At 44.2% G+C, this 65,120-nt stretch overlaps 5 protein-coding genes, 1 long non-coding RNA gene, 1 other non-coding gene and 1 pseudogene across 7 annotated transcripts; 3 read left to right on the top strand and 5 right to left on the bottom strand.

The window, feature by feature from the left end:
* Window positions 1–11,824: 11,824 nt before the first annotated feature.
* LOC117535373 (perforin-1-like) lies at window positions 11,825–14,563 on the top strand. The gene is made up of 2 exons (XM_034199819.1): window positions 11,825–11,851; window positions 13,962–14,563. The coding sequence occupies exon 2, from the start codon at window positions 13,973–13,975 to the stop codon at window positions 14,363–14,365; it is 393 nt and encodes a 130-aa protein (XP_034055710.1). The 5' UTR covers window positions 11,825–11,851; window positions 13,962–13,972; the 3' UTR covers window positions 14,366–14,563.
* Window positions 14,564–29,160: 14,597 nt separating this feature from the next.
* LOC117535372 (ferritin, middle subunit-like) lies at window positions 29,161–31,526 on the top strand. The gene is made up of 4 exons (XM_034199818.1): window positions 29,161–29,435; window positions 30,122–30,268; window positions 30,991–31,116; window positions 31,221–31,526. The coding sequence occupies exons 1-4, from the start codon at window positions 29,334–29,336 to the stop codon at window positions 31,374–31,376; spliced, it is 531 nt and encodes a 176-aa protein (XP_034055709.1). The 5' UTR covers window positions 29,161–29,333; the 3' UTR covers window positions 31,377–31,526.
* A 70-nt stretch (window positions 31,527–31,596) lies between these two features.
* LOC117535374 (tripartite motif-containing protein 16-like) lies at window positions 31,597–38,733 on the top strand. The gene is made up of 2 exons (XM_034199820.1): window positions 31,597–34,343; window positions 38,113–38,733. Exons 1-2 carry the CDS (start codon window positions 32,903–32,905, stop codon window positions 38,310–38,312), a joined length of 1,641 nt encoding a protein of 546 aa, XP_034055711.1. The 5' UTR covers window positions 31,597–32,902; the 3' UTR covers window positions 38,313–38,733.
* Window positions 38,734–43,743: 5,010 nt separating this feature from the next.
* On the bottom strand, window positions 43,744–46,919 carry LOC117535366 (perforin-1-like). Its single transcript, XM_034199814.1, has 3 exons — window positions 46,813–46,919; window positions 46,579–46,729; window positions 43,744–44,339 (listed from the first exon to the last, which is right to left on the bottom strand). Exon 3 carries the CDS (start codon window positions 44,326–44,328, stop codon window positions 43,930–43,932), a length of 399 nt encoding a protein of 132 aa, XP_034055705.1. The 5' UTR covers window positions 44,329–44,339; window positions 46,579–46,729; window positions 46,813–46,919; the 3' UTR covers window positions 43,744–43,929.
* Window positions 46,920–52,414: 5,495 nt separating this feature from the next.
* On the bottom strand, window positions 52,415–52,486 carry trnap-agg. The gene has a single exon. It is a non-coding gene; the product is annotated as a tRNA-Pro (tRNA).
* Window positions 52,487–53,655: 1,169 nt separating this feature from the next.
* Window positions 53,656–55,418, bottom strand: LOC117535363. Its single transcript, XR_004567402.1, has 2 exons — window positions 55,030–55,418; window positions 53,656–54,253 (listed from the first exon to the last, which is right to left on the bottom strand). It is a non-coding gene; the product is annotated as an uncharacterized LOC117535363 (long non-coding RNA).
* A 1,260-nt stretch (window positions 55,419–56,678) lies between these two features.
* LOC117535375 (tripartite motif-containing protein 16-like) lies at window positions 56,679–58,304 on the bottom strand. The gene is made up of 2 exons (XM_034199821.1): window positions 58,230–58,304; window positions 56,679–58,166 (listed from the first exon to the last, which is right to left on the bottom strand). Exons 1-2 carry the CDS (start codon window positions 58,302–58,304, stop codon window positions 56,679–56,681), a joined length of 1,563 nt encoding a protein of 520 aa, XP_034055712.1.
* A 1,460-nt stretch (window positions 58,305–59,764) lies between these two features.
* On the bottom strand, window positions 59,765–62,178 carry LOC117535370 (annotated as a pseudogene).
* Window positions 62,179–65,120: the final 2,942 nt, after the last annotated feature.

The raw sequence follows: 65,120 nt of genomic DNA, 5'->3' as shown, positions 1-65,120 counted from the left end.
GAGACAACTATACCAATGTCTCCACAGCTGCGATTGGTAGCGTGTATATTAAACCTTATGTTCGATAAGGCCAAGAGGATTTCATTATCACAGTCATTAAGCCGGCAAATACATTTATACATGAGATTTCTTAAAACAGCTTGTAGAGTATTGACTCCTGCAGCCACAAACATTTCACTTGCACTGACCATCGAGGTCTCTTAGTCTTCAGCAATATTCTCATGGCATCATTATGAGCTACTTGAAGTTTCCGTAAACTTGCTTTTCTGTAGTTTGACCACAAATGTGCCGTTTAGAGCGGTGTGCAATATGCTCTGAACAGAGACATCTTCACTCCATCTGTACATGCACCAAACTTACGTAAGAGAATGTTTGCTTGTGCACATCATGCGGCATTGCCTATAAATATCTTCATCATCTGTCATTTGTTCTGTAATAAAGTGTCCAAGATATTTTAACTTATTACAGACACTAAGATTAATATCAGACAATTTAAAATCAGGACATTTCAGACATTTATCCTCTTTGGTTCTAAAGATCATGACAGCACTCTTTCTGGCGTTGTATTTGATGTCATGTTCCACACCATACACAGAGCAAACAGCAAGAAGCTGCTGGAGACCAGCGCTAGATGGACTCAGCTCAACAAGATCATCTGCATACATAATATGGTTCACTAGAGTGCTACCAATCATGCATCCAGTATTACGGGCTTTCAGCCGCTTGGACAGATCATCAATATAGAGGTTAAAAAGAACTGGGGACATAATTCCACCTTGTCTGACACCATTGATAACCCCAAATGGGGCTGAGACCCTATTGCCCCATTTGACTTGCATAGTCTGGTGGCCATACCAGTAGACCAGAACTCTCACAATGTATTTGGGCACCCCTCTTTGACTCAGCTTAACAAATAACGTCCTATGATTAACACGATCAAAGGCTTTAGAAGCATCAATGAAACACATAAGAACTGATGAGTTATTACCTCTATATTTGTTGACAATTTCCTCTAAAGGCCCGGACACACGATTTCGGCTGTTCTCGTAAGTCGGGAGACGAAGCGTGTCCTGTCACCCAAACTCAATTTGGTGTGTCCCGCACCGTCGACCGTGACACGCCTTATTTGGACTGCCTGTCCCGATGCATGGCCGATTCAACATGTTGAATCGGCCATGCATCGGGACAGGCAGTCGGACCAAACAATTACTCTGATTGGCTGTTCAGCTAGCGAATCAGTGCATGAGAAGCGAAACGGAAGTGAGGGACGTAAACAAACGATTTAAGAAGGCACACACAGACTGATATTCATTTTCATCTCATCATGGCGATCTGGAATGACGCAAACGAAGACCTGCTCATCACATTGATCCAGGAGAGGCCAGCTCTGTACGACATCACAGAGAAAAGGTACTCGAACCGAGTAGTGAAAACCGGACTCTGGCGAGAGATTGAAACGCAACTTGGTTTCTCGGGTAAGATTATCTTTTTCATCAATTGAGCTCTTTAGCAGATATTGTTGGCTTCTTATTGTTTGCCAGCGTACAGTGGCGTTAACGTGAAATGTAATTTGTTATTTCAACCTTGTGTTTTGTTGTTATCTTGTTGCTAGCTGTTGCTAGCTGTTGCTAGCTGTGCAGTTTGGCACTGCATATAGATATGAATTGGACATGCTAACTAGCCACAATGGTTACATCATTTATTTGTGTGCTTCAGAGAAAGAGCTGAGGAGGAAGTGGATTCTCTGCGAACCCAGTGCACCCGCTACAGGAGACTTGCCCCTTCGGGTAGTTGTGGACCAAAGACGGGCAGACAGCAGTGGATCATAACCAGGCTGCAGTTTGCACACGCTATTTGTTGTTGTTTATATCACGCAGTCTGTTCTTCTTCTCTGTCTTCCGGTTGTTGCCTATTTTTAATGACGAATACACACTACCGCCGCCTGCTGGTAAGGAGAGTTATTGCCACTCACGCACTGAAGTCTTTGCGGTGTGTTCCCGTGCGACACATGGCCAAGACGCAGGAGAACACGGCGACGCAACAGCCGACGTCGGCGTCGGCGAATCCTCTGGTGACTTGCTTGTTTTTCTGCCTTATCTTTCTTACAGTGCAGACGCTTTTCTGCTTGCTCCTGCCTCTGCTTACTTTTTATGCTGATTTTCCTATTCTTATTCTCTGAAAACTTCGAGCAGCGGCTCCTGGACATTAACTTATCACTGGGACAGTTCATCTTCGTAAATAGACGGAGGGTTTCAGCCATATTTCAACATTTTTACGACGACGTCAGTCTTACAATAGCGTGGCCTAGCAACAGCTAAAGCCTGGTAGGCTACTGCTATTTAGCTTAAGCTAGTTGGTAGCACCTCTCTGAAGAACCAGCACCTTACCGTGGTAGAGAGGTTTGTGTGCCCTGATGAACCTGGGGGCTGTGTTGTCTGGAACCTTGTGTTCCTGGTAGGGTTTCCCATGGCAAATTGGTCTCAGGCAAGGGGCCAGACTAAGATTGGTTCAAAAGACCTCATGAAAGACGATACAAAAAGTGAGGATACCCGGCCCGGAGGAAGCCCGGGGTCCCCTTCTGGAGCCAGGCCCAGAAGGAGGACTCGTCGGCGAGCGTCTGGTGGCCGGGCTTGCCACGGAGCCCGGCCGGGCCCAGCCCGAAAAGGCAACGTGGGCAACACCTCCGCTTCTCCGTCCCGCGGGCCCACCACCTACGGGAAACATCAATGGGGTCGGGTGCGCTGCCAGAAGGGTGGCAGTGAAAGCGGAGGGTCTCGACGGACCAGACCCGGGCGACAGAAGCTGGCTTTGGGGACGTGGAACGTCACCTCTCTGGGGGGGAAGGAGCCGGAGCTTGTGCGGGAGGTGGAGCGTTACCAGTTGGATCTGGTTGGGCTCACCTCTACGCACAGCGTCGGCTCTGGAACCTTACTTCTGGATAGGGGTTGGACTCTATTCTTCTCCGGAGTTGCTCAAGGTGTGAGGCGCCGGGCGGGTGTGGGGATACTCACAAGTCCCCGGTTAGGTGCTTCTTTGTTGGAGTTTACCCCAGTGGACGAGAGGGTCGCCTCCCTACGCCTGCGGGTTATGGGGGGGAAAACTCTGACTGTTGTGTGTGCTTATGCACCCAACAGCAGTTCAGAGTATACGGCCTTCTTGGAGACCCTGGAAAGAGTCCTGTATGGGGCTCCTGAAGGGGACTCTTTAATCTTGCTGGGAGACTTCAACGCACATGTGGGCAATGATGGAGACACTTGGAGGGGCGTGATTGGGAGGAACGGCCCCCCTGATCTGAACCGGAGTGGTGGTTTGTTACTGGACTTCTGTGCTAGTCATGGATTGGCCATAACAAACACCATGTTCGAACATAAGGATGCTCATAAGTGTACGTGGTACCAGAGCACCCTAGGCAGAAGGTCCATGATCGATTTCGTTATCGTATCATCGGACCTGAGGCCGTATGTTTTGGACACTCGGGTAAAGAGAGGGGCGGAGTTGTCAACTGATCACCATCTGGTGGTGAGTTGGGTCGAGTGGCGGGGGAAGCCTCTGGATAGACCTGGTAAGCCCAAACGTGTAGTTCGGGTGAACTGGGAACGTCTGGAGGAGGCCCAAGTTCAGGAGGCCTTCAACTCACACCTCCGGCGGAGCTTTTCGGGCATTCCTGTGGAGGTTGGGGACATTGAACCAGAGTGGTCGGTGTTCAAAGCCTCTATTGCCGAAGCCGCGGCGGGGAGCTGTGGTCTCAAGGTCCTAGGTGCCTCAAGGGGCGGTAACCCTCGAACCTCCTGGTGGACACCGGTGGTCAGGGAAGCCGTCCGACTGAAGAAGGAGGCCTTCAGGGATTTGTTATCCCGGGGGACTCCCGAGGCAGTTGCAAGGTACCGACAGGCCCGAAGGGCAGCAGCCTCATCCGTGGCCGAGGCAAAGCAGCGGGTGTGGGAGAAGTTCGGAGAAGACATGGAGAAGGACTTTCGGGCGGCACCAAAGTTGTTCTGGAAAACTGTCCGACACCTCAGGAGGGGGAAGCAGGGAACCATCCAAGCTGTGTACAGTAAGGATGGGACGTTGTTGACCTCAACTGATGGAGTGTTAGGGCGTTGGAAGGAACACTTTGAGGAACTCCTGAACCCGACAACTCCGCCCTCTATGTTAGAGGCAGAGCTGGAGTATGACGGGGGATCAACACCAATCTCCCGGGGGAGGTCACTGAGGTCGTCAAACAACTCCACAGTGGCAAAGCCCCGGGGGTGGATGAGATCCGCCCGGAAATGCTGAAGGCTCTGGGTGTTGAGGGACTGTCATGGTTGACACGTCTCATCAACGTTGCGTGGAAGTCGGAAACAGTACCGAAGGAGTGGCAGACCGGGGTGGTGGTTCCCCTATTTAAAAAGGGGGATCAGAGGGTGTGTGCCAATTACAGAGGCATCACACTACTCAGCCTCCCCGGGAAAGTTTACTCTAAGGTACTCGAAAGGAGGGTCAGGCCGATTGTCGAACCTCAGATTGAGGAGGAACAATGCGGATTCCGTCCTGGTCGTGGAACGACGGATCAGCTTTTTACTCTCGCAAGGATCCTGGAGGGGGCCTGGGAGTACGCTTATCCGGTCTACATGTGTTTTGTAGACTTGGAGAAGGCGTATGACCGAGTTCCCAGGGAGTTACTGTGGGAGGTGCTGCGGGAGTATGGGGTGAGGGGGTCTCTACTCAGGGCCATCCAATCTCTGTACTCCCAAAGCGAGAGCTGTGTCCGGGTCCTCGGCAGTAAGTCGGACCCATTTCCGGTGAGGGTTGGCCTCCGCCAGGGCTGCGCTTTGTCACCAATCCTGTTTGTAATATACATGGATCGGATTTCGAGGCGTAGTCATGGGGGAGGGGGGTCTGCAGTTCGGTGGACTAAGGATTGCACCACTGCTTTTTTGCAGATGATGTGGTTCTAATGGCTTCATCGGTCTGCGACCTTCAGCACTCACTGGATCGGTTCGCAACCGAGTGTGAAGCGGCTGGGATGAGGATCAGCACCTCCAAATCTGAGGCCATGGTTCTCAGCAGGAAACCGATGGACTGTCCACTCCAGGTAGGGAATGAGTCCTTACCCCAAGTGAAGGAGTTCAAGTATCTCGGGGTCTTGTTCTCGAGTGAGGGAACAATGGAGCGTGAGATGGGCCGGAGAATCGGAGCAGCGGGAGCGGTACTGCAGTCGCTTTACCGCACCGTTGTGACGAAAAGGGAGCTGAGCCAGAAGGCAAAGCTCTCTGTCTTCCGGGCCATTTTCGTTCCTACCCTCACCTATGGTCATGAAGGATGGGTCATGACCGAAAGAACGAGATCGCGGATACAAGCGGCCGAGATGGGTTTTCTCCGCAGGGTGGCTGGTGTCTCCCTTAGGGATAAGGTGAGAAGTTCGGTCATCAGGGAGGGACTCGGAGTTGAGCCGCTCCTCCTTCGCGTCGAAAGGAGCCAGTTGAGGTGGTTCGGGCACCTAGTTAGGATGCCACCTGGGCGCCTCCCTAGGGAGGTGTTCCAGGCACGTCCAGCTGGGAAGAGACCAAGGGGTAGACCTAGGACCAGGTGGAGGGATTATATCTCTTCGCTGGCCTGGGAGCGCCTTGGGATCCCCCAGTCAGAGCTGGTTGATGTCGCCAGGGAAAAGAAAGTTTGGGGCTCTCTGCTGGAACTGCTACCCCCGCGACCCGACCACGGATAAGCGGGAGAAGATGGATGGATGGATGGATAGTTGGTAGCAAAATGCCTCCGTTCTCTACAGATGACTTCCAGAAACTTATACAGAAGATGGCTGTGTTGGAAATGAAAATGCAACGGTTGGAAGTTAACGTGGAAGTGAATGGACTATGTCGTGGGAATGACACGACTTTACCAGTGTTGCAAAGTAATGGAGAAGGGTATGCTAACTCACAGCTAGTTAGCAGCTACAAGGATTCCAAGGAACAGGAGGGCTGTGTACCGGGTAATAAATCTACAAGTGGTAGTCCTCCCTGGAACTCTCTGGGTGCAAAGCCTAAGAGTAAATCACTTCCATGGGATTTGGGAGGACGGATAACAGGCAGAGCCCAGAGCTCCGAAATCTGTGATGCGACCGGCTGGCCTGCATTGTTATCACCCAGGAAGAGCGCCTCTTCAACCCCTATTCATACTAGGAAACAGCAGTGGACAGCTGCTAAAGGGAGAATTACAAACAATCCTCCTAAACCACCAAGTGTGCCAATCCAGAACAGATACGCTCCGCTGACCGAGAACCGGAGATCTGATGACCTGGATAACCTGTCCTCTTCACGCAGCAGGGTAAGGACCAATAGCTACTCTAAAAGTAAAAGGCTAGAGGGAAAGCTAACGACTGGGCCTGAAACTCTGATTGTGGGTGACTCTGCTGTAAGAGATGTAAAAGGTCTGTGTAATAAGAACAACACCAAAGTACTCTGTTTTCCCAAGGATGTGGTCTCTGACTTGGCTGAGAAGATCCTGCATATTGGGGCTGACATCCGACTGTGAAGAATGTGGTACTGCACATTGGAACAAATGATGTTGTGAAACAACAGTCAGAAGTGCTGAAAGAAGACTTTAAATGTTTGTTGGAAACTGCCAGCTCTCTAAATGCAGATGTGTTCATCAGTGGCCCTCTACCGCCAGTCAGAAGAGGAGTGGAGAGATTCAGCAGATTGTTTGCACTGAACACCTGGCTTTCAACGGCCTGTACTGACCATTCTGTCCATTTTATTGACAACTTTAACTTTTTCTGGGATCGCAGACATCTTTTCAAGGCAAATGGAGTTTGCCTGAACAAGTCAGGAGTGAAATTGTTTATCTCTAACATATTCAACTGCCTGCGTCATCAATCTGTTCCCTCTGCCAAGGACAAGCGGCAAGAGGAATCAAAACAGGAGAAAGACACAACACATCACGCAGAAAACCCTGAAGAATTATCACTGCACCCGCCTGAGGAATGTTCTGATTATGGGAGACATATGAGACACATGGAGGAGTCTCCACTGCCCCCCCCCCCCCCTGTCAACGCCTTTGAGGATACTCCGTTCACCCTTTCACCCTCGCCCACCCTCCTGGAGATCGATGAACACACAAAGGAGATACAGAGGGTTGGCACCGATTCCTTCCTGGAGTTCAAAGACCAAACGAAGGCGATACGCAGGGCTGGCACCATGTCCTTTACCCCCGCTCCTCAACGACGCCCACCAAAATCACCGCGGAGACGCGCACCATCTCCCCCGTCCTCATCACCGCGCCTACGTCAACCACCTCCCCCCCCCTGGCAGCATGTCCTCTACCCCCGCACCATCTAGCCCGTCTCCATCACCGTGCCTACGTCGACCACCTCCCCTCCCTTCGAGGGGGCTTCTGCAGTCTCCGAAGCCTGATAAGGATGTGTGTGTACAAAACACAACAAACTCTTACTGATATGTGATGGGTCCAGGCTCAAGGGCGTATGGCACTCTCAACTCTTTCCAGGACATGTCGGGGCCCTGCCTGCCAGTAGCTTTGCCGATATCTGTGTTGATAGGTAATAGATTAAGAGCGGTGAATCATAGAAACAGGAAGCGCTCAAACGTTTGTGTGAGTGTATCTAATTTAGCAGTGATTCCATGTCAGCCACAGCTTGTTACAAAACACATGACTGATAGTGTGTTTAACAAACTTAAACTAGCTTTATTAAATGTCAGGTCTTTGGCAGGAAAAACATTTTTAATCAATGATTTTATCACTGAGCACAATCTCGATTTTATGTTTTTAACAGAAACTTGGATTGAACAAAATAACAGTGCAGCTGTTCTTATCGAATCAACCCCTCCCAACTTTAGTTTTATGAGTCAGGAAAGAATGCATAAGAAAGGGGGTGGAGTTGCTATTCTGTTCAATGATTCCCTTCAATGCAGGAAGACATCGTATGGAAACTTTGATTCTTTTGAATATGTGGCCCTTCGGCTGAAATGCTCCTCTCGAGCTCTGTTCCTAAATATCTATAGACCACCCAAATACTGTGCAAGCTTTTTTGATGACTTTACTGAACTGCTGTCTATAGTGTGTATTGACTTTGACCGTCTAGTCATTGTTGGTGATTTTAACATCCATGTTGACAACCCCCAGGACAGAGGGGCTAAAGAACTGTTTTGTGTTCTTGATAGCTATGGACTGACTCAGCATGTGACGGAGCCCACGCACAATAAGGGGCACACTCTGGACTTAATTATCTCAAAGGGTCTGAATATCTCTAAGGTTGTGGTGACTGATGTTGCACTCTCTGACCATTCCTGTGTTTTCTTTGAGAGCTCTATTTCTGTTCACAAAAATGTTCAAAAAGAGATAACCACAAAGCGATTTAACTGTTTAACTGAAAATACTAGGGAAATGTTTACTCAGAATTTCTCTTCCACACTTGCCCCTGCCAACATCTCAGTAAATGAGCTAGTAGATCATTTTAATTCAAAAATTAAAAATGTTATAGATGCCATTGCTCCAACTAAGGTAAAGGAAGTGTCTGGCAAGAAAATATCTCCATGGAGAAAGGCCATGACCGTGAAAACAGAAAAAAGAGAATGTCGAAAAGCTGAACGCAGGTGGCGAAAAACAAATCTCCAGGTTCACTTTGAAATCTATAAAGAGAGACTTGGCCTTTATAATTTGGAATTGAAAAACGCACGACAATCGTTCTTCTCTGACATCATTACCAAAAACAAAAACAACGCACGTGCCTTGTTTGCTACCGTCGACAGACTAACTAACCCCCCAGTGTCAGTAGCCTCTGAATTTCTATCCACCAGGGTGTGCAATGATTTTGCCTTCTTCACTGACAACATTCAGAAAATCAGACAAGCAGTCAGTGCCTCTGCATCAGGAACAGCAGATGTGTTGTCCCTATCTCCACTTAACATCAATTCAGACATCATGACACAATTCCATCAGATTAATGATAAAAACCTAGAGGACATTATTCAACTTCTGAAATCCTCCTCCTGCTGCCTTGATATTATTCCAACAGGATTTTTCAAAGATGTTTTTCCTTGCATGGCCTCAGATCTACTTCATATAGTAAACACATCTCTTCACTCAGGTATTTTTCCACAGGCCCTGAAAACTGCAGTCATTAAACCGCTCTTAAAAAAGAATAATCTAGATGCTTCAGTAATGAACAATTACAGGCCCATATCAAACCTCCCATTTCTAGGTAAAATCATTGAAAAAGTTGTTTTTCAACAGTTGAGTAATTTCTTGCATTTAAATAACTGTTTTGATGTGTTCCAGGCAGGCTTTCGTCCAAACCACAGCACTGAGACTGCTCTTGTAAAGGTCTTTAATGACATCCACTTAAACACAGACAGTGGCAGAACTTCAGTGTTAGTATTATTAGATCTCAGTGCTGCGTTTGACACTGTTGACCACAACATATTACTAGACCGACTGGAGAACTGGGTGGGACTTTCGGAAACAGTTCTGAATTGGTTTGAATCCTACTTAAAGGACAGAAACAACTTTGTTTCTAAAGGTAAATACACATCTGAGTTGACAAATATGACATGTGGGGTTCCTCAAGGCTCCATCTTGGGGCCTCTTCTCTTTAACGTCTACATGCTACCACTGGCTCAGATAATGAAGAACAACAAAATAAGTTACCATAGCTATGCAGATGACACACACATTTACGTGACAATTTCACCAGGAGACTATGCTCCAATTCAAACACTGAGTAAGTGCATTGAACAAATCAATGACTGGATGTGTCAGAACTTTCTCCAATTAAACAAAGATAAAACTGAGGTAATGGTTTTTGGAGCCAAGGCAGAACGTATAAAAGTTAGCGCTGAGCTTCAGTCTGCAATGTTCAAAACAACAGAGAGCCAGAAATCTAGATGTAGTCATGGACTCTGACCTGAGTTTCAACAGTCACATTAAAACAGTTACTAAATCAGCCTACTATCACCTAAAGAACATATCTATGATTAAAAGACTAATGTCACAGCAGGATTTGGAAAAACTTGTCCATGCTTTTATCTTCAGTAGACTCGACTACTGCAATGGTGTCTTCACAGGTCTCACTAAAACATCTATTAGGAAGCTGCAGCTGATTCAGAACGCCGCTGCTCGAGTCCTCACTAACACTAAGAAAGTGGATCACTCCTGTTCTGAAGTCTTTACACTGGCTTCCTGTGTGTCAAAGAATAGATTTCTAAATACTGCTGCTGGTTTATAAAGCACTGAATGGTTTAGGCCCAAAATACATTTCTGACCTCCTGCTAAATGATGAAGCATCCAGATCTCTCAGGTCTTCAGGGACTGGTCAGCTTTCTGTCCCCAGAGTCAGAACTAAACATGGAGAAGCAGCGTTCAGTTATTATGCTCCAAATATCTGGAACAAACTCCCAGAAACCTGCAGGTCCGCTGCAACTCTTACTACTTTTAAATCCAGGCTGAAGACTTTTCTTTTTGTCGCTGCTTTTAATTGAACTATTCATATCTTAGACTGCACTGTAACTTTTATCCATGTATTTTTTCTTTTAATGTTTATTTTTATTAGCTTTTCTTTTTAATGACTGATTTTAAATGCCATTTTCTTAATCTCTTTCATTTTTTGTAAAGCACTTTGAATTGCCTTGTGTTGAAAAGTGCTATATAAATAAACTTGCCCTTGCCTTGATGTTTGAAATTGGTATGCCATGAATTTAGTGATGGATTGTAAAACATTTGAAATGTAGCATTGAAGTGTTTCTCATGTTGTTGTAATAAATCAGACTCTGATGGTGCAGCGCTGCGCTCTACCTCTTTAGAGGCTGTTTGTCCCTAACCATTGTTTCTGCGCTGATCAGGGACTTGGCTGCATTTTACATTCTAAGTCTGTCGGTAAAATGCTGATTGTGTAGCAGGTTGTGTAGCAGGTTTTGTAGCAGGTTGTGTAGCAGGTTTTGTAGCAGGTTGTGTAGCAGGTCGTGTAGCAGGTTGTGTAGCAGGTTTTGTAGCAGGTTGTGTAGCAGGTCGTGTAGCAGGTTGTGTAGCAGGTTTTGTAGCAGGTTGTGTAGCAGGTGGTGTAGCAGGTTGTGTAGCAGGTCTTGTAGCAGGTGGTGTAGCAGGTTGTGTAGCAGGTTGTGTAGCAGGTGGTGTAGCAGGTCGTGTAGCAGGTCGTGTAGCAGGTGGTGTAGCAGGTTGTGTAGCAGGTTGTGTAGCAGGTTGTGTAGCAGGTCGTGTAGCAGGTGGTGTAGCAGGTTGTGTAGCAGGTTGTGTAGCAGGTCGTGTAGCAGGTCTTGTAGCAGGTGGTGTAGCAGGTTGTGTAGCAGGTTGTGTAGCAGGTTGTGTAGCAGGTGGTGTTGTAGCAGGTTGTGTAGCAGGTCGAGTAGCAGGTAGTGTAGCAGGTGGTGTAGCAGGTTGTGTAGCAGGTGTAGTAGCAGGTGGTGTAGCAGGTGGTGTAGCAGGTGGTGTAGCAGGTGTGTAGCAGGTGGTGTAGCAGTTGTGTAGCAGGTCTTGTAGCAGGTGTGTAGCAGGTGTGTAGCAGGTTGTGTAGCAGGTGGTGTAGCAGGTTGTGTAGCAGGTCTAGCAGGTGTGTAGCAGGTTGTGTAGCAGGTTGTGTTGTAGCAGGTGGTGTAGCAGGTTGTGTAGCAGGTGGTGTAGCAGGTTGTGTAGCAGGTCGTGTAGCAGGTCGTGTAGCAGGTCGTGTAGCAGGTCGTGTAGCAGGTCGTGTAGCAGGTTGTGTAGCAGGTCGAGTAGCAGGTCGTGTAGCAGGTTGGTCGATGTGTGGTGGGAGGGCGGGATGAAGCTGATAAGAGGTTTGCTGGCCTTTAAAAACGTAAGGACGAGCACACAGTGTGCAGAGAGACCAGCATCAGGACTACAGGTAATACTGCTCTGTTCATCATAATAATATTCAAATGTTCCTGTCATTTTGCTCAGAACAGCGTTTGAACAGCGTCTGCCACATATGACTCAGGAAGAAAAGAAAAGACTCTGAACCCTTTCTTTGCCATTATATAAAAATAGTGTTGCTACAAAATTATAAATGAGGCTTACTAATAAGACGACTCAGATCTGAAGCTACACAGGAATCTGCTGCCAACGTGCAATAAATAAGACAACATTAATAGAATCAAACCCTTTTTTTGTTGCATTTTAGTAGATTATAAAAAGAAATGCCTTTTAAAATAGGATGCAAGCAACACTAGTTTCTGAACCTGAATTGATGATAGACTATAATCAATTTAAGTTTGCATTCTTATACCATTTTGTACAATAATTATAATGACTAAGTTCAAACAGCTTACAGCTGATTAATAACGGTATCTAACTTGAGTTTTTATTATATCAAAAACCTGTTGAAATGCTTCTGTTATTTTTACTGTCCCCAAAAAGCGCGTCGGCAGCCTCCAGGAATGCTTCTTTCACAACTTCGCCCTCTTTGAAAGACTTCATGTGTTTCTCAAGAACGTGACTGACCCGATAAGATGCTCTGGTAGCAGCCTTGCTCTTGTTGTTGGGCCTGGTGAAAATGGACTGCTGTGCATTTAGCTGTCCTCTCAGGCCCCTCCCCTTTTGGAGCGTAGGGCAGAATTAGGAGGGAGTTCCGTCTCGTAGCGTTTGTGCACTGTTTTGAAATGCCGCTCCTAAATTACCCTTCTTCGATAAAGCCACGCTCGCATTGCAGATGAGACAGATGGACTTTGAATTGGAATAGATACAAAAATAATCATCCTCCCACTCGGAGTGAAAATTATATATGTTTTGCTTCTGCCATAATTGCGGTCTTGTGTGTGTGCGGACTGTCACTCCTGTTGACACGGACAACGTTAGCGAACTAGTGCACTGCCCACTGCCCACCAGCGACGCCCCGACACAGGGGTCACGCCGGCCAATCACAAAGCTTTGATGCGTTCAAGTGCATTATTCTGGCACAGGAAGATTATGTTACAGGACATTAACGATAAAACAGAATATTGTTGTTCTATTTTTAGACACATCTCACGGTCGACTGGTTGGGCACCCCTGGTCTAGCAGCAGTATTCCCATTTGATCAAACATTTATTTTGGGTCTCAACAACCGGCATGTTTGCTCAATGTGTTGCTCATGTTTGTCACTGTGTTGCTCATGTTTGTCACTGTGTTGCGATGGCGTGTTGCACATGTGAGGAAAAGCTCAAGCTAATTGCAATACAAACATCTGGATGCCAGCTACACACAGTGAGCTGAGAGCATGTTCTATAGACTCTGTATTGAGTATGTTAGTCGCTTTGGATAAAAGCGTCTAACAAGTAACATGTCATGTAGCTGTGGTGTGGTGTACACCATTTTTAAACTTAATGTAAGATTTACATTCAACTTTAAGACAAAGTCACTCATATATTGTGCCAATTAAAGCCAATGATTCTTATTGTAAGCTTTCTTTGCTAATTATAAATCTAATTTAAGAAGTACATTCTTAGTCAACTCAACCAGAACACTCACTTGAAGTTCTTCTTTCTTAAATAATGCAGGAATCATTGCTTGTAATAAGCATGTGTGTCTAGTCCCAAGGCCCGTTCCGGTCTTTCAGTCGCTAGATTTTAATCCTAGTTTTAGGAATCCTAGCCGAGCTAATGTGGCGCTCCCCATTGGCTGATTGTTTTGCTTGATACAGGAACATCTGACTTGATTCAAGAATATGTAGCTTGTTTTTGGAAGGGCTGTTTCTGCAGTGTGTGGGAGCTTTCCACACCATCGATATGTGTGTTTTGAAGGTTAAGAGATACAAAGTAAATGGAAACCCAGTTCAAACAAACACCAGTATTCGTCCGTCTTGTTGACTGTAACACCCTCTCTTGTAGCATATCAAGGACTCCACTAAAGTGACTCTTTGTCCCATGCAACCTGATGTGATGATGACTAGCATTCTTGCAAGCATAATAAAGACATCCTGATATTGAAGATCAAGCCGGTGACCAGTGACATGTTTCTAACATGTTCATCTTCCACAGCTCCTGCAGCCATGGCCTCCTGTTCTCCGCTCCTGCTCCTGGTCCTGGTCCTGTGCGCTCTGACAGTGGCTGAAGCCCAGCTCAAGGTGTTTGACCTGCGGGCCAGCAAACTTGATTCAAGCTTTCTGGGATCCCCGGATGGCTATGTCAAGATTTTCTACGGATCTACCCCTCTGGGTGAAACATCAGTTCGCGACAACGACCAAAACCCCTGGTGGGAGGAAGAGTTCACTTACTTCCACGCCCGAGAGTATGGCGTGATGAGGCTTGAGGTTTATGACGAGGACTTCGGGTCCGATGAGCTGCTTGGAGTCTGCCGGCGGATAATTAAGCTGGGAACCCATGAGCATGAATGCGTTCTTGAAGAAGGTGGCACCCTTCATTACACCTACTCCTTCGTCTAACTCAGTCAGTAACACTTCAAAGATGTATCCGACCATAAGTCTTTACATGCAGCCTTTGATTCTCTCTCACTGGCTCTGAGAAACAAACAAATACATTTGCAAAATATGTTGTTCTGGTGACTGCCATCGAGCAGCTTTGGCTACTCTTCCCTGTTTCAAAGGTGATTAACAACAAATAAAGAGTGCTGAACAACTCAATGGGTTTCATGTCATTCATCATGATATTACGAGTATATAAATGAATGATTCCATATGTTCCATGTCTAACATTCAAAACATGTTCTTAGATATAAATACCAAATGTTTTGTTATTTAGACTCAATTAACACTTATAGTTTCATGTCTTGTTACATAAGAATAGATCATATTTGTTAAGTGTTATTGTGGGAGACTATTCTTGTGGTACTGCTGCCTTATTAGGCCCATATTGAGCAGAGACCAAAACTCATGTTCAACAACTTCCTTACTTGCAATAAATCAGCACTAATTAGAGGGTTATTGAGGAAAAACTCTCAACTAATGGCTTATTACTTGGAGAATATGGTCATGCAGAATAAGGCATTAATAAGTGTTTTATAATGGCTAATAAAGAGCTAATATACTGATAATATGCATGTTAGTTAACAACTAGTTGATGGTTAATTTGTGTACCTTAATATAAGTGTTAGCAAAAGTTCTTTAGCCTTCCCAAACCTGAGCCTCACACGCCGCCTACGTGTTTAGCGTGGTTCTACAATCAGAGAGTTACAAGGGTCTGTAAATGCAAGGAACACAATTGGCCACAGCATTTATATTAAAGTTAAATATGTTTACACATATAATTCATCAAAACAGAGCTACATTCGATTGAAAAGGTATACGTGGTCAAATGAAGAGCCGTTTGGGAACCGGAAGAGCCGGCTCTTCTTGGTGAGCCAAATGATTCCCATCACTACCACACACATATGGGGCGAAGCCTGCGAGCTAGTTCAGGCAGACAACTCAAGCACCAATCATACGTTAACACCTGACGCGCCTCGTCCCTCTTACAACCAACCAAACGCATTCTTCTAAACATGCCGCTCTATTTACGTTTTGAGCTGGATTCTGTTTTCTGTCACAAGACTTTTTCTGATGATTTAAATCTGTAGGTAACTTTAAAGCTTGTAAGCTTTTAGGTTTGAATGGTTCATAAGAATATAGACCCTCAAAGTGACCACAATGAAGCGTGACCAGAAAGAGACAGAATGAGCACCAAGGGACTGAGTTACTACAGAGAGACGTACAAACACCACCTGCTGATAAAGGACAACACAAAGAGGCGGAGCTGCTTTGAAGCAGAGCTTTTCAAAGTGTCTCTTACCTGGCACTCGCCTGAAATAAGGTCTATTTCATTACTGAACAGAGCGTCAGCATCTTCTGCAACTCTGAGGAACATGAACCAGGTTACTGGACATGGTGCACATTTCCATATATGGTCAGGGCCGCCCCTGGCCAACTTGGGGCCCCAAGCGACATTGTGAGATGAGGCCCCCCCCCCCCAACCGACAGGAGTGAAACACATTTTTTGGAAACAAAGTAGGCTACTTTGCAAATATAATTCCTGTTTATTGTTATTATCAACAGTTACTTTTGTATACAGTGAGGTAAATGGATCGATCTATCTATCTATCGATCTATCTATCTATCGATCTATCTATCTATCTATCCATCCATCGATCTATCTATCCATCCATCGATCTATCTATCTATCGATTGATGGATCTATCTATCTATCTATCTATCTATCGATGGATCTATCTATCTATCTATCTATCTATCTATCTATCGATCTATCTATTGATCTATCTATCCATCTATCGATCGATCTATCTATCGATCTATCTATCGATCTATCGATCGATCTATCTATCGATCTATCTATCGATCTATCTATCTATCGATCTATCTATCGATCTATCTATCTATCTATCGATCTATATATCTATCTATCGATCCATCTATCTATCTATCTATCTATCGATCGATGGATCTATCTATCTATCTATCTATCTATCTATCGATCTATCGATCTATCTATTGATCTATCTATCGATCTATCTATCTATCTATCGATCTATATATCTATCTATCGATCCATCTATCTATCTATCTATCTATCGATCGATGGATCTATCTATCAATCTATCTATCGATCTATCTATCTATCTATCGATCTATCTATCTATCTATCTATCTATATATCTATCGATCTATCTATATATCTATCGATCCATCTATCTATCTATCTATCTATCTATCTATCAATCTATCTATCTATCTATCGATCTATCTATCTATCGATCTATCTATATATCTATCTATCGATCCATCTATCTATCTATCTATCTATCTATCTATCGATCGATGGATCTATATATCTATCTATCAATCTATCTATCGATCTATCTATCTATCTATCGATCTATCTATCGATCTATCTATCGATCTATCTATCGATCTATCTATCGATCTATCTATCGATCTATCGATCTATCTATCTATCTATCGATCTATCTATCTATCCATCTATCTATCTATCTATCTATCTATCTATCTATCTATCTATCGATCTATCTATCGATCTATCTATCTATCTATCGATCTATATATCTATCTATTGATCCATCTATCTATCTATCTATCTATCTATCGATCGATGGATCTATCTATCTATCTATCTATCTATCGATCTATCTATATATCTATCTATCGATCCATCTATCTATCTATCTATCGATCGATGGATCTATCTATCTATCTATCTATCTATCGATCTATCTATCTATCGATCTATCTATCTATCTATCTATCTATCTATCGATCTATCTATCTATCTATCTATCGATCTATCTATATATCTATCTATCGATCCATCTATCTATCTATCTATCGATCGATGGATCTATCTATCTATCTATCTATCTATCTATCTATCTATCAATCTATCTATCTATCTATCGATCTATCGATCTATCTATCTGTCTATCTATCGATCTATATATCTATCTATCAATCCATCTATCTATCTATCTATCTATCTATCGATCGATGGATCTATCTATCTATCCATCTATCTATCGATCTATATATCTATCTATCGATCTATCGATCGATCTATCTATCTATCGATCTATATATCTATCTATCGATCCATCTATCTATCTATCTATCGATCGATGGATCTATCTATCTATCTATCTATCGATCTATCTATCTATCTATCTATCGATCTATCTATCGATCTATCTATCGATCTATCTATCGATCTATATATCTATCTATCGATCCATCTATCTATCTATCTATCGATCGATGGATCTATCTATCGATCCATCTATCTATCTATCTATCGATCGATGGATCTATATCTATCTATCGATCTATCTATCGATCTATCTATCTATCTATCGATCTATCTATCGATCTATCTATCTATCTATCTATCTATCTATCTATCTATCGATCGATGGATCTATATATCTATCTATCGATCTATCTATCGATCTATCTATCGATCTATCTATCTATCTATCTATCTATCTATCTATCTATCGATCTATCTATCGATCTATCTATCGATCTATTTAAATAGTTATTATTTTTATTTTACCTCGTGTAAATCTGTACTGTCCTGTTGCTGCTTTAAACTCCTGAATTTTAATTAAATAAAGGTCCATCTGATCTCATGAATCTGGAACAGCTGTTTGTTTTTCTTCTGCAGTATTTAAATCGTTGGCGCCCTCTGGTGGCGTATTACACTCTGACTGCTGTGTTTGACTGTATGTATATATATGTGTGTGTAATAGTATGTATATTTGTATATATGTATGTGTGTATGTATATGGGTATATGTATGTGTATATCTATACCCATAAACATACACACATTATTAATCTGGTTTACTTGTTGATTGACATATATACATATACAGTATATGCAGGGCCGCCCCTGGCCAACTTGGGGCCCCAAGCAACATTGTGAGATGAGGCCCCCCCCCCCCCCCAACCGACAGGAGTGAAAAATGTTTTTTTGGAAACAAAGTAGGCTACTTTGCAAATATAGTTCCTGTTTATTATTATTATCAACAGTTACTTTTTTATACAGTGAGGTAAATGGTAAATGTGCATGTATGTCGTTCAGTATGCGTTTACAGGTACGTCTGCATTTCCAGCCAAATACTAGCCTCAAAAAGATTAGAATATGATTAATGCAAATAAACTACTTCTACTAATAATAATCAATTCAATTATATAAATACTATATTATTTTATCATAATATAGTTGTAATATAGTCAAGACAAAACATGCTTATGACATGCTCAAAAACTGATATTTCTTAAATCTGTATTCTAGTTCCCTCTGTCAGCAATGCATCAACAACTACACACACATTGCTATCAGTACTTCTCTGTGTTGTGGTTGACATGATGATGACTGTTAGGAGTTAAGGGGAGAGGCTGAGCGTCACCATGATGATGACTGGTAGGAGTTAAGGGGAGAGGCTGAGCGTCACCATGATGATGACTGTTAGGAGTTAAGGGGAGAGGCTGAGCGTCACCATGATGATGACTGTTAGGAGTTAAGGGGAGAGGCTGAGCGTCACCATGATGATGACTGTTAGGAGTTAAGGGGAGAGGCTGAGCGTCACCATGATGATGACTGTTAGGAGTTAAGGGGAGAGGCTGAGCGTCACCATGATGATGACTGTTAGGAGTTAAGGGGAGAGGCTGAGCGTCACCATGATGATGACTGTTAGGAGTTAAGGGGAGAGGCTGAGCGTCACCATGATGATGACTGTTAGGAGTTAAGGGGAGAGGCTGAGCGTCACCATGATGATGACTGTTAGGAGTTAAGGGGAGAGGCTGAGCGTCACCATGATGATGACTGTTAGGAGTTAAGGGGAGAGGCTGAGCGTCACCATGATGATGACTGTTAGGAGTTAAGGGGAGAGGCTGAGCGTCACCATGATGATGACTGTTAGGAGTTAAGGGGAGAGGCTGAGCGTCACCATGATGATGACTGTTAGGAGTTAAGGGGAGAGGCTGAGCGTCACCATGATGATGACTGTTAGGAGTTAAGGGAGAGGCTGAGGTCACCATGATGATGACTGTAGGAGTTAAGGGAGAGGCTGAGCGTCACCATGATGATGACTGTTATGAGTTAAGGGGAGAGGCTGAGCGTCACCATGATGATGACTGTTAGGAGTTAAGGGGAGAGGCTGAGCGTCACCATGATGATGACTGTTAGGAGTTAAGGGGAGAGGCTGAGCGTCACCATGATGATGACTGTTAGGGGTTAAGGGGAGAGGCTGAGCAGTCACCATGATGATGACTGTTAGGAGTTAAGGGGAGAGGCTGAGCGTCACCATGATGATGACTGTTAGGAGTTAAGGGGAGAGGCTGAGCGTCACCATGATGATGACTGTTAGGAGTTAAGGGGAGAGGCTGAGCGTCACCATGATGATGACTGTTAGGAGTTAAGGGGAGAGGCTGAGCATCACCATGATGATGACTGTTAGGAGTTAAGGGGAGAGGCTGAGCGTCACCATGATGATGACTGTTAGGAGTTAAGGGGAGAGGCTGAGCAGTCACCATGATGATGACTGTTAGGAGTTAAGGGGAAGAGGCTGAGCGTCACCATGATGATGACTGTTAGGAGTTAAGGGGCAGAGGCTGAGCGTCACCATGATGATGACTGTTAGGAGTTAAGGGGAGAGGCTGAGCGTCACCATGATGATGACTGTTAGGAGTTAAGGGGAGAGGCTGAGCGTCACCATGATGATGACTGTTAGGAGTTAAGGGGAGAGGCTGAGCGTCACCATGATGATGACTGTTAGGAGTTAAGGGAGAGGCCTGAGCGTCACCATGATGATGACTGTTAGGAGTTAAGGGGAGAGGCTGAGCGTCACATGATGATGACTGTTAGGAGGTTAAGGGGAGAGGCTGAGCGTCACCATGATGATGACTGTTAGGAGTTAAGGGGAGAGGCTGAGCGTCACCATGATGATGACTGTTAGGAGTTAAGGGGAGAGGCTGAGCGTCACCATGATGATGACTGTTAGGAGTTAAGGGGAGAGGCTGAGCGTCACCATGATGATGACTGTTAGGAGTTAAGGGAGAGAGGCTGAGCGTCACCATGATGATGACTGTTAGGAGTTAAGGGGAGAGGCTGAGCGTCACCATGATGATGACTGTTAGGAGTTAAGGGGAGAGGCTGAGCGTCACCATGATGATGACTGTTAGGAGTTTAAGGGGAAGAGGCTGAGCGTCACCATGATGATGACTGTTAGGAGTTAAGGGGAGAGGCCTTGAGCGTCACCATGATGATGACTGTTAGGGAGTTAAGGGGAGAGGCTTGAGCGTCACCATGATGATGACTGTTAGGAGTTAAAGGGAGAGGCTGAGCGTCACCATGATGATGACTGTTAGGAGTTAAGGGGAGAGGCTGAGCGTCACCATGATGATGACTGTTAGGAGTTAAGGGGAGAGGCTGAGCGTCACCATGATGATGACTGTTAGGAGTTAAGGGGAGAGGCTGAGCGTCACCATGATGATGACTGTTTAGGAGTTAAGGGGAGAGGCTGAGCGTCACCATGATGATGACTGTTAGGAGTTAAGGGGAGAGGCTGAGCGTCACCATGATGATGACTGTTAGGAGTTAAGGGAGAGGCTGAGCGTCACCATGATGATGACTGTTAGGAGTTAAGGGAGAGGCCTGAGCGTCACCATGATGATGACTGTTAGGAGTTTAAGGGGAGAGGCCTGAGCAGTCATCATCATGGTGACTGTTAGGAGTTAAGGGGAGAGGCTGAGCGTCACCATGATGATGACTGTTAGGAGTTAAGGGGAGAGGCTGAGCGTCACCATGATGATGACTGTTAGGAGTTAAGGGGAGAGGCTGAGCGTCACCATGATGATGACTGTTAGGAGTTAAGGGGAGAGGCCTGAGCGTCACCATGATGATGACTGTTAGGAGTTAAGGGGAGAGGCTGAGCGTCACCATGATGATGACTGTTAGGAGTTAAGGGAGAAGGCTGAGCGTCACCATGATGATGACTGTTAGGAGTTAAGGGGAGAGGCTGAGCGTCACCATGATGATGACTGTTAGGAGTTAAGGGGAGAGGCTGAGCGTCACCATGATGATGACTGTTAGGAGTTAAGGGGAGAGGCTGAGCGTCACCATGATGATGACTGTTAGGAGTTAAGGGGAGAGGCTGAGCGTCACCATGATGATGACTGTTAGGAGTTAAGGGGAGAGGCTGAGCGTCACCATGATGATGACTGTTAGGAGTTAAGGGGAGAGGCTGAGCGTCACCATGATGATGACTGTTAGGAGTTAAGGGAGAGGCTGAGCGTCACCATGATGATGACTGTTAGGAGTTAAGGGGAGAGGCTGAGCGTCACCATGATGATGACTGTTAGGAGTTAAGGGGAGAGGCTGAGCGTCACCATGATGATGACTGTTAGGAGTTAAGGGGAGAGGCTGAGCGTCACCATGATGATGACTGTTAGGAGTTAAGGGGAGAGGCTGAGCGTCACCATGATGATGACTGTTAGGAGTTAAGGGGAGAGGCTGAGCGTCACCATGATGATGACTGTTAGGAGTTAAGGGGAGAGGCTGAGCGTCACCATGATGATGACTGTTAGGAGTTAAGGGGAGAGGCTGAGCGTCACCATGATGATGACTGTTAGGAGTTAAGGGAGAGGCTGAGCGTCACCATGATGATGACTGTTAGGAGTTAAGGCAGAGGCTGAGCGTCACCATGATGATGACTGTTAGGAGTTAAGGAGAGAGGCTGAGCGTCACCATGATGATGACTGTTAGGAGTTAAAAGGAGAGGCTGAGCGTCACCATGATGATGACTGTTAGGAGTTAAGGCAGAGGCTGAGCGTCACCATGATGATGACTGTTAGGAGTTAAGGAGAGAGGCTGAGCGTCACCATGATGATGACTGTTAGTAGTTTAGGGGAGAGGCTGAGCGTCACCATGACGATGACTGTTAGGAGTTAAGGGAGAGGCTGATGCGTCACCATGATGATGACTGTTAGGAGTTAAGGGGAGAGGCCTGAGCGTCACCATGATGATGACTGTTAGGAGTTTAGGGGGAGAGGCTGAGCGTCACCATGATGATGGCTGTTAGGAGTTAAGGGGAAGAGGCTGAGCGTCACCATGATGATGGACTGTTAGGAGGTTAGGGGAGAGGCTGAGCGGTCACCATGATGATGACTGTTAGGAGTTAAGGAGAGAGGCTGAGCGTCACCATGATGATGACTGTTAGGAGTTAAGGGGAGAAGGCTGAGCGTCACCATGATGATGACTGTTAGGAGTTAAGGGGAGAGGCTGAGCGTCACCATGATGATGACTGTTAGGAGTTTAGGGGAGAGGCTGAGCATCACCATGAAATGTGCAAATTGACATAAAAATGAATAAAAAATGCTCCATGTGTTTTAGGCTGTAAACTTTAACTGTTATGTAAGCCAAGTAGACAGAGAGTGAATCACTCTTCCTCCTGTACATTAGCAGATAAAAGGCATAACATACTTGAATGAAAGGTAAATAAAGAATGCTGGAAATAACTGCATCTCCATTAGCCTATATGCTCTGCAGAGACTGGGGTTACGTATTGTAACCCAGCTTCTATGAGTATAGGCGCAGCCCTCTAAGGCTATCGCTATTGGGTAATCCCACTGCACGTGTGCAGCACTGACAGACTTAATCCACGCCCACCTATGACGTGGGCCCCACCTTCGGCCTCCCTTCCGTATAAATAGGAAGTAGGCCCGTCCAACTGCTCCCACACAAACAGCTTTTCTTCAGCTATTCGCGGAGCCAGTGGGGCCCGAACCTTAGAGGGCTGCGCCTATACTCATAGAAGCTGGGTTACAATACGTAACCCCAGTTCTATTTCGTATAAGGCTTCGCCCTCTAAGGCTATCGCTATTGGGTTAGGGGCGAAGCAGGATGTAGTCCACGCCCCACTGGTCCGTCCGTTACCAGAAGCACAGAAACACCTCTACTCAATTAATAACCCATGCGAAAAGAAAAGGAGCATCACAGTCCCTGGAAATATAGCATTATTCCAAATGAATATTCTCTTAAAAGGGAATGAAGGTGAATACCCGTCGTTTAAAAAGTAGAGATAACAATCCCACTTGTTAAAACGATAAAAGAGGGGGGAAAAGGGGCAGCTCTCTAAATGCCAATAGGCAGGAGAGAGGGCACGCCGTTTATTCCCTGACATTTACTCAATCTGACAGAACACTCAGTACTGAATGTGTCAGAGATGATTGGGAGACATCCCTCAAATAAAAACGAATAAAAGAACAGGGGGAAGACCACGATGCAGCATTGCAAATGTCTTCTACCGTCATTCCTCCGTGCAACGCCCTAGAGGTTGAAATCCCTCTGGTGCTGTGCGCTTTGATGTTTTCTGGGGGATCCAACCCAGAGGAAACATACGCCTGTGACACAGCTTCACACAACCAGTGTGACAGGCGCTGTGCCGACAGAGGCTGCCCTATTGAGCGCTCTCTGTAATGCACAAACAGGCGCTGGGACCTGCGCAACGTGGCTGTGCGTGCAATATAGCATGACAGCGCACGTACGGGACATAGGAGATGAGATGTGGCTTCTTCCTCCGATGTGTGAGGAGGAGGGAAGAAACCATCCAAAGTGATCACTCTCGATCTAAAAGAGCTTGTGATCACCTTTTGCATAAAAGCCGGGTTAGGGCGCAAAACAGCTGAGCTGCCATCTCCTTGGATCCGGAGACATGACGGAGCCACAGATAGAGCAGACAATTCACTCACCCTTTTTGCTGATGTCAGCGCCAAGAGCAGAGCCACTTTGGCTGACAAAAACTTTAGGGGAACCTGATCTAAAGGTTCGAATGGAGCTTTACTTAGTGCGCATAACACCAACGCCAAATCCCATTGAGGCGCCAAAGTGCGTGACACCGGTCTGAGTCTCTGTACTCCCCGTAGAAACCGTGTTGTCAGAGGTTGACTAAACACCGTGCTGACACCAAACCCTTCGTGGCAAGATGATATGGCAGCCGCGTACGTTTTTATCGTGCTATAAGCCAATTTTCTGTCCAGTAAAGTCTGGAGGAACGACAGTATGTGAGACAGGGGGCACCTAACGGGGGTCCAGGCTTTTCCCTACACACCAGCGCTGGAACACTGTCCATTTGACTGTGTAGGATGCCCTGGTGGACGCCGCCCTTGAACCCTGAATGGTACTGATAACATTTTTAGAGAGGCCCAGCCCCTCTAAATGTTCCCGTTCAGGGGCCATGCCCACAAACGTTGGCCCAATACTGGGTGACTGCTGATCGCTCCCTCCACCTGGGAGAGAGCGTCCCTGCGCCACGGTATTTCCCACGGTCTCCCTGACAGCATCCGCCGTAGGCATGGAACCCAGGACGCTCCCGTGCGTTCCGGTGCTATTAAAATTGCTGTCAGTATCTCCTCCTGCACTCGGTCCAGGAACCGAGGAATCAGAGGGACTGGTGGGAAAGCGTATAACAACCCCTTGGGCGACGGCCTGTGTGCGAACGCGTCCACGCCCAGGGGGGGGGGTGGTCCTGCGTTCTCATGGAGAACCAGAGGGCACATTGCGCGTTCTCGCGTGCAGCGAACAGATCCACCTCCGCTCTCCCGAACCTGCTCCATACCTGGGTGACCAGTTCGGGGTGGAGGCTCCAATCCCCTTGGTAAGGACCTCCTCTGGACATTAGGTCCGCCCCTCTGTTCAACACGCCGGGGATATACACCGCTCTGATAGAGAGTACGTGTGTTTGTGCCCAACACAGCAGCCGTCTGGCTGTGTTCAGCAGCTGCGCTGATCGTATGCCTCCCTGGCAATTTATATATGCTGCCGCTGCTTAGTTGTCTGTCCGAATCAACCAACACATCCTCGCTCCCAGGTCGGCCTATGTTGACGTTATGTCAAGTCCTGTGTCGGCTTTTTCCAACGCAAGGGGGGGGCCTTAGCGTCCATTTTCAACGCAAGAGGGGGGCCCTTAGCGTCCATTTTCAGCTTTCCGGGATGTCCATATGCTTCTATGGACGCTCATGGAAGCACGGCATTCGTTTGTGTCGGCTGCCCTTAAAGGCAATGTGAGCGTCCATTCTCATTGGATAACGGAGAATTTTACACCCGGAAGTAAGTATTCCCCTTACTGTCGATTGAGTTTACAGTGATATCTGCACTCCTCATCGACTAAAACACACCAGATTATCCTTGTTAATTACACAACATTGATTGGTTTAAATTGTGTGCAATGCTTTTTTATTTTTCCCCTTCGATTCGGAGAAACAAATATTTGTTCGGAGTAAAGGATGGCAGATCATATACCTGTTGCTATGTCAATACATGTCGAACATCTACCTGGGCTAACCAGAAATGTAAATAGTGCTCAAACAGAAAAACTAGACTGGTCAACCCTCACAAAGGAAGACATTACATCCTATTATGCTCAGACAGATACATCCTTAACTAATATTCATCTACCTAGAGATGCAATTATGTGTAGTGATGTTAACTGTAAGGATGCAAAGCATAGGAGTGATATCTGCTGCATGTACAGTGATATAGTAAGTGCTCTGTATGAAGGCAGTAAGCCTTACTACAAAAGTAACAATGAGACTCATAACATCAGGCCTGGCTGGAATAGGTATGTAGCTGAGTGTCCTGCTGAAGCCTGTGAAGCCACTAAATCATGGGCTATGGCAGGCAGAACCAGACAAGGGTCTGTACTTGAGTACAAGAAGCTTACTAATGCAAGATACAAGTATGCTATTCGCTTCATCTGTAAAAATGAGCAAGCCATGAGGGCCGATTCCATGGCTAAGAAGCTGCTCAGTAACAATGTTATGGATTTTTGGAAAGAAGTAAGGGCTATTAATCAATGCAAAATACCTCTACCATGCACTGTTGACGGAACATCCGGAACAGACACCATTGTGGAGTTATGGCGACAGCATTATAGCACCTTATTCAACTGTGTCCAAAGTGAACTGTATAGGGTAGATGATAACAATGAGTCAATGGTGATAATGCCACACAAGGTGTGCCAAGCTATAAACAAGCTGTCGGACAACAAAGCCAGTGGTGTAGATCATCTTTCTGCTGAACATCTTAAATATGCCAGTGTGAAGATAGCTCCTCTTCTTTCTATCTGCTTTGCTGCCTTTATGAGTCATGGCTTGTGACCAGACTCAATGTTGTCTGTTCTGTTGGTGCCAGTTATTAAGGACAAAGCCGGTAAAGTGGGAAGCCTAGACAACTATAGGCCCATAGCGTTAGCCAGCACACTGTCACGAGTCCTAGAAAGAATTCTGCTGGACAGATTAGATGACTTTATTAACTCAACAGATAACCAGTGTGGCTTTAAGGCTAAACATGGCACTGACTTGTGTGTATACGCCTAAAGGCCCGGACACACCAAGCAGTCACCAGAGGACTCGCCGACGCCGACGTCGGCTGTTGCGTCGCGGTGTTCTCCTGCGTCTTGGCCATGTGTCGCACGGGAACACACCGCAAAGACTTCAGTGCGTGAGTGGCAATAACTCTCCTTACCAGCAGGCGGCGGTAGTGTGTATTCGTCATTAAAAATAGGCAACAACCGGAAGACAGAGAAGAAGAACAGACTGCGTGATATAAACAACAACAAATAGCGTGTGCAAACTGCAGCCTGGTCAGGATTCACTGCTGTCTGCCCGTCTTTGGTCCACAACTACCCGAAGGGGCAAGTCTCCTGTACCGGGTGCACTGGGTTCGCAGAGAATCCACTTCTTCCTCAGCTCTTTCTCTGAAGCACACAAATAAACGATGTAACCATTGTGGCTAGTTAGCATGTCCAATTCATATCTATATGCAGTGCCAAACTGCACAGCTAGCAACAGCTAGCAACAAGATAACAACAAAACACAATGTTGAAATAACAAATTACATTTCACGTTAACGCCACTGTACGCTGGCAAACAATAAGAAGCCAACAATATCTGCTAAAGAGCTCAATTGATGAAAAAGATAATCTTACCCGAGAAACCAAGTTGCGTTTCAATCTCTCGCCAGAGTCCGGTTTTCACTACTCGGTTCGAGTACCTTTTCTCTGTGATGTCGTACAGAGCTGGCCTCTCCTGGATCAATGTGATGAGCAGGTTTGCGTCATTCCAGATCGCCATGATGAGATGAAAATGAATATCAGTCTGTGTGTGCCTTCTTAAATCGTTTGTTTACGTCCCTCACTTCCGTTTCGCTTCTCATGCACTGATTCGCTAGCTGAACAGCCAATCAGAGTGATTGTTTGGTCCGACTGCCTGTCCCGATGCATGGCCGATTCAACATGTTGAATCGGCCATGCATCGGGACAGGCAGTCCAAATAAGGCGTGTCACGGTCGACGGTGCGGGACACACCAAATTGAGTTTGGGCGACAGGACACGCTTCGTCTCCCGACTTACGAGAACAGCCGAAATCGTGTGTCCGGGCCTTTAGAGGAAATTGTCAACAAATATAGAGGTAATAACTCATCAGTTCTTATGTGTTTCATTGATGCTTCTAAAGCCTTTGATCGTGTTAATCACAGGACGTTATTTGTTAAGCTGAGTCAAAGAGGGGTGCCCAAATACATTGTGAGAGTTCTGGTCTACTGGTATGGCCACCAGACTATGCAAGTCAAATGGGGCAATAGGGTCTCAGCCCCATTTGGGGTTAGCAATGGTGTCAGACAAGGTGGAATTATGTCCCCAGTTCTTTTTAACCTCTATATTGATGATCTGTCCAAGCGGCTGAAAGCCTGTAATACTGGATGCATGATTGGTAGCACTCTAGTGAACCATATTATGTATGCAGATGATCTTGTTGAGCTGAGTCCATCTAGCGCTGGTCTCCAGCAGCTTCTTGCTGTTTGCTCTGTGTATGGTGTGGAGCATGACATCAAATACAACGCCAGAAAGAGTGCTGTCATGATCTTTAGAACCAAAGAGGATAAATGTCTGAAATGTCCTGATTTTAAATTGTCTGATATTAATCTTAGTGTCTGTAATAAGTTAAAATATCTTGGACACTTTATTACAGAACAAATGACAGATGATGAAGATATTTATAGGCAATGCCGCATGATGTGCACAAGCAAACATTCTCTTACGTAAGTTTGGTGCATGTACAGATGGAGTGAAGATGTCTCTGTTCAGAGCATATTGCACACCGCTCTAAACGGCACATTTGTGGTCAAACTACAGAAAAGCAAGTTTACGGAAACTTCAAGTAGCTCATAATGATGCCATGAGAATATTGCTGAAGACTAAGAGACCTCGATGGTCAGTGCAAGTGAAATGTTTGTGGCTGCAGGAGTCAATACTCTACAAGCTGTTTTAAGAAATCTCATGTATAAATGTATTTGCCGGCTTAATGACTGTGATAATGAAATCCTCTTGGCCTTATCGAACATAAGGTTTAATATACACGCTACCAATCGCAGCTGTGGAGACATTGGTATAGTTGTCTCTTTGTAGGACACTGATTTAAATTATTCTTAAACTATGAACTCTTTTTATGCTGTGTATGTAATTTATTATATGTAATGTCTTGTCTTTTATCTGGACCCTGAGTCTGTAATAAAGTTTTCATTCATTCATTCACCGTCACGTGATCTCCAACGCTCACTGATTGGAGGAGACGCGCAGTGACGCCACGACCCCCGTCTGGTATAAATACAGGAAGCGACTCTCAACTGCCATTTCACGCTCGGGAAGAAAACAGTTCTTGCTTCAACAGAGTTTGAACGGGACTTTTCCTTCATCTCGATCTGAATACGCGCTTAAATCCATTCCGGACACACAGGAAAAAACCTCTGCTTCAATTGCACTACCGAAGAGTCTTCGTAAGCTTTATTTTTGTACCGTTTTGTTAAGAAAAACAGCGAAGAAACGCCAGTTGAGATGGATTCCCAGGTGAGACAGAACTACCACCGCGACTGCGAGGCGGCCGTTAACCGGATGCTGAACATGGAGCTGTTCGCCTCCTACTCCTACACCTCCATGGTAACAAACACTCTTTACACCGTTACATGTTCATTGTGTGCCTGTATTAAATGGTGTAAGTGTATTATGAGTAAACAAGCTAACGTCACAGGGGAACCACGTAGTCTCTGGTGGGCAAAACACAAGTGCCTCGAGCCAACGACACACACCAAAGTAAAAGCTGTTGAACTGTTTGGTACCCAATCAAATACAACATGATCTCCATAACCGTGGAGTCATCTGGTGATGCAGGGTGTACAAATACAAGATGGCAGACTATTGTTTTACAGATATCATCAAATCACAGAATCCCTGTTTTAAGCTAACACGCATTAGCATAACCTAAAGGCTACAGACTCCATTATTCTCTCTTCTGTTAAAGTGTCTTTAGATTACAGACCCTCCTGTTTCTACCTCAGACTGAACGGGTTTTACTGACTTTATCTAATCAGACACTTTAGTGTTTTAAGATGATAGTACTTCTACTTAAGTTATGGATCTAAATACTGCTTCCATTTGTGACTGTTCTAGTCCCTGTCCACAATTCAGTCCACATAATGCTGTGTCATGCTTACGCTGGTTGTTATCCCCACCCTGAAATCATGACTCATGTTTCTGTCTGCCCTCGGCTCATAACGACCGTTTGTCTCGACCTGTTCTGTGTGTAACGAGCGGTCTGTTCTCTAACCTCTGTCTTCTGTCTGCAGGCCTTTTATTTCTCCCGTGACGACGTGGCCCTGCCCGGCTTCGCTCACTTCTTCAAGGAGACCAGCGAGGAGGAGCGGGAGCACGCCGACAAGCTGCTCACCTTCCAGAACAGTCGAGGAGGACGCATCTTCCTGCAGGACATCAAGGTAAATATCTGCAGGACCTCTACGATACGAGAATCCTTTAATGGTCAGATCAAGTCTGAGATGCTCCTTGCATCACAGCAGCTCCATGTGTAGAGTTTAAATACGTCATTTATTTTACCCTAAATCTCAACATCCTCGTGCCGTTAAAGCCACAGATTTCATTGGCTCTCGGCTCAGGTGACTTGGCAGCGCCGTGAGAAAGCTTATTTAGACTGGTGGGGTTCATTTATCCAACTATATGTACCACAATGCAACAGGGCGTTGACTTTAACGGATGCATTAAAGGCTTGTCTTGGAAAGATACAGAATATTTCCATTTGCACCTCGTCCTGTTCTCAAGCTTTATTGCACAGGACTAATGTTAGTATGTATATTGACATGTCGTCTAATAGATTAAATGTACTTTAAAGGGTTTTTATTCTTGTTACAGCAGCTTGTGAATAAAGCTTTGGGCTCGAGTACAAAATATAATTAAATGCATATAAAAAAAAGTACATAAACAAATATTTTTAAATGTCTTATGTAAACATGAGAAACTAGTGTGCTTAAATGAAGAAGTGATGTAGACTGCAAGTGCATACGGGTTATTCTAAAGGGACACACTTAGTGGTGGCTTTCCTAAATCTGTCTTAAATAAACATGTTTCTCACTTATTTCAAACTAAGACTGAGGCTCTTTGCTTTATGTACCCTCCCCCTCTAACTGGTGGTCCCTCGTTACAGAAGCCAGAGCGAGACGAGTGGGGCTCGGGTCTGGAGGCCATGCAGGCCGCTCTGCAGCTGGAGAAGAACGTGAACCAGGCTCTGCTGGATCTGCACAAACTGGCCTCAGACCACGCCGACCCTCATGTGAGTAACACCTGCTGAACATGAGGAACTACACACTGATGATCTCTGGGATTCAACGTCTCTGAAGCTTTAGTTGTTAACGTCTGCTCTCTTCTCCTCCTCAGATGTGTGACTTCCTGGAGACTCACTACCTGAACGAGCAGGTCGAGTCCATCAAGAAGCTCGGAGACTTCATCTCTAATCTGAGCAGAATGGACTCCAACACCAACAAGATGGCCGAGTACCTGTTCGACAAGCACACCATGGGGGGGAAGAACTGAAGTCACCTGAGAGATCCCAGCTGATCCTCAGAGTTCACCTGATCTGATCATATGTAGATGATCATGTTTGACTACATTACCCATAATCCTCCTCTCCTGTGAAACTTAACATGGAAGTTTCTGATGACTGAATAAACGTTTTGAGCTGGATTCTGTTTTCTGTCTCGTGACTTTTTCTCATTTAAATCTGAAGGTAACTTTAAAGCTTGTAAGCTTTAGGTTTGAATGGTTCATAAGAATATAGACCCTCAAAGTGACCACAATGAAGCGTGAGCAGAAAGACACAGAATGAGCACCAAGGGACTGAGTTACTACAGAGAGACGTACAAACACCACCTGCTGATAAAGGACAACACAAAGAGGCGGAGCTGCTTTGAAGCAGAGCTTTTCAAAGTGTCTCTTACCTGGCACTCGCCTGAAATAAGGTCTATTTCATTACTGAACAGAGCGTCAGCATCTTCTGCAACTCTGAGGAACATGAACCAGGTTACTGGACATGGTGCACATTTCCAATCTCAGCTGATAGAGATCTGTCGTCCATAGTTCACTGATCAGGGCGTCTCCATGTGATGAACCAGGGAGACATTAACGGCCACATTGGAACAAACAAGGGATTACAGAAAACACAAGGAGGCGAAATATCTAGAGTTTCAAAGGTAAAAACTCCAAATATCCAAAAAGAGACATCACATGTGTACAAAGTTTCCCAACATGAATACAAAGAGACAGGAAGTGAGCACAGAAACTCCTTCAGAGCTGGATGGTGTTGCCTCTCCGTGACTTCATGCTGACTTGAAGCTGGAGGGAACACCAGAGAGCTGCTTGGTGCACTGCATTAGTTTACTTAGTGGAATGCTGTGCAGCCATACTTTCAGCTCCAGGAACCATTCAGACATCACAAGATGCAGCCTTTTCAGCACATGATGGGACACTTTGTACTTTTTCAAAACACTTTATACTTTTTGAAATATTCAGCTTTTTAAACTCTTTATGTAACTCAATGGGAGGAACCTTCAAATCCTCTTTTAGCTACACCGTGCACCAAAAGCTTCTCCTTCCACATACTTTCAGCTAGAGACTTCATTCCAACTTTAAAATGATCACAAGACATTCAGCTATTAAACATGTTCTTCAGATTTATGATATCTTTTACACTTTTTGAGATATTTCACTTAGTTTGGAGCTTGGTAAAGAGGCCTTCTATACATTTACAGTGGAGGAAACAAGTATTTAACCCCCTTCAGATTTTGTAAGTTTACCCACTTATTTTACAACTAAAAGCTCTTTTCAAAGGAAGAGCAGGTTGTAACCGAGGCTCTGTGGAGGTCAGAGTCTGAGCACTGCTCCTCCTCCTGGAATGAGTCAGCGTTTGATGAGCCCTCCCTCTTCTTCCTGCTCTCAGACACAGCCAGCTCCACTCTGTGTTTCCTGGCTCCTCCCCTTCAGACCCACACTGAGGAGGAGGGGTGAAACCAACATGTGGGTAAAGTACGAGAGCTGATAGGCCACATTCACTGCTCACACACATGCTGTCAGATCAGCTGTCACTAGTTTCAGTTCAGCTGGAGCGGGAAATGTTATCTTGTCCCATCTGTCTGGATCTACTGAAGGATCCGGTGAGCACTTCCTGTGGACACAGCTACTGCATGAAGTGTATTAAAGGCTTCTGGGACGGAGAGGATGAGAAGAAGATCCACAGCTGCCCTCAGTGCAGGCAGAGCTTCACACCGAGGCCTGTCCTGCTGAAGAACACCATGTTAGCAGCTTTAGTGGAGGAGCTGAAGAAGACTGGACCCCCAGCTGCTCCTGCTGATCTCTGCTATGCTGGAGCTGAAGATGTGGCCTGTGATGTCTGCACTGGGAGGAAGCTGAGAGCCTGTAAGTCCTGCCTCGTGTGTCTGGCCTCTTACTGTGACAAACACCTCCAGCCTCATTATGACGCAGCTCCATTACAGAAACACAAGCTGGTGGAGCCCTCCAAGAAGCTCCAGGAGAACATCTGCTCTCGTCACGACGAGGTGAAGAAGCTGTTCTGCCGCACTGATCAGCAGAGTATCTGTTCTCTCTGCTCTGTGGACGAACACAAAGGCCACGACACGGTGTCAGCTGCAGCAGAGAGGACTGAGAGGCAGAGAGAGCTGGAGGGGAGTCGACTCAACATCCAGCAGAGGATCCAGGACGGAGAGAAGGAGGTGAAGCTGCTTCAGCAGGAGGTGGAGGCCGTCAATGGCTCTGCTGATAAAGCAGTGGAGGACAGTGAGAAGACGTTCACTGAGCTGATCCGTCTCATGGAGAAGAGAAGCTCTGATGTGAAGCAGCAGCTCAGATCCCAGCAGAAGAGAGAAGTGAGTCGAGTCAGAGAGCTCCAGGAGAAGCTGGAGCAGGAGATCTCTGAGCTGAAGAGGAGAGACGCTGAGCTGAAGCTGCTGTCTCACACAGAGGATCACAACCAGTTCCTGCTCAGCTACCCCTCACTGTCAGCCCTCAGTGAAGCTACACACTCCTCCAGCATCAACATCCGTCCTCTGAGCTACTTTGAGGACGTGACGGCGGCCCTGTCAGCAGTCAGAGACAAACTACAGGACGCCCTGAGAGAGGGATGGACAAACGTCTCACCGACTGAAGCTGGGTTCTTCACATATTCACAGGAGATCACTCTGGATCCAAACACAGCATTCACATATCTGTTATTATCTGAGGGGAGCAGAAAAGCAACAGCCGTGGAACAACGTCAGTCTTATTCCAGTCACCCAGACAGATTCACTGGATGGTATCCTCAGGTCCTGAGTCGAGAGAGTCTGACTGGACGTTGTTACTGGGAGGTGGAGTGGAGAGGGGAAGGAGTTCGTGTAGCTGTCGCATACAAGAATATCAGCAGAGCAGGGGGGGAAAGTCTATTTGGAAACAATGACAAATCCTGGTCCTTAGTTTGTGACCAAAACAGTTTTACATTTATTCACAACAGTATCCTCACTCCCGTCTCAGGGCCTCTGTCCAGTGGCGTTGCGCAATATTTCGGGGCTCCCCCGCAGGTCGGACCATGGGGCCCCGCCCCCTCCCCTAAATCAATAATAGAGTGACATGGGATAGACATCGCGGCCACTTTTTTAAATGTTTATTTTTTCAGGCATCTTTTGTAAACAGTAGGCCTATAGGTCAGTAGGAACTTTCTGTATAGATACATCTGATTTAAACAGTAAGGTCAGTAGGAACTGTATAATAATATACATCTGATTGAAACATAATTGACAAATACAAACAAGTGGCTGTGTATTTTTTGTAACATGAAGGTATATTGTAGAACGTTATAGCCTATCATCATTGGAGTTCACACAACGGAACGGTTCACATAACATTCTGTATAAAAGAAAAGTAGCCTACAAAAAACAAGCAAATAAAACACATCCTATATAGGCTACAAAGAGGATGCAATCAGGAGCTGCTTTGTAGGCCTATTATTTTATACGAGCACATCTCCTGGCATTCTTCTGCGCAAAGTCCTGTATAACAGTCTTTAAATCTATACTGCGCGTGCGTCGGCTCTCAATACTAAGGACTGCTAACCCAGACAGTCTCTCTTGCGACATTGTGCTCCTCAAATATGTCTTTATTAATTGAAGTTTTGAGAAAGATCTCTCAGCACTGGCAACAGTCACGGGTATAGTTAAAAACAATTTCAATGCTGTGGCAACATCGGGGATACTTGGCAAAATGGACTGATTTTCAATGAGCAGGGTTTGTGCAAGGTCTTTGATTGTTCCACGCTCAATGTTCTTTATAGTAGGCCTAAGAGCATTCCGGAGGGACAGGATCTGGAAAGGAAACTCGGCTGACAGGTCGTCTTTATACTGGCCTGATAAAGCACTTGCGGACTCAGACAGATCCTTGTCTGTTGCGCGCAAAAGTTCGCGGGGAAGCAGAAAAGAAAATCGCTGTGCAACTTCGCTCATTCCAACAAATCGATTTTTGAGTTGGGCAACGACAATATCGATATTTGCGTAAAATACCGCCACTCTAAAATGCTCCCCTGGGTCTTGGAGCCGCTGGTCCTCGCAAAGCTCTGAAAAGTGCCTCTTTGTGCGCCTTGCGCGTCTTTCTTTGAAGAGACTGTGGACACCCCATGAGGATGCCAGGTCTTGCGCGTGCGCTTTTAAGCCATCAAACTCTCCTCGGAGTTGGGCAAGTGTATCGGTTGCGTTACCAAGCATTGCTGTCGCCTGTAAGAGGTCCACGTCTTTGCGCTGGAGAGCTTGGGACACAATGTTGACTGTTTCAAGGACCTTGCCCTGTATTACAGTCATTACAACAAACTCAAAGCTCTCCATGGCCTTTTTCAAGCCAGTCGCCTCGGCACGTTCCTCGCTTTTTTTGGAGAGCAAGTCTATCTTAGTTAGCGCTTGCATAATGTCAGCATAACGGAACCGCAATGATTGGACGGCGTCTTGTCTTGATGCCCATCGTGTCGGGCATAGTCTCTTCAGTGTAGGCTGGCCAGCCTTGGGCACTGAGAGGTGTGTTTCCAAAAGCTCCCATCGTTTGATGCTTCCACTAAAGAATACATATAGCCTTTCAACAGTGTCGTAGAAGTCTTTTATCTCAGGTATATTTTGGCATGCGTCATTGAGTACAAGGTTTAAATTGTGAGCAGCACAATGAATGTACACTGCGTTGGGCTCTTTATACCTTATGCGTTTTTGTACACCGGAGTAGACGCCACTCATATTGCTAGCCCCGTCATATCCTTGTCTGCGGCACTTCCCAAGTAGTATCCCCTTTCTCTCCATCGATTCGAGAATTTCTCTCTCTAGACCTGCAGCAGTTTGGTCTGTGACTGCATGGAAGCCCAAAAAACTTTAGTTTATTTTCACCTCTGTAGGGTTTCCATTTTCATCATTTGCTATAGTAACATATCTGAACACTTGACTCAGTTGGTCTACTTTTGAAATGTCCTGGGTAGTATCCATTATAATCGAATATAATTCTGCATTCTGTATGTCTGTAATGATTGTGTCCTGCACTTTTTTCGATAGCAATGAAATTATTTCGTTTTGAGTTTGAGGACTTAGGTAGTGCACCTTCTTTTTGCTTTCAATAAGCCTTTGCAGAACTGGATCATAACGCGCCATAAGTTCTATGGTAGATAAGAAATTACCATTATCTATATCACCTATTTTCTCCGGAAAGCAGAGTTGCGAGAGGCCAGTGTTAGTGTAACATCAGTTATTCTGGTTAGGACCTCGGTCCAAAACCCCACCTCTCTCTTAAACTCAGATGATATTTGCGCGTCAATGGTCAGATTATTTTTCCACGTATCATACACGACACATGCTGCCAAATGAGAGCGAGAGAATTCGTGTTCCTTAATCTTTTTAGAGAGACCCTGCCAATCATTTATTCCTATTCTCCACGCTTGGTGGAGGTGATGGGCAGACGGTCTGTCACCGAACAGCCAGCACTGCTCACAGTACACCCGGTCCATAGATGGCGAGTAACATAGCCACTTTCGTGGAATTCTACATCCAATTTTGGATGTTTTGTTATAGAACTCTTTTGAAAAGCACCTTCCCTTCCCATCCCTTTTGAATGGCCCTTCAGGCTTGCATGGCCCGTTATTCAGAATGTACCGTTTAACATCATCGTCTTCTAAATCTACAGGGAATTTCCCCCTATCAGTAGGGTATTCAGTCACAGAGTTGTCGCTGGCCAACGTGTCCCTGGGGTGGGTGGGAGCTGCTGTCACTGTCGGGGCACGGCTAGCTGGCTGGGCAACCTTGGCTATGTCTGAACTGGCCTCGGAGGGGGCACAGCTGACTTCTTGCTGACCTGCAAAAAGGAACGGATTATATTGCAATTCCAATGTAACCTGTAGCATACTGACTCGTACTGTTTATGGCGATTGGCGAATAAAACTTTCTATTATTCTAACCTGTCTCGAAGCGTGAGGCACGACTAGCTGACTCGGCTGTAACGGGGCTGCTGGGGTCTGTGGGGGCACGGCTAGCTGGCTGGGCAGCCTTGTCTATGCCTATGTCTGAACTGGCCTCAGAGGGGGCACAGCTGACTTCTTGCTGACCTGCAAAAATGAACGGATTAGATTCCAATTCCAATGTAACCTGTAGCATACTGGTTATGGCGAATAAAACTTTATATTATTCTAATGTCTAACCTGTCTCGAAGCGCGAGGCACGACTAGCTGGCTCGGCTGTAACGGGGCTGCTGGGCTGTCTGCCTGGACTCGGAGCTGACGGCCGGGGGCCGGGGGGGGTTGCTAGCGGTCTATCTGCAGTAACGTTAGAGTCTACGTCTACCTTTGCTGCCTGCCGGAACAATGACGTTATTTTAGGTAGTTTTGCCCTCTCCTGTTCGGCTTTCGCTCTCATTTTGCTTTTCTGAGCACCGCTTGGGTAGTGGCGCTTCATTTTTCATGTTTACCGGCAACGCAACTAATGAACGTTATTTATATGAGCAATGCTTCCCGCTTTGTTTTGAACGCTGCCCAGCCTGCCAATGAACATTAGTTATCAGCCGGCTAGCCCTATCGCAGATGAGCAAATAATTATAATGATACACTGTTGTACTACTACAGGCAGCGTACACATGACGTAGCAACATAGCAGGGAGGGGGGGGCCCCGCCCTCTGCACCCTGTTCCCGCGTTACGAAATCTAAGAGGATAGCCTACAGTGGGGGCGGGGCCCCCTAAGCTCCGGGGCTCCCCCGCACCGCGGGGGGTGCGGGGGCCTCCGCTACGCCACTGCCTCTGTCCTCCAGAGTAGGAGTGTACCTGGATCACAGAGCAGGTGTTCTGTCCTTCTACAGCGTCTCTGAAACCATGACTCTCCTCCACAGAGTGCAGACCACGTTCACTCAGCCGCTACATGCTGGACTTTATGTTTATTTTAATTATGGAGACACTGCTGAGTTTTGTAAACTCTAATAGTCTGAAGTCCTTGGAAGAACTCTTCTACTTCTTGAACTCACCGTGTGTCCATCAGAGCTGATTGTCCATGTCTTCACTGCAGAGATCAGCTGTCACTCAAACATGATGGGTGGGGCTTGAACGTCTTCTCATGAGTTGTTCTGTAGATGTTGGACTTTCTCCCGGCTCCTTCCTGTGTCTGTGTAGCATGGAGGCTGTCACTGCTCAGGAGGATCCTTGCTCACCTGGAAACTTTGCTCTAAAGATTTGCTGGATGTTTCTTTTGATTCATGTTGTTGTTTCTCTTGTAGTGCACGAGTCTTCAGAGACATTTAGAATCACATGTATTACTTTGACAGATTCCATGTTATTGCTGCCCAAATGAACCAACACATTCAACCCAGATGGCAATGCATGCTGGGATTTGGTGTTTATATGATATGAAATCCGGAAAACATTTTAAAAGAATAAAGAATACTTAATTCCGAGCGCTCTTGCTATTCTCTTGGAAGTCATCAACATACGGCATTGTAATACACGGTTCGGCTGCATTGTATATTACAGATCTACCGTAGATATTATTTATAGAGCCCTGATGAAGAAGACCTTTGGAAAAACTGAGAAAATGCCGCCGAAACTGAATACTTGACGTGGATCATAAATATATTCAAAAATTAAACAACATCTTCAATTTCTCTTCACACAATACGTCTCCTTGCAGTATCAACACTAATTCGGCTGACTTTTACATTTGATCTAATTCACAGATAGGTTATATTTACACCATAACGGTGCACAGCTGATATAAAAGGACTGTAGTTTTTAAAGATATTACTGATTTTCTTTGAATGTAAGAATGTAAATACTGAGTCTGAAATAGTATAGCAATATGCTGTAAAATGATGTGAAAGCATGCATACAATTACACATCTTCAGATGTTGTACATACATAAGTGTCCTACACTAATAATACAAAGTTATTATGGCTGTGTGTACCTTGTGTGCACCTCCTAGTGGTTAAAGCACGTTATTGAATTATTGTGTTTTATTTGATTAAAAAAATATTAAGAGTACATACTTTCATAGGGGGAAAGAATAAATATAGAATATAAAAAATCAAGAAGATACTATAAGTCATCTCTACAATAAAACAGTTTAGTGCAGGATGTACAAAGATATTAATAGGAGGAGGTGCAAAACAGAAAAACGAATTAACCTTTATTTAAACATTAAATAACACTTTAAGTTAAGGTCTTCTTTTAAATAAGAAAAACACTTTGGGGGTATCTATCTACAGATAAATATTAAGCCTGACAAAGTACTTAACGTCTAATATATTGCTTTCCTGCAATGTTAACTATGTTGAAGCACTTATTTTAACTGATATTATACATATGAATTATACTCTTATGTAGATAGAATAAGAAATGTGCAGAATATGACAGTTTAATGGTGGAGGTTCACACATATTGATAGATGTCTTGTAATGCACTGTTGAGGAACCTGTGATCCAAGTGTTTCATTCATTGCATAACTACACCGTAGTTGTGTATATGATATGTCAATACACCTTTGAAAATCTTGAAAGGGATGTGCAAAATAGCCATAATATACAGTCTTTAATTAACTATTAGTAGAGAATAACGAGTAATGAATATACTTTATTACTCGTTTCCATTCATGTCAATTGCAGATACATGTTTAGTCTTCTCAAGCACCAACTATCAAATATCTCTCCTGATTGTTGGCACTTGACAATCACCTTACCTGAATGTTACTCAGGTGTAACTAAAGTCTGATTTAAGGGTTGTTTATATTTCACATAATTAATCAGAATCTGCAAAGTAACTCAAATAAATGCAGTGGAGTAAAAATACCAGGTTAACCTCTGAATTGTAGTGGAGTAGAATTACAAAGTAACAATGAGCTGTCATGTGGGTATTAATGCTGCGCATTATGGACACAAGCGATTTTCACCCATTTATTAATTATATGTTTTACATTTGATAACACCAATGTGTTTAATACTGGCAACTTCTAATTGTGGGGAAAACGAAAACGTTCAGTAGAGACGTCCCATAGAACATTTTGCGAAACACAATAGCCAGCATGTGTAGTTCTGGGGGGGGCGTTCGATTCCAGTTTTGGATAGTCTGGCGTGGTTTCGTTCCATTTCACACAGCTGTTTGACGCTCTGCGTAACCTTACGGGACTGTAGTCCTAAACGATAGCTGGGGATTATGGGTAGTGTAGTGTCTTCGGCCATCCTAAACTCAGAAATGTTGACAATCGCAATGATGCTCGAAATGTCCCTTATAGGCCAACGTCTGTTTCCGGTTTTTTATTTTATTTTGAAATTCAGTCTCTGACGGACGCCAAAAAAGCCCGAGATTATGGAATTAAACCAATAAATAAAAGCAAGGATAATTGTGTGTTATTGGTGAGTAAATAACAGTGTGTTATTTTGAAAAGAATATCGAATTAGAAGGAAAAAATATTTAAAAATACAGATTTCCGTATTCTGAGGCTCTGAGACATTTATTTTCCTCACAGACGGAAACAAAAGTCCGAAATTATACGATTTAAAATAAAGGCAATAACTGTGGCTTGATATTGAGTAAGAACATGTTTTTATGAACCACACAGCTTCCGGTCTTCCTCGACCCGACCGGAGAAAAAGACGTGCTGCAGGCAGTAGAAATACATTGCTTTTAAAATCGTGCTGTGCAACACGAAAAAAAGGGGCAAATCGTGTTGGGGAACACGAATCAATAGATTAAAAATCGTGTTGGTGAACACGAAATGCCGTGAGACTGGGTTGGGTGGTGGGAGCTTTTGCATGGGTCTTCCTGCCCCATGATGAAACATATCAGTGTCATTATCTGGTGAGCATCCTTCAGAAGGCGTCCTTAAATGCCCGCTAACCTTTAACAGCCTTTACTGTCAGAGTATCAGTGGGATATCAGTCAGAACTCGTCTGTCTGGTTTTCTGTCAGCAGGTACGATAACGATAATGGCCGCTGTGAACGATCTCCTCTCTTCTATCTCTAGAACAAACTACTAGAATCAAAATATACTTAAAGTACCAACAATACACATTTGGAGGAGAGGATGTGAACCTTGATTAGTTTTTAAATCAGGGTTATTCAACTAAATATAGATGTCTGAACTCTTCCGGTGTGGTGGTGTTTTCATTGTAATGCAGGATGGCCCTCTGCTGGAAACACTCAGTACTGCACCCTCCATTCAACATCAATTATGTTGTTACAGAAGAAGCATCATTGTGTTCAGACATAAAATACAAATACTTAAAAAGTTGAATAGAGAAAAAAAATGAAAAATATGATATTGTAGTGATCACTAATTAACTAGGTTACATAATTCACTCATGGAACTACGGGTTGGGGGTATTGTTTCCGCACGGACATTTGTGTTGCTGACTGTATTTATTGTGTGCCCTCCTTGCTTCTTCCTCTTTGCTTCCCGGGCTTCAAGCCATGTGCTTTTCTCTTGCTTAATAAAGCCAACTTTGCACCTTCGATGCCGCGCCTCTGACTCCCTTCTCTCGGCACTACAATATCAAATATCAACAATATAAAAATTCTGGATAATTAAAATGTTCTAAAAAAAAGTCAAGAGTACTGCAGTTAGTAACATGAATATATGTTTACACTACAGGAGTATACTGTATATCAGTGACGTGCGGTGAGGTTCATGGCTGGTGAGGCACTGACTCTTTCAGAGTCAGATTTACAAATATTATATTTTGACCTTAATTGAAATACTCGGTTATTTTCAAAAGCTTTTTTAGTCTGATGCTTCAATTCATTTTAAACAGACCGTTCAACAAAAGGATAACCAACATCTAAATATTGGATTGTTCTTTCTTAGTAAGATCCCATTTTCATTACAATGGTGGTCTCACCTTGATTTGAAGATGAAGTCCATGCTCTCCTTCTGGACAACAATCTCCATTACTTTTTTGTAAAAGTCCTCCTTATCTTCCTCTCGTTTCAAAAGTCTAGCTTGTTGTTTGCATCTACCGTCTCTGCGTAGAATAACAGTAGCAACAAGAACCCGTGGGCTCACGTGCGCCCCCTTCAGTGCGGCAGAGGTTATGGCTGCCTCCCCTGGTGCTTTTTTCATTGCCGTTGTATGATGAGACCAGCGAGCCTAAATATCATATATACGTGAAATAAGTTATTTAGAGACTATGGATGGCGAGGATAAATGTAATAAAGGAATCTACAAACATTACATTGGTGACCTACAGTGAGATGGTGCAGGCATGCGCTTAGTGCTCGCTTTCCAGCCAGTTTCTGCGAGGTGACGCATTCTGAGGTGAGGCAGAGCTCATCTGTGCCTCACCTCACCACACAGTAACTTGCTTGAGCGCGCTCACAAAATAAGTGCCCGCGTTAAATTAGTGCCCGCGCTCCAGCCAGTTACTGTGGGCTTACGTGAGGCAGAGCTCGTCCCTGCCTCACTCTTCATCGCTCCCATGTAGTTGTAGCGGAGCTCGGCACATTTGTTGATTTTGACTATAAAAAGCGATTGGAATCAAACAGAAATCACATTTACAACACAGATCACTGGAGACATGTTATTATTATTACTATTTAGTTTTTCTTTAGTTGTTTTTCCGTTTCATTGGAGTATGACAGGTGAGGCTCTGCCTCCCCTGTCTCCCCTGACTGCACGTCGCTGTGTGGTAGTGATGGGAATCATTTGGCTCACCAAGAAGAGCCGGCTCTTCCGGCTCCCAAACGGCTCTTCATTTGACCACGTATACCTTTTCAATCGAATGTAGCTCTGTTTTGATGATTTATATGTGTAAACATATTTAACTTTAATATAAATGCTGTGGCCAATTGTTTTCCTTGCATTTACAGACCCTTGTAACTCTCTGATTGTAGAACCACGCTAAACACGTAGGCGGCGTGTGAGGCTCAGGTTTGGGAAGGCTAAAGAACTTTTGCTAACACTTTATATTAAGGTACACAAATTAACCATCAACTAGTTGTTAACTAACATGCATATTATCAGTATATTAGCTCTTTATTAGCCATTATAAAACACTTAGTAATGCCTTATTCTGCATGACCATATTCTCCAAGTAATAAGCCATTAGTTGAGAGTTTTTCCTCAATAACCCTCTAATTAGTGCTGATTTATTGCAAGTAAGGAAGTTGTTGAACATGAGTTTTGGTCTCTGCTCAATATGGGCCTAATAAGGCAGCAGTACCACAAGAATAGTCTCCCACAATAACACTTAACAAATATGATCTATTCTTATGTAACAAGACATGAAACTATAAGTGTTAATTGAGTCTAAATAACAAAACATTTGGTATTTATATCTAAGAACATGTTTTGAATATTAGACATGGAACATATGGAATCATTCATTTATATACTCGTAATATCATGATGAATGACATGAAACCCATTGAGTTGTTCAGCACTCTTTATTTGTTGTTAATCACCTTTGAAACAGGGAAGAGTAGCCAAAGCTGCTCGATGGCAGTCACCAGAACAACATATTTTGCAAATGTATTTGTTTGTTTCTCAGAGCCAGTGTGAGAGAATCAAAGGCTGCATGTAAAGACTTATGGTCGGATACATCTTTGAAGTGTTACTGACTGAGTTCGACGAAGGAGTAGGTGTAATGAAGGGTGCCACCTTCTTCAAGAACGCATGCATGCTCATGGGTTCCCAGCCTAATTATCCGCCGGCAGACTCCAAGCAGCTCATCGGATCCGATGTCCTCGTCATAAACCTCAAGCCTCATCACACCATACTCTCGGGCGTTGACGTGAGTGAACTCTTCCTTCCACCAGGGGTTTTGGTTGTTGTCGCGAACTGATGTTTCACCCAGAGTGGCAGATCCGTAGAAAATCTTGACATAGCCATCCGGAGATCCCAGAAAGCCTGAATCAAGATTGCTGGCCCGCAGGTCAAACACCTTGAGCTGGGCTTCAGCCACTGTCAGAGCGCACAGGAGCAGGAGCAGGAGCGGAGAACAGGAGGCCATGGCTGCAGGAGCTGTGGAAGATGAACATGTTAGAAACATGTCACTGGTCACCGGCTTGATCTTCAATATCAGGATGTCTTTATTATGCTTGCAAGAATGCTAGTCATCATCACATCAGGTTGCATGGGACAAAGAGTCACTTTAGTGGAGTCCTTGATATGCTACAAGAGAGGGTGTTACAGTCAACAAGACGGACGAATACTGGTGTTTGTTTGAACTGGGTTTCCATTTACTTTGTATCTCTTAACCTTCAAAACACACATATCGATGGTGTGGAAAGCTCCCACACACTGCAGAAACAGCCCTTCCAAAAACAAGCTACATATTCTTGAATCAAGTCAGATGTTCCTGTATCAAGCAAAACAATCAGCCAATGGGGAGCGCCACATTAGCTCGGCTAGGATTCCTAAAACTAGGATTAAAATCTAGCGACTGAAAGACCGGATCGGGCCTTGGGACTAGACACACATGCTTATTACAAGCAATGATTCCTGCATTATTTAAGAAAGAAGAACTTCAAGTGAGTGTTCTGGTTGAGTTGACTAAGAATGTACTTCTTAAATAAGATTTATAATTAGCAAAGAAAGCTTACAATAAGAATCATTCGCTTTAATTGGCACAATATATTCGTGACTTTGTCTTAAAGTTGAATGTAAATCTTACATTAAGTTTAAAAATGGTGTACACCACACCACAGCTTCATGACATGTTACTTGTTAGACGCTTTTATCCAAAGCGACTAACATACTCAATACAGAGTCTATAGAACATGCTCTCAGCTCACTGTGTGTAGCTGGCATCCAGATGTTTGTATTGCAATTAGCTTGAGCTTTTCCTCACATGTGCAACACGCCATCGCAACACAGTGACAAACATGAGCAACACATTGAGCAAACATGCCGGTTGTTGAGACCCAAAATAAATGTTTGATCAAATGGGAATACTGCTGCTAGACCAGGGGTGCCCAACCAGTCGACCGATCGCGGGGAGATTCCCAGTCGATCGCGAGATGTGTCTAAAAATAGAACAACAATATTCTGTTTTATCGTTAATGTCCTGTAACATAATCTTCCTGTGCCAGAATAATGCACTTGAACGCATCAAAGCTTTGTGATTGGCCGGCGTGACCCCTGTGTCGGGGCGTCGCTGGTGGGCAGTGGGCACTAGTTCGCTAACGTTGTCCGTGTCAACAGGAGTGACAGTCCGCACACACACAAGACCGCAATTATGGCAGAAGCAAAACATATATAATTTTCACTCCGAGTGGGAGGATGATTATTTTTGTATCTATTCCAATTCAAAGTCCATCTGTCTCATCTGCAATGCGAGCGTGGCTTTATCGAAGAAGGGTAATTTAGGAGCGGCATTTCAAAACAGTGCACAAACGCTACGAGACGGAACTCCCTCCTAATTCTGCCCTACGCTCCAAAAGGGGAGGGGCCTGAGAGCACAGCTAAATGCACAGCAGTCCATTTTCACCAGGCCCAACAACAAGAGCAAGGCTGCTACCAGAGCATCTTATCGTGTCAGTCACGTTCTTGAGAAACACATGAAGTCTTTCAAAGACGGCGAAGTTGTGAAAGAAGCATTCCTGGAGGCTGCGACGCGCTTTTTGGGGACAGTAAAAATAACAGAAGCATTTCAACAGGTTTTTGATATAATAAAAACTCAAGTTAGATACCGTTATTAATCAGCTGTAAGCTGTTTGAACTTAGTCATTATAATTATTGTACAAAATGGTATAAGAATGCAAACTTAAATTGATTATAGTCTATCATCAATTCAGGTTAAGAAACTAGTGTTGCTTGCTTCTTATTTTAAAGGCATTTCTTTTTATAATCTACTAAAATGCAACAAAAAAAGGGTTTGATTCTATTAATGTTGTCTTTTTTATTGCACGTTGGCAGCAGATTCCTGTGTAGCTTCAGATCTGAGTCGTCTTATTAGTAAGCCTCATTTATACTTTTGTAGCAACACTATTTGTATATAATGGCAAAGAAAGGGTTCAGAGTCTTTCCTTTTCTTCCTGAGTCATATGTGGCAGCACGGTTCAATGCTTCTTGAAAACATTACTCACTGTAGTGACGTGTGAATAAACTCCAACTCTGTATCAACAACACTGTTGTGTAACTTCAGTTCAATACTTGTATGTGTGTAGATTAGAAAGAGGTAAGATAAAGGATCTGCAGTATTTTATGAAGTATTAATCGTACAAAGGTCAGTTTTATACAAGTAGAAGTGTGTATTTACCTGGTAGGAGGCTGTCAGTAATGCCTCTCTATTTGGACAGGTAGATCTCGGCAGACTGGCAACTTTAAAAGTAGCTCTCGGTTCAAAAAAGGTTGGGCACCCCTGTGCTAGACAAAGAACAGATGCTCCCGGCTCAGGTTACTCTGAAGAACTGAAAAGGTAAAGCACAAACGCTGTTCTGAGCAAAATGACAGGAACATTTGAATATTATTATGATGAACAGAGCAGTATTACCTGTAGTCCTGATGCTGGTCTCTCTGCACACTGTGTGCTCGTCCTTACGTTTTTAAAGGCCAGCAAACCTCTTATCAGCTTCATCCCGCCCTCCCACCACACATCGACCAACCTGCTACACGACCTGCTACTCGACCTGCTACACGACCTGCTACACGACCTGCTACACGACCTGCTACACGACCTGCTACACGACCTGCTACTCGACCTGCTACACGACCTGCTACACGACCTGCTACTCGACCTGCTACACGACCTGCTACACGACCTGCTACACGACCTGCTATACGACCTGCTACACGACCTGCTACACGACCTGCTACACAAACTGCTACTCGACCTGCTACACGACCTGCTACACGACCTGCTACTCGACCTGCTACTCGACCTGCTACTCGACCTGCAACTCGACCTGCAACACGACCTGCTACTCGACCTGCTACTCGACCTGCTACTCGAACCATTCAACGGGGTCATCAATACATGTCCACTTGGCACAGAGGAGGAGATCAGGAACAAGGAGTGCGGACATGTCAAACTGCAGCTGGCATTTCTCAAGAGGTCAAAGACCCTATTCATTAGTCCATGATCAAACATGTGTGTCCAGGCCAGGGAGACTGTAGTGGAAGGTGATCAATAGAATACATATTGATCAGTCAGCATATTCATATACATCGCACTGGAATAACTCAATATGAGCTGGAGATGGCTTTGAAGAATGACCTGCAGCTGTAAAGCGGACCCTGTCCCAATTCATGAGGAACTCTCAAGATGACAATAGAATGTTCTGGTATTGGGCAAAGTGCTCCCCCTGCTGGTGAACACGTGCTATCACTTTGAGTCATCTTCTGCTTTTCCAGGAACAATCTGGAGCAAAGAATAAAGGGACAGATGAGCATAGTTTGTATTCTTTTTCAAAGATGTTGATATTTGCTTCACGTTCTCTCTCTAAGGAAGAAAAGGTGAAAACAAACCTGAAGAAAGTCCTCCGTGAGCGTAAGAGAAGGATCTCCAGCAGCCTGACAGCAACATGGAGGAGGCCATGAAGGAATGCTCTGACAGGAAGACAGAAGATCACTACAGACATAGAAATACACCTCTACACATTTTGATGTCAACATGTTTCTGTTTGATGAAGGAGCAAAAGCAATGAAAGGAGAAGGCACGCTGAGAAACACGAGGGGAACCATTGAAATGCACCTTCAAGGTTCAAAAGACGCCATGTTTGCTAAGGCTGAAGACGCCATGATGGAACAGCTGAGAGACCTGATGCTTTGTCACATTTCCTCCTGCAGTCAAATGAAACTAGGAGCACTGCAACACAAACAGACATGTCCACACATGTCAGTGTTAAGTGATCAATATTTCAAAGCTGATTGAGTGGGAGATCCCGGAGAAAGTGGAGAGCGCGATGCAGGAATCAATCCAGCTGTCACTCAAACCGATTGGTGTCTCCATCCCAGGTGAAGGAGACACAACAACATCACAAACAATGCTGTACATTTGATGGTCATTTAAAATACATTTCCATTCGTCGATTCAATGAATCCACTTATTTGAAACAATATGTTTTGGTTTGTTTTTTAGATGTAAGTGCTGAGCTTGAGATGCTGAAGAACTACTACAACGAACTGACCGAAGGCCCAGATGATGATGCCGTTCTTTGGTAAAACTCCATTTATACATCATGTAACATATATATGTTGTCTGGATTATGACTTGTTTTCTGAATAACACGAACATCAATCAATGTTTATTTATAGCCCAATATCACAAATGTTACATTTGTCTCACTGTACTTCACAGTTTGTACAGAATATCAGTATACGACACCCTCTGTCCTTAGACCCTCTGTCCTTAGACCCTCTGTCCTTAGTAGGGCTGAACGATATACCGTGTCATGGCGATAACCGCGGTATGCGCATGCGCGGTATTCACACCGCAGGGACGTGCGGTTTTATTCATTTTTTTAAAAAATGCTAACGCACTTTAGCACAGAATTCAAAATAAAGATACCCTTATTACTTATCGTAGCTGCACATACAATATATCCGATTAAAGCTGAGACTCCACAGATTATTTAAGTATAGTATAAGCGATCCGATCTCGCAACAGGGGAAGCAAACACAGACATCACAACACGTACCTTTTACGGAGCTTTTACGGGAGATCGTCTCGCCGTAGCTGTCAATCTGATCAAAAGACGTGTTCAATGGCATTAAAACGAGAAGGAAAAAACGCGGCTGAATCGGTTGATCCATAGGTTGATAATGTATCTGTGGCTTTGAAGCAATTGTTTATAATCCATAACTCCATTTTTATGTAAAAATCGGATCACAAAAGTTAGCTGCTAATGGTAGCCACCTTGGTGGTATGCAGCTTCCGGTTTTGGCTACGCGTCGTCACTCTCACTCCTTATTTGTTCATGTGTTGGTGTGTGTAAAACTTCCCCTGATATTTGACCTTTTTAGACAGATTTAGCACAAAAAAAACCCTCTTTTGGGGCCATTTGGGTGGATTTTCCATATCTCTGGCCCACCTTGCTGGATTTTGACATGTGACATCTCTTTCTGACCGTCAGCCAATGGAATCGAGGGGAAATCACACAGTCCTTATTTGGTAATGTGTGTGTGAGAGACTTCCGCATGGCCAAGACCGGAAGCAGCAGCCACTCTGGTGGCTACCATTAGCAGCTAACTTTTGCTCTGCGATATTTACATAAAAATGGAATTATGGATTATAAATTAAATCATTTTTTTATACAGAGACGTTAAAAACCTATGGATTAACCGATTCAGCCGCGTTTTTTCTTTCTCGTTTTAATGCCATTGAACACGTCTTTTGATCAGATTGACAGCTACGGTGAGACATCTCCCCTCGAAGCTACGTAAAGGTAAGTGTTGTGATGTCTGTGTTTGCTTCCCCTGTCCGAGTTCAGATCACTCAGTGATGATACTATATACCTAAATAATCTGTGGAACCTCAGCTTTAATCGGATATCTTGTATGTGCAGCTACGATAAGTAATAAGGGTACTTTTATCTTGAGTTCTGTGCCAAAGTGCGTTAGCATTTTTCGCTCAGGGGTCATTTAGATGCTTCTTATGAAACTTGTGTTTTGTTTTGGTATAAAATAGTTTGTATCGTCAGTTAGCTGAGATTATTTCCGTTAATCTGGTATAACACATTAATAGGTTCTTAAATATTACGATCCCCTGAGACACTGTCGTGAAAAAAAAAAGTAAAGTACCCGCCGGGACTTTGGGGTTTAACAGGTTAAAAAAAACGCGATATATACCGCAGGGGGGGAAAAAACCGTGATGTCAGTTTTTTTCAATACCGTGCAGCCCTAGTCCTCAGACCCTCTATCCTTAGACCCTCTGTCCTTAGACCCTCTGTCCTTAGACCCTCACATCGTACAAGGAAAAACTTCCAGAGAAAACCCACAGTTTAAAGGGAACATGGCAGAAACCTCAGGGAGAGCAACAGAGGAGGGATCCCTCTCCCAGGACGGACAGACGTGCAATAGATGCCGTGTGTAAATTGAAAAGATAATACATTTGCAACATAGGTAGTAAAGCACCCAGATATTGTTTTAAACTGTATTAAAGTAAACAGGTATTATCTTGAACTGTATTGAAGTGAACATGTATTAGTTGGGACTGTTTAAAGTAATCCTATATATCTAAACCTTCTTACTTACACTCCATGACCCAGAGACCCTGACACACACATACACCCCCCTCCTGTCTTCATGCAGCACACACACATAAACTCCTCAACCCAGATATCAGCAACACACACACATATGCCTCTGCTTATCAGCATGCACACACACACACATACACTTTCCCTCACTAACACACACACATGTTCTTTTTTCAAGGTTCCTTGCTGGGAATAATCCGAAGCACCAATATTTCTGTGTACAATGTTTGATTGTTTTAAAAGAATAGTTGGTGTGAAATCTTCCCTGGGAAATTAAAGGAGTTGGGTCCGGTATAAGATACAAAGTGATTCTGACCTTGTATAGTTCCGATGCTGTCACGCTCTGTTCAGAAGAAAGATACTTTTTCCCAGAACTCTAATTCGCTTAGGAGTAAAATGGGACGGAAGAGCCGACACACATCTCCGCCCCAAATATGTCCATATATACTGTTGTTTCTTCATGCAAAATGCCCCCTGTTTCTGACTGGCTGGTCCCGATATCTGTATCGCACGGCAGTGGAGCGGGGAGTCCGGAGTGTTCTGTTTCAGGGCACTCTGTATTTCGTATTGTGTTTTTTACTGTATTAAAATCAGATTATTGTTATAACTTTTATGCCGGTGTGTTGAACTCCCTCTTTTATCAATCTGACCAGGCTCATCTAACGGACGGCGCGGAGCACAGGTGGGCTTTAAGCCACAGATATTGTGTTTGCTCCTACAGTAGTCCAAATGTTTGGAAATGCATGTGTGTATAATAGGAAGATGAATCCACGAGGATATCCATCCAGGACCTATGATCCAGGACCACAGCCACGACTCAAGATCCAGGGCTTGCGATCCAGGACAGAGGAGCGCAGGATCATCCATGACTCCGGATCCCGGCGTATATAGACACCAAGAAGAAAGAGATTTGGGGAAGCTGGGTTAATCGGACCCAACCCTGCATACTTGGAACGCAATGCCCTAGTAGGACAGTAGGGTATAATGAGTTCTTTAAGGTAAGATGGCGCCTGCCCATTAAGGGCTTTGTAGTAGAGTGCTTTTATTCCAGTAGTGATGAACCGGGTCAAGCAGCTGCAGTGCGTCCATGATGTGCACAGGTAGGCTTTAGTGAAGCTGATGATCCAAACTGTTAACAAGTGTTTGTACTGTTTAATGCATTATAACTTATTCTGTTTATGCTATCAATCTGCAAGTCTCTGTATATCTGTACATTCTACTATCCTATGTATATACAGTATACTCCTGTAGTGTAAACATATATTCATGTTACTAACTGCAGTACTCTTGACTTTTTTTAGAACATTTTAATTATCCAGAATTGTTATATTGTTGATATTTGATATTGTAGTGCAGAGAGAAGGGAGTCAGAGGCGCGGCATCGAAGGTGCAAAGTTGGCTTTATTAAGCAAGAGAAAAGCACATGGCTTGAAGCCCGGGAAGCAAAGAGGAAGAAGCAAGGAGGGCACACAATAAATACAGTCAGCAACACAAATGTCCGTGCGGAAACAATACCCCCAACCCGTAGTTCCATGAGTGAATTATGTAACCTAGTTCATTAGTGATCACTACACAAGCCCCTCCCAGAATTAAAACATGGACACAATCCTCGCGTCTGGGAGGAAGCACCACAGGGGCCGAGGAGGGTGGGGCCGCAGGCGAGGGCCGGGCCATGGAACGGGCCGTCGGAAGGAGGCCGCAGGAGCGGGCAGGGGGGCCCCAACGAGAGCGAGGGCATCCACACCGGGGGGGTGGGGGACGGGTCATGGAACGGGCCGTCGTGAAGTCGTCGGCGGATGAAGACAACATCAAGGAAATTGTGAGAGGATCCACACCAACAAACAAACATTGTATGATACCTAAACTAAACCTGTTCCACACCTATGAAGATGTCTTGGGCTCGTCCGGGATTTGAAGCTGGGACCTCTCGCACCCTAAGCGAGAATCTTACCCCTAGACCAACGAGCCATGACAAAAGGGTATATTTTTGTCTTCCCAACGATATCCTGTTGAAATGAAACTGCTAACCACTTTATCATTAATTGCACTTTGTCCTCAATGAACATAGCTTGGATGAAAATGCATGGCTTCTCTAAGATGAGCCTTGATCATTATTCAACCCACCTCATCACTAGATTTCCAGCAGGGCACAGTATTGGTCAAATTGTGAATTACACATTGCTTCCAACGAAAAAATGATGATTTTTTTTATTCAGTAGCTCAGTTACCGTTACTACATGGTGCGTTACTCCGTTATTTTTTGTATATAGTCTCGGCTCCCAGACGTTGGTGAGCGGCGCCAACAGCGAGGCGAACAGAGATGAGAACTGTACTTAAGTACTTGAGTAAATGTACTTAGATACTTCCTGTGCCACATGCGGAGACGCGCTGTGGGCATGTTTGTGTTTACTAACAAGACTATCATGGCGGCGGCGGAGCTCAAGTCGAGTTTCTCCACCTGGAGATATTCTCACTATTGTCGAGCACAAAGAAAAGAACGTTTTAGATAAATGTAAGTTGTGTCTTGGCGGGTCAAAGATCCTATCTACTGCCCAAACCAGTCATTCAAATCTGTTGAAACATCTGCAGAGACAACATGCTGGGACGTTGATAAAGCCATTGCACGGTATGTTGTAGAACACATGCAGGCTATTTCTACTGTTGCTATGTCTTGATCAGCAGATTGTATTATTCTCCAATGCAATAACAGAACTGAAATGAAGGCTATAAGGGCATTAATGGGAGCCCTTTGTTTAAGTAACGCGTTACTGTGAACAGTAACGCGTGACTTGTTGGAGGAAGTAATCAGTAAAGTAACCGAGTTACTTTTGAAACGAAGTAACTAGTAATGGTAACTAGTTACTGGTTTTCAGTAACGAGCTCAACACTGGAAACCAAAGCCCAGTCTGCTCTGATTGGTTAGCTGGTTGGCTCTGTTGTAGGTGTCCCGCCCCTTAGCCATTCACGTACAATGTGTTGGAGCGCCATGGAGAACTTTGGGGTTTTGTGCGGGCCATTTACATGCACACAAACAAACACAAACAAATAACACACTTCAGGAAAGGGAAAACACCTCAAAGCACAAGAAGGCCCTTTAAGTTCAGTGTAATGTAATAAACATAAGAAACAATCCGGACTTCATCTCTTACAGCTTTAGTGTTTATTTCACCATGTTGCTCTTTTCAATTACATGCCAGTGAATGTCCGAAACACAAAATCAGATTTTGAGCGAGGAGGAAATTGACTAAACCAACTTGAATAAAATATAAAAACATGCACACCACTCCAATAAAAACAACTTGAATCAAATATAAAAACAGGTTCAGAGAGGGGGGGCAGCGGGCTCCCAGGGGAGGTGTGGCTGACCCAGACCATCCCCCCCGCTGAGCTGTCCGTTATCACGCCGCTCTTGGTTCTCGTGCTACGGCGCACCAAGCAGCGCCCTCTGCTGGGGTCTTCTCCCACCGACAACACTCTGCGGTTGAGAGGTATGGCGAGTGTCGGCGAGGCTGTGAAATCCGTGGGGCTGCGGAGGTCCCGTTGAGTTTGTGGCGTTTGGGATTCCTCTGTGGGGTCTTCAGCACCGAGCGCGGGTTTAAGCTCCCCCGGGGTGTGGGGGCTCGGGCTGGGGTGGACCCCTTTTTTAGCGGGGTGCTGGGGGGGCAGCGCCTTATCAAAGAACTCTGGAGAGAGCGGACATCCAAAGCGCACTCTTCTTCTTAAACACATCCTCTCCTGAAAAGACAGAAACACTTTAACTGCAGCCATTGACCTTTACTCCCTGTAGAGGCAGAGGGGAAAGATACTTTGCTATTAACTCCTGCTGTTTTATTATTGGATCATGTCATGGTAGCTAGAGACATATAACAAGACATTGAATAAAGGACATCTATTGCAGTGGTTCTCAACTGGTGGGTCGCGTACCCGTTTCGAGTGGGTCGCAGATGGACTGACATTACAGCACCATTTGTTGTTGAATAGATTTGAGTGGTTCAAAATGTCGGGTCGCCATTTATTGACAAAGGAAAAAGTGGGTCCCGAGGCCTGACCAGTTGAGAACCTGCTCTATTGTATTTTGAATGACATACATGACATTTTCTTAACTTAAAAAAGCAAAACACTTAACTTTGATTGACCTTATTGCTTTCTATCAACTAAATGTATCCTCAACACTGAATACATATCCACATTAACAAGGTGGCGATGTTTTCCTTTCAAAGACCATAAAACACTAACTATCGGAAATATAAGAACTTCATACTTATACAAATATATTGTTATTTAACAGGTTCACTCAACAAAGAAAATACTATCATAAATAATATCTGAGTAAGCTAATCCTATTACAGGTGTTCATCCATTTAAACCCTCTCCCACCACAGCTAAAAAAACACACTCCAACTCAGGAAACTGACATTCTGTGAACTTTCTGTGCAGAAAGCTCAAAGGCAGGTTGAGCTGAGATTAAAGGGCAGTTACTCATGCGTTGCCACTGAGAGTGCTGTGTTTACCGTTAGTCAATGTCGTCGGCCCCGGAGCCTCTGCTAGGCGGCGTGCCCCTACCAGGGAAGGTGCCGCTGCGTGTAGAGGCCAGCACCTCAGGGGTAAATGGCCGGGCAGCCAGGAAGAACCGGTCAGCTTCTTCGGCTAAAGCGCGGGGCTCCGCACTAGCCGTGTTAGCGAGCGCAGCCTGGACATGCAGCCACATGTCCCGAAGAAACAGCTCCATGAAAAAGAAGTCGGGCTCTTCCGTACCTAGCAGGTCGTGTATCGTCTCCATGTGGTCAGAAGGCTTGCTGTCCCCCAGTGCCGAAACGATGTGGGAATGGCGAACGACGTGTTTGGCGATTCCGCGGAGGGCGCACCGAGCCTCAATCCGTGGGCACACAATAAATACAGTCAGCAACACAAATGTCCGTGCGGAAACAATACCCCCAACCCGTAGTTCCAGACAGACGAGTTCTGACTGATATCCCACTGATACTCTGACAGTAAAGGCTGTTAAAGGTTAGCGGGCATTTAAGGACGCCTTCTGAAGGACACTCACCAGATAATGACACTGATATGTTTCATCATGGGGCAGGAAGACCCATGCAAAAGCTCCCCACCACCACATCAATACAAGAACAGACACGTTGTAGTAGTTGTATCTCTTTCTGTCGTCATCTCTAGTCTCTGTAGTTGTATTTTTATCATGGGGTCTCTTCCTGGTTCATGTTTCTTTGAGGGACTTTAGATGGTGACGCCCTGAGCATTCATCTATCAGGACAACATATATTATTACAGCAGTTAGGATTCAACTAAATGCATTTCCTGCTGAACATGTTCTCCATCAGCTTCGTACGGCACCTTGGACATCATACAAGAAGAACATCCTTTTAGTTTGTACTTTATTCATCATCCAAACATTTCATTTGATCCCACATCCCATCAGTAAAGTCTGTTCAATGACTATTGATCAATGGCTTCATGATCACTTTCCCTTCATCCACTCCATGTGTTTCATCTCAGCTGTTTCAAACAGAAGGATACATGATGTACTTATTGATTATGATCATGATAATGTATGTTCTATAAAACAGAGTACCCCATTTCTATTTGGACAACAACAACAACAACAAGAATTAGCCTGTAATATTATACCATTGATTTCCCAAGCAAAGACTCTGAGCTATTTACAGGAGAATAACACATGATGGACTTATTGATTATGATCAAGACAGGAAGTAATATCATTTTGAATAAACATGTTATGATGAAATAATTGTTCTAACCATCTGGGTTGAATGTGTTGGTTCATTTGGGCAATAACATGGAATCTGTCAAAGTAATACATGTGATTCTAAATGTCTCTGAAGACTCGTGCACTACAAGAGAAACAACAACATGAATCAAAAGAAACATCCAGCAAATCTTTAGAGCAAAGTTTCCAGGTGAGCAAGGATCCTCCTGAGCAGTGACAGCCTCCATGCTACACAGACACAGGAAGGAGCCGGGAGAAAGTCCAACATCTACAGAACAACTCATGAGAAGACGTTCAAGCCCCGCCCATCATGTTTGAGTGACAGCTGATCTCTGCAGTGAAGACATGAACAATCAGCTCTGATGGACACACGGTGAGTTCAAGAAGTAGAAGAGTTCTTCCAAGGACTTCAGACTATTAGAGTTTACAAAACTCAGCAGTGTCTCCATAATTAAAATAAACATAAAGTCCAGCATGTAGCGGCTGAGTGAACGTGGTCTGCACTCTGTGGAGGAGAGTCATGGTTTCAGAGACGCTGTAGAAGGACAGAACACCTGCTCTGTGATCCAGGTGCACTCCTACTCTGGAGGACAGAGGACCTGAGACGGGAGTGAGGATACTGTTGTGAATAAATGTAAAACTGTTTTGGTCACAAACTAACGCCCAGGATTTGTCATTGTTTCCAAATTCACTTTCCCCCCCTGCTCTGCTGATATTCTTGTATGCGACAGCTACACGAACTCCTTCCCCTCTCCACTCCACCTCCCAGTAACAACGTCCAGTCAGACTCTCTCGACTCAGGACCTGAGGATACCATCCAGTGAATCTGTCTGGGTGACTGGAATAAGACTGACGTTGTTCCACGGCTGTTGCTTTTCTGCTCCCCTCAGATAATAACAGATATGTGAATGCTGTGTTTGGATCCAGAGTGATCTCCTGTGAATATGTGAAGAACCCAGCTTCAGTCGGTGAGACGTTTGTCCATCCCTCTCTCAGGGCGTCCTGTAGTTTGTCTCTGACTGCTGACAGGGCCGCCGTCACGTCCTCAAAGTAGCTCAGAGGACGGATGTTGATGCTGGAGGAGTGTGTAGCTTCACTGAGGGCTGGCAGTGAGGGGTAGCTGAGCAGGAACTGGTTGTGATCCTCTGTGTGAGACAGCAGCTTCAGCTCAGCGTCTCTCCTCTTCAGCTCAGAGATCTCCTGCTCCAGCTTCTCCTGGAGCTCTCTGACTCGACTCACTTCTCTCTTCTGCTGGGATCTGAGCTGCTGCTTCACATCAGAGCTTCTCTTCTCCATGAGACGGATCAGCTCAGTGAACGTCTTCTCACTGTCCTCCACTGCTTTATCAGCAGAGCCATTGACGGCCTCCACCTCCTGCTGAAGAAGCTTCACCTCCTTCTCTCCGTCCTGGATCCTCTGCTGGATGTTGAGTCGACTCCCCTCCAGCTCTCTCTGCCTCTCAGTCCTCTCTGCTGCAGCTGACACCGTGTCGTGGCCTTTGTGTTCGTCCATAGAGCAGAGAGAACAGATACTCTGCTGATCAGTGCGGCAGAACAGCTTCTTCACCTCGTCGTGACGAGAGCAGATGTTCTCCTGGAGCTTCTTGGAGGGCTCCACCAGCTTGTGTTTCTGTAATGGAGCTGCGTCATAATGAGGCTGGAGGTGTTTGTCACAGTAAGAGGCCAGACACACGAGGCAGGACTTACAGGCTCTCAGCTTCCTCCCAGTGCAGACATCACAGGCCACAGCTTCAGCTCCAGCATAGCAGAGATCAGCAGGAGCAGCTGGGGGTCCAGTCTTCTTCAGCTCCTCCACTAAAGCTGCTAACATGGTGTTCTTCAGCAGGACAGGCCTCGGTGTGAAGCTCTGCCTGCACTGAGGGCAGCTGTGGATCTTCTTCTCATCCTATCCGTCCCAGAAGCCTTTAATACACTTCATGCAGTAGCTGTGTCCACAGGTAGTGCTCACCGGATCCTTCAGTAGATCCAGACAGATGGGACAAGATAACATTTCCCGCTCCAGCTGAACTCCTTTCTGCGCCATCTCACCTCTCAGTAGCAGCGAGTGTGAGTTTCACTTCCTGAGAGCTGAAACTAGTGACAGCTGATCTGAACAGCATGTGTGTGAAGCAGTGAATGTGGCCTATCAGCTCTGTACTTTACCCACATGTTGGTTTCACCCCTCCTCCTCAGTGTGGGTCTGAAGGGGAGGAGCCAGGAAACACAGAGTGGAGCTGGCTGTGTCTGAGAGCAGGAAGAAGAGGGAGGGCTCATCAAACGCTGACTCATTCCAGGAGGAGGAGCAGTGCTCAGACTCTGACCTCCACAGAGCCTCGGTTACAACCTGCTCTTCCTTTGAAAAGAGCTTTTAGTTGTAAAATAAGTTGGTAAACTTACAAAATCTGAAGGGGGTTAAATACTTGTTTCCTCCACTGTAAATGTATAGAAGGCCTCTTTACCAAGCTCCAAACTAAGTGAAATATCACAAAAAGTGTAAAAGATATCATAAATCTGAAGAACATGTTTAATAGCTGAATGTCTTGTGATCATCTTAAAGTTGGAATGAAGTCTCTAGCTGAAAGTATGTGGAAGGAGAAGCTTTTGGTGCACGGTGTAGCTAAAAGAGGATTTGAAGGTTCCTCCCATTGAGTCACATGTTAAAGAAAGAGTTTAAAAAGCTGAATATTTCAAAAAGTAGAAAGTGTTTTGAAAAAGTACAAAGTGTCCCATCATGTGCTGAAAAGGCTGCATCTTGTGATGTCTGAATGGTTCCTGGAGCTGAAAGTATGGCTGCACAGCATTCCACTAAGTAAACTAATGCAGTGCACCAAGCAGCTCTCTGGTGTTCCCTCCAGCTTCAAGTCAGCATGAAGTCACGGAGAGGCAACACCATCCAGCTCTGAAGGAGTTTCTGTGCTCACTTCCTGTCTCTTTGTATTCATGTTGGGAAACTTTGTACACATGTGATGTCTCTTTTTGGATATTTGGAGTTTTTACCTTTGAAACTCTAGATATTTCTTCTCCTTGTGTTTTCTGTAATCCCTTGTTTGTTCCAATGTGGCCGTTAATGTCTCCCTGGTTCATCACATGGAGACGCCCTGATCAGTGAACTATGGACGACAGATCTCTATCAGCTGAGATTGGAAATGTGCACCATGTCCAGTAACCTGGTTCATGTTCCTCAGAGTTGCAGAAGATGCTGACGCTCTGTTCAGTAATGAAATAGACCTTATTTCAGGCGAGTGCCAGGTAAGAGACACTTTGAAAAGCTCTGCTTCAAAGCAGCTCCGCCTCTTTGTGTTGTCCTTTATCAGCAGGTGGTGTTTGTACGTCTCTCTGTAGTAACTCAGTCCCTTGGTGCTCATTCTGTGTCTTTCTGGTCACGCTTCATTGTGGTCACTTTGAGGGTCTATATTCTTATGAACCATTCAAACCTAAAAGCTTACAAGCTTTAAAGTTACCTTCAGATTTAAATGAGAAAAAGTCACGAGACAGAAAACAGAATCCAGCTCAAAACGTTTATTCAGTCATCAGAAACTTCCATGTTAAGTTTCACAGGAGAGGAGGATTATGGGTAATGTAGTCAAACATGATCATCTACATATGATCAGATCAGGTGAACTCTGAGGATCAGCTGGGATCTCTCAGGTGACTTCAGTTCTTCCCCCCCATGGTGTGCTTGTCGAACAGGTACTTCGGCCATCTTGTTGGTGTTGGAGTCCATTCTGCTCAGATTAGAGATGAAGTCTCCGAGCTTCTTGATGGACTCGACCTGCTCGTTCAGGTAGTGAGTCTCCAGGAAGTCACACATCTGAGGAGGAGAAGAGAGCAGACGTTAACAACTAAGCTTCAGAGACGTTGAATCCCAGAGATCATCAGTGTGTAGTTCCTCATGTTCAGCAGGTGTTACTCACATGAGGGTCGGCGTGGTCTGAGGCCAGTTTGTGCAGATCCAGCAGAGCCTGGTTCACGTTCTTCTCCAGCTGCAGAGCGGCCTGCATGGCCTCCAGACCCGAGCCCCACTCGTCTCGCTCTGGCTTCTGTAACGAGGGACCACCAGTTAGAGGGGGAGGGTACATAAAGCAAAGAGCCTCAGTCTTAGTTTGAAATAAGTGAGAAACATGTTTATTTAAGACAGATTTAGGAAAGCCACCACTAAGTGTGTCCCTTTAGAATAACCCGTATGCACTTGCAGTCTACATCACTTCTTCATTTAAGCACACTAGTTTCTCATGTTTACATAAGACATTTAAAAATATTTGTTTATGTACTTTTTTTTATATGCATTTAATTATATTTTGTACTCGAGCCCAAAGCTTTATTCACAAGCTGCTGTAACAAGAATAAAAACCCTTTAAAGTACATTTAATCTATTAGACGACATGTCAATATACATACTAACATTAGTCCTGTGCAATAAAGCTTGAGAACAGGACGAGGTGCAAATGGAAATATTCTGTATCTTTCCAAGACAAGCCTTTAATGCATCCGTTTAAAGTCAACGCCTGTTGCATTGTGGTACATATAGTTGGATAAATGAACCCCACCAGTCTAAATAAGCTTTCTCACGGCGCTGCCAAGTCACCTGAGCCGAGAGCCAATGAAATCTGTGGCTTTAACGGCACGAGGATGTTGAGATTTAGGGTTAAAATAAATGACGTATTTAAACTCTACACATGGAGCTGCTGTGATGCAAGGAGCATCTCAGACTTGATCTGACCATTAAAGGATTCTCGTATCGTAGAGGTCCTGCAGATATTTACCTTGATGTCCTGCAGGAAGATGCGTCCTCCTCGACTGTTCTGGAAGGTGAGCAGCTTGTCGGCGTGCTCCCGCTCCTCCTCGCTGGTCTCCTTGAAGAAGTGAGCGAAGCCGGGCAGGGCCACGTCGTCACGGGAGAAATAAAAGGCCTGCAGACAGAAGACAGAGGTTAGAGAACAGACCGCTCGTTACACACAGAACAGGTCGAGACAAACGGTCGTTATGAGCCGAGGGCAGACAGAAACATGAGTCATGATTTCAGGGTGGGGATAACAACCAGAGTAAGCATGACACAGCATTATGTGGACTGAATTGTGGACAGGGACTAGAACAGTCACAAATGGAAGCAGTATTTAGATCCATAACTTAAGTAGAAGTACTATCATCTTAAAATACTAAAGTGTCTGATTAGATAAAGTCAGTAAAACCCGTTCAGTCTGAGGTAGAAGAAACAGAGGAGGGTCTGTAATCTAAAGACACTTTAACAGAAGAGAGAATAATGGAGTCTGTAGCCTTTAGGTTATGCTAATGCGTGTTAGCTCTTAAACAGGGATTCTGTGATTTGATGATATCTGTAAAACAATAGTCTGCTATCTTGTATTTGTACACCCTGCATCACCAGATGACTCCACGGTTATGGAGATCATGTTGTATTTGATTGGGTACCAAACAGTTCAACAGCTTTTACTTTGTGTGTGTCGTTGGCTCGAGGCACTTGTGTTTTGCCCACCAGGAGACTACGTGGTTCCCCTGTGACGTTAGCTTGTTTACTCATAATACACTTACACCATTTAATACAGGCACACAATGAACATGTAACGGTGTTGTAAAGAGTGTTTGTTACCATGGAGGTGTAGGAGTAGGAGGCGAACAGCTCCATGTTCAGCATCCGGTTAACGGCCGCCTCGCAGTCGCGGTGGTAGTTCTGTCTCACCTGGGAATCCATCTCAACTGGCGTTTCTTCGCTGTTTTTCTTAACAAAACGGTACAAAAATAAAGCTTACGAAGACTCTTCGGTAGTGCAAATTGAAGCAGAGGTTTTTTCCTGTGTGTCCGGAATGGATTTAAGCGCGAATTCAGATCGAGATGAAGGAAAAGTCCCGTTCAAACTCTGTTGAAGCAAGAACTGTTTCTTCCCGAGCGTGAAATGGCAGTTGAGTCGCTTCCTGTATTTATACCAGACGGGGGTCGTGGCGTCACTGCGCGTCTCCTCCAATCAGTGAGCTTTGGAGATCACGTGACGGTGACTAAGCATTCTCTCTTCAGACTGGTGACAATGACTCAGCCGTTTTGACATCAAGTTTATATACAGAAAATGTTATATACATATTCTTTATTATAATTAATTTCATTGTATTCATCTTTTTTTTTGCACATTTTAACTTGAAATAATAATATAAATATTTTTCTATTAGGTGACTTTTTTAAAAACCTTTCTATTCCACATTTAACTTTTACTTCTTATGTTTTTATAAATACTTTATCATATTTTACCTTTTTGTTTTATTCTATTCTAAAAGCCACTTTACTTCTACTCCAATGCAAGTCAATAATGTAATTTTACTTAAATGCAACAACATGTATTTCATTTTTGTAATTAGTTTGTGGGGTGTTTTTGTTATTATTTAAAAAATGTCTGCAGACTTTTAGTACGTTTTTCTCATTATACATTATAACATTTTCAATGTAGGACTTGGACTTAAAGTGTAGTTTTAAAATCTTACTTGAGTTAAGAATCCAAACCCTTCTGACTTTATTGAAGTTGACTTTGTCCTAATAACTGCAATAAACTTGTTCTACCACAAGCTCTAAAGAACCTGCTGACTCGCTGTTTTCAAGGTGCATTACTCAAAACCACAGCCTGCTGAGAAACACTGAGCGCCTGAGAAGTCCTCTGTCTGCAGAGACAACAAGAACATGCTGTGTTTGCATGTAGATGTGAACAAAGCTGCTTTTTAAAAAGAAATATGTGCATGTTAAAATGGGTTTCAGTTGAGTCACGTTTCTGATGGTTTGATGACGGGGGTAATAATAATAAATAATAATAATAATACATGTGATTTATAAAGCGCTTCTCCTGGTGCTCAAAGCGAGTACAAGCAAGTAACGAAGAAACAAAATAACAACAAAAGTAAAAAAAGTGCTAAGCTAGGTGGTTAGTGTTTAATAGAGAGACGTTGTGTGAGCCTTTCCAACACAAATACATATTTGCATTATTTTGTATTTCATACCTGTGTAAGAGCAACCAAACGTCATGCAATTGTTCCTAAAAATACTTAAAAAACCTTAAGATAAATATCAGGTTTGAGGGTTTTTCTTTGTGTAAACGTCTGTTAATACTAGCATGCATACTTGATTTAAATAGTTGCAAGACAACAGGATCTGTAGTGATGACACTGAGCCAGTACTTTTCCACTCAGAGCCAAACCCAGTCTGCTCTGTTCGTCCTGCACTTCCTGAAGCACATCATGTGCTAGCTAAAGCCCAAATGGCAGGGGTACTTGTATTTCACAAAAATATTTATCTTGCTAATTCAGCAAACCTACCAAATTAAACTCGCCACCAGTTTATACAAAAAACAGCCTCCTTATTTGGCTCAATGCAACTTACAATCCGCTTATAATACTAACTCCTAGTAAGTCTCAGGAGAGTTTTGTAAAGTTTAGAAGTAGAAATACCTTGATCTTTGTACTTGAGTAAAAGTAGAAGTACCTCAGATCTGTACTTGAGTAAAAGTTGAAGTACTCAGATCTTGTACTTGATAAAAGTAGAAGTACTCAGATCTTGTACTTGAGTAAAAGTTGAAAGTACTCAGATCTTGTACTTGAGTAAAAGTAGAAGTACTCAGATCTTGTACTTGAGTAAAAGTAGAAGTACTCAGATCTTGTACTTGAGTAAAAGTAGAAGTACTCAGATCTTGTTCTTGAGTAAAAGTAGAAGTACTCAGATCTTGTACTTGAGTAAAAGTAGAAAGTACCTTGATCTTGTACTTGAGTAAAAGTAGAAGTACTCTGATCTTGTAGTAACGTAGAGTACTCACATCTTGTTCTTGATAAGTAGAAGTAATCAGATCTTGTACTTGAGTAAAAGTAGAAGAGTACTCAGATCTTGAACTTGAGTACAAAGTAGAAGTACTCAGATCTTGAACTTGAGTAAAAGTAGAAGTACTCAGATCTTGTACTTGAGTAAAAGTTAAGAAGTACTCAGATCTTGAACTTGAGTAAAAGTAGAAGTACTCAGATCTTGTACTTGAGTAAAAGTAGAAGTACTCTGATCTTGTAGTAAAAGTAGAAGTACTCTGATCTTGTACTTGAGTAAAAGTAGAAGTACTCTGATCTTGTATTAAAAGTAGAAGTACTCTGATCTTGTAGTAAAAGTAGAAGTACTCTGATCTTGTAGTAAAAGTAGAAGTACTCTGATCTTGTAGTAAAAGTAGAAGTACTCTGATCTTGTATTAAAAGTAGAAGTACTCTGATCTTGTATTAAAAGTAGAAGTACTCAGATATTGTACTTGAGTAAAAGTAGAAGTACTCAGATATTGTACTTGAGTAAAAGTAGAAGTACTCAGATCTTGTACTTGAGTAAAAGTAGAAGTACTCAGATCTTGTACTTGAGTAAAGTAGAAGTACTCATATCTTGTACTTGTAGTAAAAGTAGAAGTACTCTGATCTTGTATTAAAAGTAGAAGTACTCTGATCTTGTAGTAAAAGTAGAAGTACTCTGATCTTGTAGTAAAAGTAGAAGTACTCTGATCTTGTAGTAAAAGTAGAAGTACTCTGATTGTGTACTTGAGTAAAAGTGAAGTACTCAGATATTGTACTTGAGTAAAAGTGAAGTACTCTGATCTTGAGTAAAAGTAGAAGTACTCAGATGTACTTGAGTAAAAGTAGAAGTACTCAGATCTTGTCTTGAGTAAAAGTAGAAGTACTCAGATCTTGTACTTGAGTAAAAGTGAAGTACTCAGATCTTGTACTTGAGTAAAAGTAGAAGTACTCAGATCTTGTACTTGAGTAAAAGTAGAAGTACTCAGATCTTGTACTTGAGTAAAAGTAGAAGTACTCAGATCGTGTACTTGAGTAAAAGTAGAAGTACTCAGATC

The sequence above is a fragment of the Gymnodraco acuticeps genome, unplaced genomic scaffold (assembly GCF_902827175.1).
Source record: "Gymnodraco acuticeps unplaced genomic scaffold, fGymAcu1.1, whole genome shotgun sequence".
NCBI lineage: Eukaryota > Metazoa > Chordata > Actinopteri > Perciformes > Bathydraconidae > Gymnodraco > Gymnodraco acuticeps.
Note: the sequence above shows the minus strand (reverse complement) of the source record. Positions and strands in the feature narration are given on the sequence as shown.

What these genes read in the sequence shown, in the direction of transcription:
- LOC117535373 (XM_034199819.1), top strand. Translation starts at nt 13,973, where the DNA reads ATGGCCTCCTGTTCTCCGCTCCTGCTCCTGGTCCTGGTCCTGTGCGCT.
- LOC117535372 (XM_034199818.1), top strand. Translation starts at nt 29,334, where the DNA reads ATGGATTCCCAGGTGAGACAGAACTACCACCGCGACTGCGAGGCGGCC. An exon ending in CCTACTCCTACACCTCCATG is followed by an intron (nt 29,436 to 30,121) that starts GTAACAAACACT and finishes TTCTGTCTGCAG; the next exon opens with GCCTTTTATTTCTCCCGTGA. An exon ending in TCTTCCTGCAGGACATCAAG is followed by an intron (nt 30,269 to 30,990) that starts GTAAATATCTGC and finishes CCCTCGTTACAG; the next exon opens with AAGCCAGAGCGAGACGAGTG.
- LOC117535374 (XM_034199820.1), top strand. Translation starts at nt 32,903, where the DNA reads ATGCTGTCAGATCAGCTGTCACTAGTTTCAGTTCAGCTGGAGCGGGAA. An exon ending in TACATTTATTCACAACAGTA is followed by an intron (nt 34,344 to 38,112) that starts TCCTCACTCCCG and finishes CGGGGGGTGCGG; the next exon opens with GGGCCTCCGCTACGCCACTG.
- LOC117535366 (XM_034199814.1), bottom strand. Translation starts at nt 44,328, where the DNA reads ATGGCCTCCTGTTCTCCGCTCCTGCTCCTGCTCCTGTGCGCTCTGACA.
- LOC117535375 (XM_034199821.1), bottom strand. Translation starts at nt 58,304, where the DNA reads ATGGCGCAGAAAGGAGTTCAGCTGGAGCGGGAAATGTTATCTTGTCCC. An exon ending in TGGATCTACTGAAGGATCCG is followed by an intron (nt 58,167 to 58,229) that starts GTGAGCACTACC and finishes TGGGACGGATAG; the next exon opens with GATGAGAAGAAGATCCACAG.